The sequence below is a fragment of the Schistocerca cancellata genome, chromosome 1, assembly GCF_023864275.1.
Source record: "Schistocerca cancellata isolate TAMUIC-IGC-003103 chromosome 1, iqSchCanc2.1, whole genome shotgun sequence".
Taxonomy (NCBI): Eukaryota; Metazoa; Arthropoda; class Insecta; order Orthoptera; family Acrididae; genus Schistocerca; species Schistocerca cancellata.
In genome coordinates, this window is record NC_064626.1 from 828,052,724 (window position 1) to 828,124,812 (window position 72,089).

The 72,089-nt window shown below is 43.9% G+C and overlaps 1 protein-coding gene across 1 annotated transcript; it reads right to left on the reverse strand.

Annotated features, from left to right (window-relative positions):
* Positions 1-373: 373 nt before the first annotated feature.
* Positions 374-36,909, reverse strand: LOC126106590 (homeobox protein Hox-D11-like). The gene is made up of 3 exons (XM_049912970.1): positions 36,678-36,909; positions 5,661-5,931; positions 374-545 (listed from the first exon to the last, which is right to left on the reverse strand). The coding sequence occupies exons 1-3, from the start codon at positions 36,907-36,909 to the stop codon at positions 374-376; spliced, it is 675 nt and encodes a 224-aa protein (XP_049768927.1).
* Positions 36,910-72,089: the final 35,180 nt, after the last annotated feature.

Below are 72,089 nucleotides of genomic sequence, written 5' to 3' on the forward strand. Positions count from 1 at the left end.
TATGGAAATCGTATGAAGAGACCTGGGAATGTAGGAGGATGTCTAAGTACATCTCATGGAAACTTTTACAGTGTATTCGTAACAACCTTGGCAACATGTGGGGCCAACCACTGCTCGTGTCGTTTCTCGGTGCAAAAAGAAAGACGTCATAAAGTTATTCGTTTTATGCGTCAGTTAGATCTGAAATGGAAGAAAAGGCACAACAGAAACAGAGGAATGCGGGGAGCCTGACCTCCCCGTGCTTGTGTAGAAGAGAGCCTTTACATCGCTGCAGCTACGACGAGAACTGACGGTGGCGGGTGGAGCGTGCTGTCCTCATATTGCAGAGCTGCCGGCGGAGACGGAGCAGTGGCACAGAGCTGGGAATTTCTGCTCATTCCGGGCCGTGAGGCGAAGGCAGGCGGGGCGAGGCGCCTGTTGTCGGCGGCATATCGGGCCGCTGTTTACAGAGGTGACGCAATCTCTGGCTGCTGGTTCCGGCGCCGCGCCGCGAATATTGCCGCAGCGCCACTTCTCTCATAACGGCGGCGAGAGGCGAGAGCGCCCTCCCGAGGGCAAACAGCAGCTCACGCTGACTCAACGGTCACCGCGCCGCTGTCTCTGCCAACGGAGGACGCTGAGGGACCACTGCAGGAGGCGCTTCCTTCTCACTTCCCTTACAGCTTCCAGTCTTTCAGTCATAAGGGCTCTACATGTGCAAAACGCAGAATAAACTACTGGCCATTAAAATTGCTACACCAAGAACAAATGCAGATGATAAATGGGTATTCATTGGACAAATATACTAGAAATGACATGTCATTAAATTTTCACGCAATTTGGGTGCATTGATCCTGAGAAATCAGTGCCCAGAACAACCACCTCTGTCCGTAATAAAGGCCTTGATACGCCTGGGCATTGAGTCAAACAGAGCTTGGATGGTGTGTACAGGTACAGCTGCCCATGCAGCTTCAACACGATACCACAGTTCATCAAGAGTAGTGACTGGTGTATTGTGACGAGCCAGTTGCTCGGCCACCATTGACCACACGTTTTCAGTTGGTGAGAGATCTGGAGAATGTGCTGGCCAGGGCAGCAGTCGAACATTTCCTATATCCAGAAAGGCACGTACAGGACCTGCAACATGCGGTCGTGCATTATCCTGCTGAAATGTAGGGTTTCGCAGGGATCGGATGAAGGGTAGAGCCACGGGTCGTAACACATCTGAAATGTAACGTCCACTGTTAAAAGTGCCGTCAGTGCGAACAAGAGGTGACCGAGACGTGTAACCAATGGCACCCCATACCATCACGCCGGGTGATACGCCAGCATGGCGATGACGAATACACGCTTCCAATGTGCGTTCACCGCGTTGTCACCAAACACGGATGCGACCATCATGATGCTGTAAACAGAACCTGGATTCATCCGAAAAACTGACGTTTTCCTATTCGTGCACCCATGTTCGTCGTTGAGTACACCATCGCAGGCGCTCCTGTCTGTGTTGCAGCGTCAAGGGTAACCGCAGCCACGGCCTCCGAGCTGATAGTCCGTGCTGCTACAAACGTCGTCGAGCTGTTCGTGCAGATGGTTGTTGTCTTACAAACGTCCCCATCTGTTGACTCAGGGATCGAGACGTGGCTGCCCGATCCGTTACTCCCATTCGGGCCCGCATCTCGTGGTCGTGCGGAAGCTTTCTCGCTTCCCACACCCGGGTTCCCGGGTTCGATTCCCGGCGGGGTCAGGGATTTTCTCTGCCTCGTGATGGCTGGGTGTTGTGTGCTGTCCTTAGGTTAGTTAGGTTTAAGTAGTTCTAAGTTCTAGGGGACTGATGACCATAGATGTTAAGTCCCATAGTGCTCAGAGCCATTTGAACCAACTCCCATTCGGATAAGATGCCTGTCATCTCGACTGCTAGTGATATAAGGCCGTTGGGATCCAGCATGGCGTTCCGTATTAACCTCCTGAACCCACCGATTCCATATTCTGCTAACAGTCATTGGATCTCGACCAACGCGAGCGGCAATGTCGCGATACGATAAACCGCAATCTCGATAGGCTACAATCCGACCTTTATCAAAGTCGGAAAAGTGATGGTACGCATTTCTCCTCCTTACACGAGGCATCACAACAACGTTTCACCAGGCAACTTTTGTCAACTGCTGTTTGTGTTTGGGAAATAGGTTGGAAACATTCCTCATCTCAGCACGTTGTAGGTGTGAATGCTCTGAAAAGCTAATCTTTTGCATATCACAGCATGTTCTTCCTGACGGTTAAATTTCGCGTCTGTAGCACGTCATCTTTGTGATGTAGCAATTTTAATGTTTTATGTAGTAAAAAATGGAAATGAGCGTTTGGCGTTATTGGCCGAGAGGCTCCTTACGGGGCTTATTACATTCGACGCCACATTGGGCGATCTGCGCGCCGAATGGAGATGAAATGATGGTGAAGACAACACAACACCCAGTCCCTGAGCGGGGAAAAATCTCCGATCCTGCCGAGAATCGAACCCGGGCCCTTGGGACGGCAATCCGTCACGCTAACCACTCATCTATCGGGGCGGACGATGTAGTAAAAGATGATATAATGATCGTGGCGATTTTTACTATGCCTGATTCTTCGAAGTAATGGCATGAAAGGTAATTTTGAGTGAATCTGGTGGAAACATTTTTGGACGCATTACATTTTAGAAGCAACTTTACAGACATCATAACCTATGTTGGTCACGGCGTTAGTAACCGTCAGAAGATTGTCCTTCCTAACCCAACTTATACACTCAAACTGCTTCGTGTGACTTTTCTTGCTTACGTAATTAAAATCAGTGGTGAAGTGACGCCGTTGGTTTTAGTTATAAGTATTGGTGTCAGGCAATGCAAAAGAAATTTTCGTGAGCTGTGCGGTGAAGTGAAAGTACCGATGGAGAAAATCCTCAAATAATAAAAGGGAATACTTTGAAGACGACGAAGGTTGGACTTGTATAAGCCAATTAAAATATTTTTTTTAAATATTGTTGTTTCTCGAAAACATGTACTGCCTTCTGTTTGAAGAGAAACATCGAACAAATAAAGAGATTTAGTGCAAACAAGAAATGATTTCCATACATAGCCACTGTTAGTTTCACGACCCACCGACAGTGCGGTCATTAGGCACGCAGAGCAAGCTTGTATTACGGAAGAATAGGAAGGGGAAATCGGGCGTGATCTTTCCAAATGAACCATCCCAGCATTGGCCTGGAGTGATTCAGGAAAATCACAGAAAACCTACATCTAGACGCCCAGACGGGAATTTGACGTGTCGTTCTCACGAATTCGAGTCCAGGGTGGTAACCACTACGTCATCTCGGTCGGTCCTGCAAGTAGTAGCACATATGCGATGATGTATTGTGACATCGCCTTTTGCAGCAGTTCTCTTTTCCTCTTGTTTTTTTTTATTTTATTTTTGATTTCTGCCAGTACTTATCCGTGTATGAGGTGCCAAACGGATTTATTTCCTTCTTGTTCTGCTTCTTCTTATCAGGAAGGATGTTTTAAATCGACGGATCTGAGAGCTTTATATTAACTGTTAAATAACTTTAAGATATGGAATACTAATATCTGTATTTGTAAGAAAACTGGGATTCGGGCACAAGTATCCCATGATACACTATTAGTTTAATACTAACAATAAGAAAAAATGAATCTGCAGATACAGATATGGGCAATTAAATGCTGGTATTACAATTTACCGAAATTAATACTTCCCCTGCTATCGGTACAAATGATACACCGTTAGTAGTTTGCAAACAACGAATCTGTTTAGAAAGTGCTAAAGGATTCAGCTCAAACGCTATTTATCTAGATTATAAGGTCTATACGAGTCAACGATGGCTCAAGGTTAATAGAGACTGAGCTGTATCACCTTCGGAATAGGATGGCGATGGAAGCATACAGATCTTGTAGAAGGAATCATCCGAGCAATTGCTTAGGTCTGTTTCACGTGGATAGGGATTTGAAATCCAATACGGTAGAAGTCAGTTTTATTAACAGCTTTGTCACCCGTGAACTTTACCAAATGTAGATTCGCTCTTTGTAGTGTCTTGTCATATGAGATACCCCACTGAAGAACGATTCTCTCTGAAGGTCTGCATATGTTATTAGCTCGTTTAGAAGATGTGGCTGGGTCATACACGAAATAAGTTAGGCAGAAGAATAAGTATATTCCAGTACTTCGTCAATAAATTTTTAGGACATTGACGATGTTGTTTGTTTGTTTGTTTTGTTTTAGGGTGCAAAAACTGTAGAACTCGAAGACAGAGAGGAGTTAAAAAGCGACTACACGTCAATCCCAACCGGCGTAAGAGAAGACGGCTGAAAACAGGGACATGGAGAAAGGGCTATAAAATAAACCATAGAGGAACATGTACTGGACCGCGTCATTGTAAACTACTGTAACAGCTAAACTGCCGTTGTTTTGATCGACTTGCTGCGGTCCTCTTCAGGGTTGTTGTTGTTGTTGTTGTTGTGTGTGTGTGTGTGTGTGAAATCTTATGGGACTTAACTGCTAAGGTCATCAGTGTCTAAGCTTACACACTACTTAACCTAAAGTATCCCAAGGACAAACATGCCCGAGGGAGGACTCGAAGCCGGCCGGAGTGGCCGAGCGGTTCTAGGCGCTACAGTCTGGAACTGCGCGACCGCTGCGGCCGCAGGTTCGAATCCTGCCTTGGGCATGGATGTGTCTGATGTCCTTAGGTTTAAGTAGTTCTAAGTTCTAGGGGACTGATGACCCATAGTGCTCAGAGCCGTTTGAGCCATTTTTGAGGACTCGAACCTCCGCCGGGATCAGCCGCACAGTCCAAGACTGCAGCGCCCTAGACCGCTCGGCTAATCCCGCGCGGCTTCAGGGTTGTTCACAGAAGTTTTAGTAGTTTACAGTGACGTGACCCAATATGAAAAATTATGTTATTTAAAATGACACTGCCCGTGAAAGCCTGCGAACTTAAATCAATTTAATATGATGTTGAAACATCCATATAGAAAATACCTTAACAAAATGTAAATCCATAAAGCATTTATTGACTTAGCAGCTTTACAGTTATCCGTATATACAGAGGAGAACTACGTGGAAATTTTTCACTGATGTCTGATCTTAAGAAGAAAACAAAATGGAAGCCAACACAATCGAGAAGAAGATTTGAGACACTGTACCTATGCTCCATTCTTGTAAAATTTCGTCAAGTTTAGTTCCCCCCTTCCACACAATCGATTTTATCTTTCTTAATTCCAAGTACTTCTGGAGACAGAAAAATGGGTCGATCATGTCCTGAATAACCGAGTAAAAGCGTTTGTAAACTAGAAGAATATTTCCTACTTGAAAATAATCAAATCGATAAAAAAAATTATTTAAAAATTCGAAACAAGCGAAAATTTTTTTCTAACCAATATATTCCATACAAAATTAAGACGTTTACAGGTACTTCCTTTCTACGAGTTTCAACCATATACCATAAATGTGTGGTCCTTCAAGATTAGGTGAAATGCACTCCACCAGACAAAAATTCTAATGCACTTCTTTCGAGAAAAAGGTAAGCATAGACGAACGGGAGTAGTGGCGGAAATAGTTGTCTCCAATAATATATCAGACAACATGATTTCATAGAGTGAGTGCTCTGCACAAAAACTGTACTGTCTAGTTGCAAATACCTAGTCCTGAGCACATCTGGTGCAGAACACGGGCTAGGTGCTGGAGGTGACAGAGCGACAGCAGACGGCCTCGCGATGGGCCGGCCAGGGGGAGCGGGAGGCGGCGGCGGCTGCGGCCGCGGGCACACCGCGCCAGCTAGCGAGCCGAGCTGCGCCGCTCCCTCCGAATCGATGTGTTGGCGTTGCCATGGTGACACTTCCGGCGAGGCCTGCCCCCGCATCAGACACGCGAGGGCGGCCGCCGGCGCTGGCCGCGCGCACCGCACCTCGCCTGCAGCGTGCCGCGTACAGTGTTTACCTCCACGCAGGGCCAACAAGTGACAACACGTGCGGCCATTCAGCACTCGAGGCTACACAGCTTCTGGCCGGACGCCGCCGGCCGCAACGTCTTCACTAGTTACCGAGGGAGGCAGCTCTCGGCTTATATTTGGAACGACTGGCATTCAAACACCTTTTCACCGCGCTACTGTAGGTACTGGCTCTGAGCACTATGGGACTTAACATCTGAGGTCATCAGTCCTCTAGAACTTAGAATTACTTAAACCTGACTAACCGAAGGACATCACACACATCCATGCCTGAGGCAGCATCCGAACCTGCGACGGTAGCAGTCGCTCGGTTCCGGACTGAAGCGCCTAGAAGCGTTCGGCCACCGTGGCCGGCTGTAGGTATTCTCTTCTTGCAGTACTGAGGTGACGAAAGTTATAAGATACGTCCTACTGGGGCTGTTGATAAAATATCAATACATTGGAATTTTTAACAAAAAGTATCGATGTATATCTACTTTACTTTTAGGTGGTAGGAAATGGAAGTGCCGTGTGGCTAGGGCCTCCCGTTGGGTAGACCATTTGCCTGGTGCAAGTCTTTCGAGTTGACGCCACTTTGGCGACTTGCATGTTGATGGGAACGAAATGATGATGATAAGGACAACACAACACCCAGTCGCTGAGTGGAGAAAATCTCCGACCCAACCGGTAATCGAACCCGGGCCGTTAGCTATGACATTCCGTCGCCCTGAGCACTCAGCTACCAGGGGCGGACTTTTCGGTGATATATCGATATAACAGTATCAAAATGGCAATACTGACTGCTGATATTCTTATTTTGTATTATTTTTTCACAATTGTGGGTAATATTCAAAGAGGACAATATACTCTCTCACCTATTTTCTGTACGCAGTAAATTATTAAACATTTTATTACAACCTGACACCCCTTGAGCGAGACCCCACAATATTAACGACCTAAGCAGAGGTTGAGAGAGCCTGGTAGGGCGCTAAAAACATGACGTCTTTTTATAATTATTACCTCATAAAAACGGCATGTTGGGAGTTGGAAGCAATTTGTGACAAGCCCATCACTCAGTAAATCTTGCCAGACAGGCCCACAGCCGTACAGGGCAGACAGAGCAGTCCATAGTCAAGACAGGTGTCCAGCAGGACAATGCCATGGTACCTGCATTGGCGCCAGCTGAAACCTGGGCTGGGGGCGACAGACTGAAGGAACGCATCTACACAGTGAAGCCATAAACCGGAAATTGTGTGCAGAGCCACGTATAATAAAAATTCACAAGTTTTCATGTTCACTGATACTGAAAATAGGCCTGTGACCCACTTCCATTGGCAGCCTATGTTGTTGGTTGGTTGGTTTGTGGGACTGAACGGACCAGACTGTTACGGTCATCAGTCCCTTGCCTATGTTGTATAAGAAACTCCGGCGTCTCAGAAACTTAGAATCTTTATTACACCTCAAAGCTAGTACTAACAAGCTCGAAGGCACAGGCAATTTAGATAAAGATCTTTAAAATTGTATATGTTCACTTGCTGCCATGGGAAGCGATGCGACCTTGGAGATAAACATCAGCCCCCTTCGCGAAAACTTTAAAAAGCCCGTAATTGGCAGTTTCTTTTTTACCAGAGACGCAGGTTTCTTAAGTCTTGTCCTGGTTCGACAGCAGTTTGTGCTGTCATGTGGGAGGGGAGATTTAGCTCCTCAAGGGGCCTATGATAGGCTCGAACTGGCAGTGTCGTTTGTGCACTTTGTGGGAAAACGAATTTTTTTTCCTGGGGATGTGCAAGGCATTTGGTCTGGTAAGAGACTTCTGGTGAACGCTCTGGCATGTGTGGTTGGTGCTTGGGACCTGTCCTGAGACTGACTTCACTTGCGAGTAGCTAGACTGGAGAGCCTGCTCTTAGTATACCAACAGTGTGACTTCAAACATCTCGGACTACTCGTTTGCTGAGGGCCACTTATTCGTTTTTGGTTTACCGGTCTTTACGTTTGGTATCCTTGTGCATCCTGTAGTATAAGTGAGCCAAATTGGTCCTTGGTACCAGTGAACAGGTGTGTCACACACTGAAATCTACCATGATTTCAGGGCTCTGTCAGAGAGTAAATTGCGATCCATCTGCCTGATCGCAGGACTGTGAGATTTTTTCATAGCTGCGATCGTTTCACAGATGCTGCCTCACGTCTCACCTCCGCCGCACCCATCTCGCCAGCTGCAAGTTACTTCACTGCATGAAGCAAACAGGGAAATGTACTGTTGCACGGGCACTGTCAGGGAATACCGATCTCAATTGCCACTTGCTCTCAGCTGCACCTATGTAGTGAAACCACTGTAGATTTAATCAATCAAAGTCTGCACAGCATCAGATCATTTCGGATTGCATTATCCACATTTTCGGTCGGCACTTGGATGGGTGACCATCCGGGCCACCATGTGCTGTTGCCATTTTTCGGGGTGCACTCAGCCTTGTGGTGCCACTTGAGGAGCTACTCGACTGAATAGTAGCAGCTCCGGTCACAGAAAACCATCGTAACGACCGGGAGAGCGGTGTGCTGACCACACGCCCCTCCTCTCCGCACGACACAGCGGTCGGATGGTCCCGATGGGCCACTTTTGGCCTGAAGACGGAGTGCTAGGGCTCATCCACATTTTTAGGGTCAGAGTACTTGACTCATTTCTGCCACCTAGGATCCTTGTCCGTTGTACTCTTAAACCAACTGTTAGTTATTTACGGTATTCAATCAATAACTTGTTTAGTATAATCTATGACTTTTTTTTCTTTTGAAAATTAAATTTTGTTAGAACTCAAGTAAATTTTGCTTCATTCTCAATTATTTGTATAACAGCCCACAGGGTTATCTTTCAATATTTAAAATTGTTCTTTTGAAATTGTAGAAGAACATAATTTCACTTTCAATGTGTGGTGGAGTCTTACTAGTTTTTGAGCTTTCATCACGTCCAGTCTTTCTCTTTGACTGTGTGAAGCAAGTAGAGGTGGCACAAAGAAGAAGTCCGATTGCATTTGGGGGGGGGGGGGGCGATGTGAATAGAATAACAAGACTTCCGATGTGAAGAAATAGCATACCAGTTGCATTAAAAAAAGAAAAGAAACAATTTCTAAGCAACTAGTGTGCTATTTCTGCACATCGACACTCCTCAAAAACAGTTGCTGAAAATGATGAACAAAAATCTAAATGACAAGATTGGTCATTGCGACGGCTGGAGACGTGTGAGGGGAAATACTGACGTAATCGGCGCTACCAGCAGAAACTGCAACGTTTAACTTTACTACGTTGTTTTGACACTGTAACTAATAGGCTGCCGGCGTCTGAAGAAATGAAGAAACAGGGAAGTCAACATGAAGTGTTCCAGACAAATTAGATATGTGACGAAATCGAATGACGGACCCATCGGACAACTTTTCTTGTGCCACTTACATGCGGCTAACATTGTTAGCAAAGTGGTTACCGCCAAGCGTGAACGTGCACCGTTTTCCTGTCAATTCTTGTTCTAAGGGGGGAGAAGCAGGCTGCTAGCCTATAGATGTACAGAATATCTATCATAAATCAGTACTTAAACATACAACTCTAAAACTGGTAGTATATTTATAATGTGCAGCAGGTATTTTTATACGCTGGTACATCATTACAGGGTTATTACAAATGATTGAAGCGATTTCACAGCTCTACAATAACTTTATTATTTGAGATATTTTCACAATGCTTTGCACACACATACAAAAACTCAAAAAGTTTTTTTAGGCATTCACAAATGTTCGATATGTGCCCCTTTAGTGATTCGGTAGACATCAAGCCGATAATCAAGTTCCTCCCACACTCGGCGCAGCATGTCCCCATCGATGAGTTCGAAGGCATCGTTGATGCGAGCTCGCAGTTCTGGCACGTTTCTTGGTAGAGGAGGTTTAAACACTGAATCTTTCACATATCCCCACAGAAAGAAATCGCATGGGGTTAAGTCTGGTGAGCGTGGAGGCCATGACGTGAATTGCTGATTATGATCTCCACCACGACCGATCCATCGGTTTTCCAATATCCTGTTTAAGAAATGCCGAACATCATGATGGAAGTGCGGTGGAGCACCATCCTGTTGAAAGATGAAGTCGGCGCTGTCGGTCTCCAGTTGTGTCATGAGCCAATTTTCCAGCATGTCCAGATACACGTGTCCTGTAACGTTTTTTTCGCAGAAGAAAAAGGGGCCATAAACTTTAAACCGTGAGATTGCACAAAACACGTTAACTTTTGGTGAATTGCGAATTTGCTGCACGAATGCGTGAGGATTCTCTACCGCCCAGATTCGCACATTGTGTCTGTTCACTTCATCATTAAGAAAAAATGTTGCTTCATCACTGAAAACAAGTTTCGCACTGAACGCATCCTCTTTCATGAGCTGTTGCAACCGCACCGAAAATTCAAAGCGTTTGACTTTGTCATCGGGTGTCAGGGCTTGTAGCAATTGTAAACGGTAAGGTTTCTGCTTTAGCCTTTTCCGTAAGATTTTCCAAACCGTCGGCTGTGGTACGTTTAGCTCCCTGCTTGCTTTATTCGTCGACTTCCGCGGGCTACGCGTGAAACTTGCCCGCACGCGATCAACCGTTTCTTCGCTCACTGCAGGCCGACCCGTTGATTTCCCCTTACAGAGGCATCCAGAAGCTTTAAACTGCGCATACCATCGCCGAATGGAGTTAGCAGTTGACGGATCTTTCTTGAACTTCGTCCTGAAGTGTCGTTGCACTGTTATGACTGACTGACGTGAGTGCATTTCAAGCACGACATACGCTTTCTCGGCTCCTGTCGCCATTTTGTCGCACTGCACTCTCGAGCGCTCTGGCGGCAGAAACCTGAAGTGCGGCTTCAGCCGAACAAAACTTTATGAGTTTTTCTACGTATCTGTAGTGTGTCGTGACCATATGTCAATGAATGGAGCTACAGTGAATTTATGAAATCGCTTCAATCATTTGTAATAGCCCTGCATCTTTTCCTTCTTTGTATCAATGTGTCGATTCTATTTTTCGATGTATCGACGATCTATAACGACTTTTTAAAGATCGATATCAGTCACCCGATATTTTCCAAAATATCAATAGGCCTATATCCTAATATCGAATTTTTGTATGTGCATCTTTTTGACTGGAGGTCTTGGACACCATGGCTTTTCACTATTGTAAGTAAACTAAACGCCTACAGCCGTCCTTATTATCTTATTAATTGTGTAGCTACCAGTTTCGGTGCTTCACTGCGCCATCTTTAGGCCTTAGTTGGTGCTGAAGGGGTTATCATGATCCATATATATGCCAACATAACTGGTTAACGCTATCAATAACAAAGATGTCAGCACTCCAACCAACAATTGCCTAATATCGTGTCGGGCTTGCTTTTACTGGACATAGTGCAGCAACTCGACGTGACATAGACTGCACAAGTCGCTGGAACCCTAGCAGATACGTATATTGAGCCATTATGCCTCGTCCATAATTGCGTAAGTGTTGCCGGTGCGGAATTTTGTTTATGACCTGACTTCAAGATTACGTCCCGTAAATGTTTGATAAGATTCAGGTCGTGCCCCTGGCAGGCAAAGTCATTCGCTCGAATTGCCATTAAAATTCTCCAAAAAAATAGCGAACAACTGTGGGCCAATGACATGGCGCACTGTCATCCATAAAAATTCCATCGTTGTTTGGGAACATGAAGACCATTAATGGCTGAAAATCGTCCCCAAGTATCGGTTCAGTTGGACCATAGGACCCAGTACCTTCCATATAAACACAGCCCGCAGCACTATGGAGCCACCACCGGCTTGCAAAAAAAATGGTTCAAATGGCTCTGAGAACTATGGGACTTAACTTCTGAGGTCATCAGTCCCCTAGAACTTAGAACTACTTAAACCTAACTAACCTAAGGACATCACACACATCCATGCCCGAGGCAGGATTCGAACCTGCGACCGTAGCGGCCGCTCGGCTCCAGACTGTAGCGCCTAGAACCGCACGGCCACTACGGCCGGCCACCAGCTTGCAAAGAGCCTTGTTGATATCTTGGGTCTATGGCTTTGTGGGGTCTGCGCCACGCTCAAATCCTAACATCAGCTCTTACCAACTAAAATCGGGACTCAGCTGACCAGTCGACGGTCGTCTAGGGTCCAGCCGATATGGTCACGAGTCCAAGAGAGGCGCTCCAGGCGACGTCGTGCTGTTAGCGAAGGCACTCGTGTCGGTCGCCCGTTGCAGTTGCCCATTAACGCCAAACTTCACCACAGTATCCTAACGTATAAGTTCACCGGACGTCCCACATTGATTTCTGCGGTTATTTCACGCAGTGTTGCTTGGATGTTGGCACTGACAACCATACGACAAGATTGTTGCTCTTCGTCGTTAGGTGAAAACCGTTGGCCATTGCGTTGTCCGTGGTCAGAGGTGATGCCCGAAATTTGATATTCTCTGGACACTCTTGACACTGTGGATCTCTGAATGTTGATTTTACTAATGATGTACGAAATGAAACGTTCCATGCCTCTAGCTCCAACTACCAATACGCATTCAGAGTCTATTACTTCCCTTCGTACTTGTATAATCAAGTCGGAATCCTTTTCATATGAATCATCTGAGCACAAGAGACAGCTTCGCCAATGTGCTGACCTTTATACCTTCTGTACGGGGTACTGCTATCTGCATCTGCGTATATCGCTATCGCACGACTTTTGTCCCCTCAGTGTAGATCAGATGCGTGCGGCAGTGACTGCTTAAATTAAGCGTGGGCGCTTCATAGATCTGCTTTGCAATTAGTTACCTATGACCACGACATCATTGACAAGTTATAAAGTTTACTGAGTGATGAAAATCACCTTAGCTGTGTAATCATTCGTTTATTGTGCTATGACTGGTTTCGTTCTTCGAATAGCTTCAGATTTTATGTAGTTGGAGGTGGAGGGGGGAGAAAGGAAAGGAAAAGGAAGGAACTAATGATATCAAGTGCATCGGGCCTTTTTGCGGAATCAGCGGCGACGAGTAGAAATATGTGCCCGAGCGGAAGTCGAACCCGGGGTCTCCCGCTTACTAGATAGTTGCGTTAACCACTGCCCCATCCGGACACAGTGTTTGTCGCAAAATGCGCGGCCTATCTCGGCATGCTCCCGGGTCGACTTACATTCGTACTTAGCGCCACCTATACGCAGCCCCCGTGCACGTACTCCATGCTTGCTAATTTCGGATTCCCGCTGGTGCTCTAACGGAATATGCATTTGCACTGAAGGTTGTGAGTTCATTGCCTATCGACGAGAATCAGTTAATCGAATTCGTGTTGTTTGTTCTTTTGGACATGTTCGAAAGCACAGACACTACGCATTCATATATCTTCAGGTTTCCTGCAGTTAATCAAAACAGGAAATTAGGCTTAAGTAAGCAAGTCACAGTGACGACAGTCTTGTACTAAATCCTCATCGAGGATATACGTCGTCTGGTGCCATGTGTAATGTTAAAAATCAAATTCAGAAACGATTATTAACATTCCGCCGACCGCCCGGAGGAAGTGTCGCGAGCTGACACGGTATGCTGTGTACAGTAAACTATCCAGAGAGGACTGCTCCACGAGAGAAGTAAACATGCAAACACGGTACTTGGCCTCTGTCGAGTGCGATAGTCGACTGTGTAAAATGAGCACAACAAGAAGTACCGAGAAATCAGAGCTAATACGGAGGCCTACCGACAATCATTCTTCCCGTGCGCCATTCACGAACTGGTAGTGGTACAAGAAGTATGCACCCCCCCCCCCAACCCCCACCCCAACCCCACTCCCGCCACAAGCCCCTCAGGACCTTTTTCCACAGTAAATTATTTAAAGTACATGTTAATGTTCTCCTTAAAAGAATTTCTTCCTTCTCTAATATTTATAGGGTGAGTCATCTGAGACATAACATCCCTTTTATTTAATGAACGGCTTCAGGTATCAAAATTAGATTTTCGGTAAGTGGTAGTACGATAAAGCGCTTGTACTTTGGTACTTGATAAAGCGTCTTAACTCTTGGATTGATCGATATAATGAAGCAAGTACGATTTTTTTAAAAACAATGATATGATATACTTCTGTAACAGCATCCGAAAGCGCTTGAAAAGGCGAGTTCATGTTGAGGTTGAAGCTCTTCGCAAAAGAATCAGAGAAACATTCTAAAACTGGAAAGAAATGTGGTTTAAATAACGCCAAGCGGAGCTCTCACGCGAGGCTTCGTCGTTATATACAGCAAAACAAGCCTACGCTACCGAGATAAAACCTCATTTCCGGTGCGACATATATAGAGGGTGAGTCATGATTTTTGTGTATGGAACTACTATGTTAGCTTCTGGTTCTTAAGGTAAACAACCTGCTCTCGGACAAATGTGTTTATAAATAGTACTCGAAACTGTAATTAGACCGAATGCACTTTAAATAAACAGTTTATTCAGAATGATTCATGGTACGTCATCCACAAAATAAATAATTTTCTTAACGGAACGTAGTTTTAAGCTTTACTTAAGTATGAGTTCAAATTGTTTACCATCCACTACAGGGTACAACCGCAACACCTCTCAAAAGACAGATGAACATATATTGGATGATGTGCCGTTGTATGTTGTGGCGATTCTATGGCGTATATCATCTGCGTAGTTGGGGCCTCACGATGAACGGCATCTTTCAGGGCTCTCCATAGAAAGAAACCAGGAGACGTCAAATCAAGAGACATGCCCAGCCATTTTATTATAACATTCTGTCCTATCTAACAGTCAGAAAACTTTTCATTCAGAACTTGCGTTGCAACACGGGAAGAATGAGCTGAGCAGCTGTCTTGTTGGAGTCACATACACTGTCGATTGTCCAGTCGATTGTTGTGAGCCGAGCCGGCAAAGCGCGGTACGTGCAGGGGAGCACGCAGCGCTGCTGGGTGGGTCCGCGTGCCGATTGCCTGGCCTCTTTAGGCCTTCTTCTCGGTCTTCTTTGGCAGCAGGACGGCCTGGATGTTGGGCAGGACACCACCCTGTGCGATGGTGACGCCCGACAGGAGCTTGTTGAGCTCCTCGTCGTTGCGGATGGCGAGCTGCAGGTGGCGCGGGATGATGCGCGTCTTCTTGTTGTCGCGGGCCGCGTTTCCGGCCAGCTCGAGCACCTCAGCCGCGAGGTACTCCATGACGGCGGCGAGGTAGACGGGCGCCCCGGCGCCGACGCGCTCGGCGTAGTTTCCCTTGCGCAGGAGGCGGTGGATTCTGCCGACGGGGAACTGGAGGCCAGCCCTGCTTGAGCGGGACTTTGACTTGCCCTTGACTTTGCCTCCCTTTCCGCGTCCGGACATGGCGATGGGCTAGTGGCGAGCGAGCGATGGTGTAAACGGTGCGAGCCGCAGCGAGTCGAGCAGCGGAGTGACCAGAAGACCAGATAGAATGTTCGTAAGAAAGCGTGCGTACATATTTCCATTTAACATGCCTGGGGGTGAAGTAATGTCCCACAATGTAATTTCCTATAATGCCGCACCATATGTTTATGCTCGGCGGCCGTTGCTGTTGCACCTGACGAGGCCAGAGCGCATTTTCAGCTGCCAGTAGTGCATGTTACACACGTTTACATTACTGTGGTTCCTAAACGTTGCTTCGTCGCTAAAGAGCAAACGCTGGATAAATATAGTTTGTCTCCCATGTGAAGCAGATCAAACCACCATTATTCAATACGACTTTCGAAATCGCGTCCTCCGAGTGCCAGATGTAGTCACACATAATGAGCGCGTAATTTATGTCGATGCAAGATCCGAATGACACTCCCCTGGCTGATCCCATATTCCTTGGCAATACGTTTCATGCCACTATCCGTAGTATAAAAGTAGCACGTCTAACTTTTCGTCATTAGTGTCAAATCATACTTATTCAGTATCTCGATCGATACAAGAGTTAAGACTCTTTATCACATACAGAAGTATTTCATGTTCCTTAGTATACTATTATTTGCCGAAAATCTCGTTTCGATAACTGGAACCGTTCACGAAATAAAAACGGTGTTACATCTTACGTGACTCACCCTGCATACACAATGTGTTAGGGGAATAACTGCAAATATTGTGATCATTGTTACCTTAGTATGTACCCACTTCAGCACCTTAGTCGTTTTTTCTTTGCGTCTAGCAGTCTTCCCACAAACACGTCACATAATTTGCTGCCCGATGTTTTCTGCACAGTCGTAACTGTGCCACTAAGTGGATCACGCCTGCCAGTATAGACTAACCGTTTTGTGCCCACGAGTACACACTTCAATATCCGACCTACTACCGATGGTAAAATTAGCATTAATCGCATACCTTTGCCGCATGTACTTGGAGGTATTAATGAACCTACAAACATATTACTCCTAATAGCTACACTTATTAGTTTGCAATTGAAGTAAATACTAACGTAATGTTGTGCAGTACACTATACTCAGTTGCCAATAAAAATATCTCCACTTATATTACTAACACCCTGTATTTACTCAGACACAACTTTAACTGCTGAGTATCTCATTTTCAGAATATGGGGGTTGAGAATACTATATGTAACTTCTTTTTCAGAATACTGGAATATCTGTCATTCAAATGACTTGTTACGTTCCATATTTATCTACTTCAGTGTTTCCATCTTGTACAGTCTCCTTCTGAATTCCATTAACAAATCTCCAACGATTATTTAGGTTCTGTCTAATGAATGTTTTGATGTAAGAAATCTGTGGCCTCCAATTGCTCGTTATACAGAAATCTGATGTTGTTGTGTTAGGTTTGAATGGCACCATGGCGCGTTGGTTTTAAATTAAATGCGAAATAGCTACCTTCTCGTGTACTGTCAGTTAAAATAACGTGTTTAATTGAAAAGATAACAAAACAAAGAAAATCATTTATGTGAGTGATGTAGCAACGCTCTAGTCTAGAAATATTCCTTTTCTGAAGAGCCAAAGGAAATGGTACACCTGCCTAATATAGTGTAGGGCCCCCGCGAGCACGCAGAAGTGTCGCAACAAGAAGTGGCATGGGCTCGACTAATGTCTGAAGTAGTGCTGGAGGAAACTGACGCCATGAATCCTGCAGGGCTGTCCATAAATACGTAAGAGTACAAGAGGGTGGAGATCTGTTCTGAAGAGCACGTTTCAAGGCATCCCAGATATGCTCAATAACGTTCATGTCTCGGGACTTTGATGAGATGGCCATTGGAAGTGTATAAACTCAGGAGAGTGTTCCTGGAGCCACTCTATAGTAATTCTGGACGTGGGGGAACTCGCATTCTCCTGCTGGAATTGCCCAAGTCCGGCAGAATGCACAATGGATGCAGGTGATCAGACAGGATGCTTACGTGCGTGTCACTTGCCAGAGTCGTATCTAGACGTATCAGAATTCCCATATCACTACAACTGCATAAGCCCCACACCACTACAAAGCCTCCTCCAGCTCGAGCAGTCCCCTGGTGACATGCAGGATCTATGGATTCATGACGTTGTCTCTGTACCCGTACACGTCCAAGCGCTCGACACAATTTGAAACGAGACTCGTTCGACCAGACAACGTGTTTCCAGTCATCAACAGTCCAGTATCGGTGCTGACGGGCCCAGGCGTGGCGTAAAGCTTTGTGTCGCGCAATCATCAAGAGTACGCGAGTGAGCCTTCGGTTCCGAAAGCCCATATCGATGATGCTTCGTTGAATGGTTCGCACGCTGAAACTTGTTGATGGCACAGCACTGAAATATGCAGGAATTTGCGGAAGGGTTGGACTTATGTTACGATGAATGATTCTCTTCAGTCGTCGTTGGTCCTGTTCTTGCAGCTTTGATGTTTTACCAGTTTCCTGATATTCACGGTACACTCATGAAATGGTCGCACTGGAAAATCCCCACTTCATCGCTACCTCGGAGATGCTGTGTCTCGTACATCGTGTGCCGACTATAACACTACGTTCAGTCTCACTTAAATGTTGATAAACTGCCATTGTAGCAGTAGTAACCGATCTGACAACTGCACCAGACACTTGTTTTGTATAGGCTTCGCTGACTGCAGCGCTGTATTCTGCCTGTTTACATATCTCTGTATTTGAATACGTGTGAAGTTTTGTAAATTAGCGCTTGGTTACCAGTGTAAAAAAATGAACACATTCGCATAAATGCTTGCTGAACGAATAGAAGGGTCATTAAATAAATAATACACAACAATTCTTTCTTAGAACATATTTATTAAGAAGAGATAGGATTTAGTGACAATGTTAGTCAACGTTTCTTTTACATGTATTAATTTAGTACATAGTCTCCATGGCGTTCTGTGCTCTTACACCAGCGTTGTGTAAGAGCATGTATTCCCTGCCGGTAAAAACTCGTGTCTTCTGTTCGCAACGCTCTATCATACTCTAAGTGTGTCGTGCCCTACATAGAAAATCCTGAAAGTGGCACAATTAGATGGAAGTACTCTGTCGTCATGCTGTGCTACAAGTTGGATTAGGCAACAATGTTAAACCCACTTTGACCGTGTGTTCCCGGGAGAACACGCGTGTTGGCGTACACTGTCGTACTAAAGCAAGATTTGTTTTGGTCTCCGGCTACACCGAAATCGTCGGAAACGGTCTTTGTCCAGAGGCTTGGCATATGCCACTCAAGTAATTGTTAACCATTTTAACGACACTCCCTTGTGCATAGCTCCATCACTACCTCAAAAAAACTGTGACCATGACTTTGTCAGCAAAGGGAGGTACCTTGAATTTGTTCTCTTTTTGTTGTGGAAGTGGTGCCACTACAGTGACAGATTTTTTGTTTGAGACTGAAAGTGACCCACCGAGGTTTAGTCTACTGTAACAGCTCTCCGTTGACTTGAAAATACTCCAGTAGTTCAGATGAGAGGATTTTCATAGAAACTTGTATTTTGTAGTGAGCATTCGTGGAAACCATTTCGAGCTCAACTTTAAATATCCAAGAGTCTCAGTCATTGCAGACGCAGTTCCAAAACTCACCAATAACAGTAACACCAACTGTCGAAATGTATGCATCGGTCTACATGAATAATGGCATCCGCATGATTTGCCATGTTGGCAGTAGTGGCTGTGACATGACGTCCCGAACATAGTCAAATATGAAGCTCTGTTTTTGCAGTTCCGGCCCCGTTAACTCACTTTGCCATTGCCCAACAGCGCTCTCTCAACTGCTTCATTACCATACAGTGTACACAAACTTTTGCTGATGTTCACCACGGTTTCTTTTTCCGCAGCCAGTTATAGTACGCTGCTTGTAACGAGTGCCTTTCTCGACGCTATTTTGATGGTTCACTATGGCCGTGCGATCTATCTAAACTGTTGAAAACTTCGCACACGTACAGAAGAAACATCAAATTTGGAACACCTAAAAGAATTTTTTCCTATATGCTACAATAGTTGTAAAAAAAGTAAAATAAATAAGAAAAGCATTATGTATCAATCGATACTCGTACCATTAAGCAAATCGTGGAGCACGTTTTTTGTTTATAACATACTTTAAGTACGAGGGTCACTCCAAAAGAAATGCACACTATTTTTTGTAAAATCCATGTATTATTCTACATGTTTGAATCTTTTACAGTGTGTAGATACATCCTTTAGGAACAATATTTTCATTTCTCCACGTAATTTCCATCCCTCTCAACTGCCTTACGATATCTTGGAACCAACGCATGTATATGCGCGCGGTAAAACTCTGGACCAAGCTGTTGGAGCCACTGTTTGGCAGCGTGCACAAGGGAGTCATCATCTTCAAACCTTGATCTACGAAGAGAGTCTTTCAGTTTCCCAAAGAGATAATAGTCACATGGAGCCAGGTCAGGACTGTAATGCGGGTGTTTCAGTATTGTCCATTACTTTGTGAGCCACTGTCAACATCCTGGGAACCCAGCTGGCAGAAACGTTATTTAATGTTAACACTTTCAGTATTCTGCAAACACTTCCCTCCCCTATACCAACGTAGCGTGACAATTCGTTCATTGTGATGCGTCTGTCAGCAGTCACCAATTCGGTTAACTCTCTGCACATTGTCTGGAGCGTGTGCGGTACGAGGCCTGCCGCTGCGAGGACAATCCTCAATATTGCCGTGCCCGCTTTCATCACGTAACCTGCTTTCCCACCGACTAACTGTACTGCGATCGACAGCAGCATCTCCATACACCTTTTTCAACCTCTTGTGGATGTTTCCCACTGTCTCGTTTTCACAGCACAGGAATTCTATGACAGCACGTTGCTTCTGACGAACGTCAAGTGTAGCAGCCATCTTGAAGACATAAGACATGCTGTGACGGCGTCACTCACGGGAACAGGTTGAACTAAGTTTGAAAACAAGCGGGAAGGATGTATCTACACACTGCAAAACTTTCACACATGCAGAATGAAAACTGCATTTTTACAAAAATAGTGTGCATTTCTTTTGGAGTGACCCTCATATACAAATGGGTCATCATTTCTGGAAGAGTGGTGGAAATTAACGTCCGATTTTAACATTTTCTCAAGACTGACACAAGAAGAGAAGCATAACACCCTCTTATCAGTCAAAGACGGGTATGGACTTGGGCTGTAAGAAACCTCTTCGATATTCACCACACGTGATTTACGGAAATGGCACAGTGTAAATTGGTTCTCGTGACAGACTTTGGAGCGTCTGTCGAAGACGAGTCTAGTGTGTTAACACTGAACAACCAGGTTCAGTGAATATGTTCAAGGAACGTTTTCCTGGGTACAATATTTCCGTTCGGTTCCCCAGGAAATGCGATTGCTCGGTATCGTGGACTGGACGCCGATCTGCCTTTATCAAATGGCAGGAAAAACATCCCTGAGTAACCACTGAAGCACAATAATTGCTCTAAAAATTTATGAATATTTCCTATCCGTCGATTTGGTGCCTTCATGATCAGTGAAGTCTGGAATCTTTGGATGAGAACGTATTAACTGCTCACGCTTTCTATGTTTGTGTGACGATAGAGTTTATCACAAGGCTGGAAAAGGCGTCGGATACCCCACATCTGGTTTGTGGTGTGGGGTGTATTTACAGAACACTGCAGCGAGGCCACTTTACGGGCCTGTCGGCAGAGAGAGGGGAGGGACGTGTAGGGGCAATATGCGCGCTGTCGGCTGACGTCTGGTGGGACGGCCGGCTCGCGGGTGGCCTAGCGCCCCCTGACCGGGCCACGGTTCCGCTGGGTGGGCACGCGCCGTTCCCACGCCGAGGCGCGGCGCTGATAAACGGTGTCTGTTGCGCGCAACGGCGGCCGTAATCCGATCTGCGGCAGCGCCCTCCAGCGCCACAATCGCACGCCGTGAACGCGCGTGCCCACTCGTGGGGGCCCGGCCGCCAGCTGCTCGCTGACTCTTTGGGAGATCACCGCCTCGCCACGTCTCCGGTGTCCCAGTCACTAACTGTTGCAATAATTCTCCTAAGAGAGAGACATAGTTTTTAAGATGACTGTGTAGCTATCGAGAGGAATCAGTACCCGAAGGCTTCCATCTACAGAGTGGTCCATCTGAAGTTTCGGATGAGATTGTCTCGAAAACTATACATCGGGTAAAAAAAGTGGGTAAGACAAGTTCTTAAGCTCAAAGGGGGACATCAAATGATACTACACGTGATCTCCAGCCCCCGCCCCTTTGGATGGGGTGGGGGGCAACATTTAAATCTTAAATGGAAACACTCGTTTTTTTATTGCAGGGTGGAGTTTGAGAGAGAGGAATTAGAATTTTACAGATGTTCACCCAAATATTAATTTTTTTCCGCAGATTCGGATAAGTTTTGTTTGTTTCGTGGAAATGAGGCCAAACAACTTTTAACTATCAAGCAAATCACCTGACTAGTTTTAGCGAAAAAATTTACGAAGTAAATAAGTATTTTTTATTCATCCGTGACCATTTTCCATGAGAGTTAGGATTTTCTTGAATCACAGCGATAACTACCAAGAATCAAAACAAATGTTTAAGACAAAATGTACTTAGTTTTTCATGTAGAATCTGATTTTTCAATAAAAAATGGGGATTCCCATTTGAAGTTTTTAAGTTGCTTCCCGCCCCACCCCCAAGGGGATGGGATGGCGGCCTAATTTTAGCAGCAGCAGATGTCCCCCTCGAAAATAATCAACATTGGATTCTACACATTTTCCCGTGTGAAGCTTATTTTTCGTGTTGTTCTGGATTGTCAACTTAAAATTTGCACCCTCTCTATTAACGTCTCCAAAACCATTTGTAGTGGTAAGGTGCGTTCCTCTGTCCAATCGCAGGTCACAGGAAACAGATTTCGCTTTCCAGTGAAACTTCTAGTTTTTCTGCAGAAGCCACAGCCATACATGGACTTTACATTACTTGCAGTAGCTCATGGTCAATCTTTTGATTTTAATAGATCGTAGGTCTTTACCTCAAGATATTCTGGCACAAATCTTTCTCAAGAAAATTTCCCACTGGTTGCAGTTATTATGAAAGCCACCAAGCAAAACAAAAATCTCAGAAACAAGGTAAAATTTATGTTGGGCAAGAAACACGCTAACATTCAATATGATGATATAGTCGATTACTTAGCGAAGAACATCGCTCAGAATTGTACATTTAAAAACATATTACTACCACCATCAAACCAGAAGACTAAACCATACAAAAGAACAACACCCCAATAACGAATATCGATCGTCAATACACTATGGCCAAGCACAGCCAAACGTTTCCTCAAAGTCCTTGTTCCAGATAATCCTTAATGCGAACGTGATGGAGTAACAGTAAAAGATATCAGCCACATTTTCATCGAATGTAAACTGTATGAAAACTATCAATCTCAGAATCTTTTATGTGAAATCTCTTAAAGCATTTTAAATAAAACAAACGTTATTAACATTCTACATCGTTATTCTTCACGTCTAGGGAAACCCAGTGCAGGATGGTAGCGCTAACATTAGAAGAACCACAGTCCAATTTAAATAGTAAAGAAAAAGCTAAAAAAATCTATGACGTTTAACATACTTTAAACAGTGAAACAAAGAAATCACATGTTAAGCCCACAAAGGCGAACAATTTAAAAAATCGAAAAATTCTGACTATTAGTCCGAAGTGTCACATTCCTGAGGGAGAAGGGAACCGTATTCATCACATTAATATAGTATGAGAGCCATTACAAATTTCTGTTTCATTACAAGTTTAACTTTAAAATATAATCATATTTTTTAAAATCTACGAAAACAAAAAAAATGTTATTAGCAAGGCAAAAAGTATGTGGTATGCAAATAGAATCCTAATTCACAGGCTAAAATTAAAGCCATATGGTCAGTTGTGAAGGAAGTGTCTGGTCAGCAGCACAAGGTTGACGATATAAAGCCAGTTTGCAGTTATAATATTTCTGTTACTGATAAATCAGATATATGTACAGTATTTAACAACCATTTTCTGAGCATTGCTGGTGAATTAAATAAAAATTTAGTATCTACAGGAAATCATATAAATTTCTTAGCAAATGCCTTTCCGAGATCGCACGACCGCTACGATCGCAGGTTCGAATCCTGCCTCGGGCATGGTTGTGTGTGATGTCCTTTCCGAGATTGACGTCTGAAATACTCCTCTGTGACACAGACAAAAGGGAGATTGAGACAATAATCAAATCACTGAAGACTAAGGACTCTCATGGTTATAATTGAGTGTCTAGTAGAATATTAAAGTACTGTGCTGCACATGTTAGCACTGTATTTAGCCATATTTGTAATTTTTCCTTTAGGAATGGTCAGTTTCCTGAGCGATTAAAGTACTCAGTAGTAAAGCCGCTTTATAAAAAGGGAGAAAGGGATAATGTAGATAATTTTAGACCTATTTCTATGCCATCAGTGTTTGCAAAAGTTATCGAAAAGGCTGTGTATGTAAGGTTAATTGATCATTTTATATCACACGATTTGCTATCAAATGTACAGTTCGGCTTTAGAAGTCGTTTGACAACTGAAAATGCTATATTCTCTTTTCCCTGTGAGGTACTGGATGGGCTAAACAAAAAGTTTCGAACGCTTGGCGTATTTTTTGATTTAACAAAGGCATTTGACTGTGTTGATCACACAATATTGCTCCAGAAGTTGGACCATTACGGAATAAGGGGAGTAGCTCACAATTGATTCACCTCTTACTTTAGCAACAGGCAGCAAAAGGTCATTATTCACAATGTTGACAACGGCTGTGATGTGGGATCTGAGTGGGGTACTGTCAAGTGGGGGGTGCCCCAGGGATCAGTGTTGGGGCCGTTCCTGTTCCTTATTTATATAAATGATATGCCCTCTAGTATTATGGGTAACTCTAAAATATTTCTGTTTGCTGATGACATTAGCTTGGTAGTAAAGGATGTTGTGTGCAACATTGACTCGGTTTCAAGTAGAGCAGTACATGACCTCAGTTCATGGCTTGTAGAAAATAAACTAACGTTAAATCACAGTAAGACTCAGTTTTTACAGTTCCTAACACACAATTCAACAAAACCTGACGTTTTAATCTCACAGAACGGGCATATGATTAGTGAAACTGAACAGCTCAAATTCTTAGGTGTTCAGATAGATAGTAATCTGTCGTGGAAAGCCCACGTTCAGGATCTTTTTCAAAGACTTAATACTGCCATTTTCACTATTCGAACGGTATCGAAAGTGAGTGATATTTCGACACGTAAATTAGTCTACTTTGCTTATTTTCATTCACTTGTGTCGTACGGTATTATGTTTTGGGGTAACTCTTCCCATTCTAGAAGGATATTTTTGGCTCAGAAACGGCCGGTTCGGGCAATAAGTGGTGTGAGTTCACGAACCTCTTGTCGACCTCTTTTCACGAGTCTGGGTATTTTGACATTGGCCTCTCAATATGTATATTCCTTATTGTCGTTTCTTGTTACCAATATTAGTTTATTTCCAACAATAAGCAGCTTTCACTCGGTTAATACTCGGCAGAAATCAAACCTCCATTTGGATCGGACTTCCTTAACTCTTGTGCAAAAAGGTATGCAGTATACTGCTGCATCCATTTTCAATAAACTGCCACTCGAATTCAAAAATCTTAGCAGAAATCCACGCCCTTTCAAATCGAAACTGAAGAGTTTCCTCGTGGGTCACTCCTTCTATTCTGTCGAGGAGTTCCTTGAAAAATTAAGATGATTCTCATTGTATTACTGATAGCGTTTGCTTAAACTTATGGACTGATTTTCTTTCAAGTTCATGAACATTTATTTTTATCTGTTATTACTTTTTATGTTGTAAGTTCATGTACTGACACGTTCCATGACCTTGGAGATTTGCTCCTCAATTTGGTCCTAAGGAAATTGACATTTAAATAAAATAAATATATGACTCTACAAGTGGCGGCATGTTAGATTCCTCAAAAGAAACTCAGTAATTCCTTTCTCACCGTCATTTTCAGTTCTTTATTAAAAAGGTGCTTCAGTTTGTTTTCTTCTGCCAACTGAAAAGCTAAAGCTCCGAACACCTTCATTGTCAATCCAAACAATCTTCCATCGATGTCTTTCATATAAGCGACAACCTCGAACTCTTGCTCGTTCCAGAAAACACGGCAAAATTTTCCCTTTAACTTGTTTGATTGAAAGCTCTTATTTTGAAGTCTTTTCTGCATTTCTCTCTGGAGGCATGCTTTAGGAACATTGAAGTGCATACTGGCTTCACTAAATCGCATTTCCTTTTTCACAACAGCTGTCGCTGCCTCTTCCAGGTCTTCTATAGACTAACTTTGACGATTAGTATTTTTTTAACCATCTAAGAAAAATAAAGAATTGTCGCTAGCAACAACATGAAAAGCTTGAAAATATAGTAATATAGCCTATAAGTGTTAAAATAAATGTGAACACTCAAAAATAATCACTAGGCAAGAATGGTACGCTGCGTGGGATAGAACGGAACCTCAGTCCGTTACACCCCTGTACGTTCCGCCCGATCTATGAGGTTAAGTACAGTTGAAAATCCACAAAAGGCTTTAAAAAATAAACATCCTCTGAACTAACTAAAACAAAGGTCCCAGCATGAGTTTTGAGATTTTAGGAAAGAGAAAACTAGTAGATAAATTGAACTCTCTTAAATTTCAAATAAAAACTTGCTGATATCGCAATATGCACGTGAAAAACAAGCGCAGACACGTTACTGGCACAACAGTGAAAGACAAACTTCTTACCATCCTTGTCACGTTGATTATAGTTCCTGAAAGTGAGTATAGACTCCGCCAATTATCAGCCGAAATAAACACCTAGGTCCGTTCTCCGCCGTGGCTCCTTCCTGCCCCGGCTATTCTTACATACGAGGGCAAATCAGGAAGTCGTTGCCCCACATTTTTACTAGCCACAGTAAGGTACATCAGGATAATGACAGATGTACAACTTATTCTACGCAACTTAAACTATTTTTCCACATAGTCCTCACACCGGTTAACTCATTTCTTCCACCACAGCACTAAATTTGAGATGCCTCTGCGGTAGAATTCGTGCGGCTAACTATGGAACCACAGTCCGACTGCTGTCTTGGCTTCATCATTACTTGTGAATCGCCGTCCTGCCAGGAACTCCTTCAGCCGCTCGAAAACGTGGAAATCACTAGGACCGTGGCGGTCCACAATCCCCCAGTGAGATGCCCGGAGCTTTTCGGCAGTTCTGATTGCTACATGTGGTCTCGCGTTGTCGTGGAGCAGAATCACGTCATCCACATCAGGACTTCCTCGGCACCTTCGCCTAATGGCAGCCTTCAGACGTGGCAGTGTGGAACGGCAACTGTCGGCGTTGTAGGCTGCATCTTGTGATATGAAATCCAGCAGCAGCGGTCCACGGCTGTCCCTGAAGGCCGTTAACATCAATTTCCAAAAGATGGCACTGAACGGAGCTCTTTTTTGTCACAGGCGAACTTGGATGTTTCCACGCCATGCTCTGCTACTTGGATACCAGTGTGAAATGCAGTATCCACGTTTCATCACCAGTAACAATATGGTCCAGGAAACCTCCACCCTCCTTGCAGTACGGTTCCAGATGATTCCGTGAAGACATCATTCGCTTGACTTTCATCATGTAACCCAACTGCTTAGGCACCCACCGGCATGAGACGTTCCGGTGCCCTAAGGATCCTTGAACGATGTCGTAAGCACTCCCATACGATATGCCAAGCTCCTGGAAAATTGCCGTGATGTGCACACGCCGATGTGATTTCACATTACATCCACGCGGGAGCTGTTGTCTGTCGTCAGTCAGCGACGAATGCAGCCTCCCCGACTGCTCATTGTCATGTAAGACTTCAGGGCTTTTGTCAAACTCACAACACCACCACTTCACAGTTCTCAAAGAAAGACAGTTTTTCCCATATGTGGCCTGCATTTAAATGTAAATCTCGATGGGCGTTCGTCCCTTGCTTTGAAGAAAACGAATCACCCTTCGTTGCTCTAACGCCGGGGAAGTGTGAAGCCACGACCGCCATCTTCAACAACTCACAGTACCGCCGTGTGGCGCAGCTAACGGCAGGTAAGGCCGGAGCGAACCAAGAAAGGGCCAACTCTGGAAGTGTATGTATTGATTTTACATTTACAGCAGTAATTTGGCTAAAAAAAGGAGGCAAAGATTTTCTGATTTGCCCTCGTATTTATTTCTCAACATAGTCACCTTAGCGACGAACGCATCTCTCCCAATGAGAGATCAGTTTGTTGATACCGTCACTGTAGAATGTTTGACATCGTTGACAGAGCCACAACCTCACCTCTGCTTCAAATGGTTGAAATGGCTCTGAGCAATATGGGACTTAACATCTGAGGTCATCAATCCCCTAGAACTTAGAACTACTTAACCCTAACCAAAACAAGGACATCACACACATCCATGCCCGAGGCAGGATTCGAACCTGCGACCGTAGCAGTCGCGCGGTTCCAGATTGAAGTGCCGGCCGCGGTGGTCTAGCGGTTCTGGCGCTACGGTCGCAGGTTCGAATCCTGCCTCGGGCATGGGTGTGTGTGATGTCCTTAGGTTAGTTAGGTTTAAGTAGTTCTAAGTTCTAGGGGACTTATGACCTAAGATGTTGAGTCCCATAGTGCTCAGAGCCATTTGAACCATTTTTTTGAACCAAATTGAAGCACCTAGAACCGCTCGGCCACACCGGCCAGCTCACCTCTGCTTCCACTGCTTCATCACTATGAAAGTTAAATCCTCGGAAGTGTTATTTTGAATAGAGATGAAAATCGGATAGTGCCAAATGTGGAGGACGATCGAATACAGTGAACCCAAGGATTGTTGCAGATGTCGCAGCGCTCGTGTGTGGTCTGGCATTGTCGTGCTGGAGGTCAGGGTGTTCCAGGAGTGGTCGAACTCTTCGAACTCGAAACTCGATTGCAGCACACTGTTTCTCACGCACCGACACAGTTACGTTACACGTGATGACTGGGTGTTGTGTGCTGTCCTTAGGTTAGTTAGGTTTAAGTAGTTCTAAGTTCTAGGGGACTGATGACCATAGCTGTTAAGTTCCATAGTGCTCAGAGCCATTTGAACCCTTTGAAAGTTACGTTACACACCGCCATGTCACGCGCTACAGTTCGGATTCCTCTAGCGACAGAGGGCTGCAAATATGTAGACGTGAAGAATAAAGATGCAGAACGTTAATGATGTTAGTTTTATTTTAAAATCTTACAGATATTTCACATAAAAATTCGGCTGTATTACTTTTTTGTAATATGGCACCTCTCCTTCATGAAAATAAGTATTAACTTTATAATGTATTATGAGATTTTAAAATAAATCTAATTTTACCCTGTAAAATCCTAGAAAATTAATCAAACACTGAGCGATGGCTATTTCCTCTCCATGCAAAAATAGATAAATATGTAATTCTTCCCGCCCCACAGAGTCAACGACTCTCTTTCTACACTGCGACGGTTACCGGCTCAATCCCTGATTTCGCGAGCTCCAAAATGCTCCATGAAATCCTTTAATCTGTAAATATAGCAGCCAGTCAGTGTGGAGCATAATGTAGGCATATTAACTGGCCACTTACACCTCCCTCTAACGGAACTTACGTAAGATTCTGCTTCGTGGCAGTAATTTTATAACTTTTTCTGCAACGGGTGTTGCAAGTCACCAGTCATCGTGAATAACCATCAGCCTTAAGGCCAGCCGTATAAGCTCCGGCCAGAGCTCCTCTAGGAGGGTTAGGGAACGATTCGTGTATCAGCTGTTGACTGGAGAACACCTCGCATCCGCGGTCGCTGGTGCTGGCGGGCACAATAAACATCCGACGAGCACGCAGGATCGGCCCGAATGTTATGTTACAACGGCCCCTGTCTCCTGTTCCTGTCGCGAATTCTGCGCGGGAACGATTGTAGCTGAAAGTCCATGCGACGTCGAATGTCTCTAATTTTACCTTCATTGCCTTTTCCCTAGACAGGAAATTTAGTCTTCTATGGACGTACATTATGGAAATTTTAACGGTGATGCTCCATGACCCGATTGTACAGTAAGTTACTGAAGTTGAATGATCATCACAACGATTCGCGTTTTCTAAACGGGCCTGTGACGAATAGCACTGCTTTTCTTTGGATTTCCTCTACTTTCTCTTTCAGTTCTATCTATTAAGCGTTCGACACTGACAATAACACGCAAATATCGATCGAATGAGGTTTTTGTAAGCTACCTCTTTTGTGGATCGACTACACTGCTTGAAAATTCTTAGCATCTTCTTTGGTATCTACCTTTGCTCCGGTTAGTTGTCTGTGGTCGTTTCGCTTTAAATCGCTCGCTATGCATACTCCTACATGTTTAATGGTTGAGACTTATTTCAGTGATGGTTCAGCAATTATATAATAACAGACCTTTCCGCTTATTTAAGCACAATACTTTATGTCCAGATAGCAGCTGGCAGAATGAGCAGTTCGTTACCTGCATAATGCCCCTTGAATTTGGTTTCATCCAGTGTTCATATTATAGCAACGTGAAGAACAGCCTGCACTGACAAATCAAACCCGTGTGACTACTACCTATAGCCATTTGGAAAATACTGTGGGTAGGAGGCGTAGAGAAAATCTATATTCATTCACTTCTCATCTGAGTATGTTGGTTACTATTTTTAGTTCGGCTGTCATTATTTACGTCAGTTTTACTGGACAGTTTTAATAAAATACAGAGACACCACTATGGTATTTGTACTGGAGTGCTTTGATCCCTCCGTCGATTCCTACCAGGTAATACGCACTGTTCATCTAAAGATATCATCAATAAATCCAATACACGCACGGAGAGAAGGACTCGAAAACATTTGGAAATTTGTGGTAAATTCTATGGGACCAAACTGCTGAGGCCATCTGTCCCTAGGCTTACATATTACTTAATCTAAATTAAACTAACTTTCGCTAAGGACAACACACACACCCATTCCCGAGGGAGCACTCGAACGTCCGACGGGGGGAGCCGCGCCAACCGTGGCAAGGCGCCTAAGTCCTCACTTCTACCCAGCGCAGCGCAAAGTACAGGAGAAAGAAGAGCTGTGGTGGAGCAATGGAGGTCGTTAGTTGTGCGTGAGAAACTGTGTCGGTAAGAGAATTACTTGCGAAAGGCAGGGTTGCGGGTCTGAGTCCCGGGCTGGTACACAGTTTTCATCTGGCTAGGAAGTCCGTGGCTCGTGGTCTTGCGGTAGCGTTCTCGCTTCTCGCTTCTCGCGCACAGGGTCCCGAATTCCGGCGAGGTCGGGGATTTTCTCTGCCCCTAGATGACTGGGTGTTGTATGTCTTTCATCATCATCGTCATTCACTCTCAAGTCGCCGTAGTGGCGTTAAAGAACTTGTGGAGCGACGGCCGAACCGCCCCGCGAGTGGTCTCCCGGCCACCAATGCCATGCGGTCATTATTATTATAATCTGCCAGGAAGTTTCAAACAGCGCACACGTGGGTGCAGTGTGAAAATTCATTCTGAACGCTGTATCGGTACTTTCCGCCCCAGGTGAGTCGGAAACCCGCAAACCAAACACTTTTGTTGGTGACGCATTGTGCTAGAACTGGATCGTTGAGGAAGGGAATATGACTGTGGTGTCTCTCGAAAATGTGGATACTGCTGCGAAACAAAATAATGAACAACTGAAAAAAAAAATCTTGAAATCGTATATACTGATCAGCTAGAGCATTATGACCACAGACCTAACTATCGATATAAACCTGTCCAGGCCATAGCAGTGTCACCTGGCGAGGAATGATTGCTAGTCAGGCACACACACGAAGCATGTAGTGCCAGTGAGCTTGATGTCCTTGTGTAGAATGGGGAACGTGCACGATCTATCTGACTGAGAACGGACTGTGATGGCCCGGAGGTTCGGCACGAGCATTTCCGAAACTGCACGATTTGTAGGGTTCGAGGAGTGGTGTGGTGAGTGTCTTTAACATGTGGCGAAACCAAAGTCAAACAACGTCCAAACGTCTTGCGGTTGGACGGCCGCCCCTCATTACAGTTGTTCGATGTCGTAGGTTGGGCAGACTGGTAAAACAGCACAGCGGCGAACTGTGGTGGAACTAACATCAAACTTTAATTCTGGGCGGAGTACAAGTATGTCTGAACACAAAGTACACCGAACACTCCTAAAGATGTGCCTCCGCAGCCGACAATCCGTGCATGTGCCAATGTTGACACCACGACATCGACAACTACGACTGAAATGAGCATGTGGCCATCGGCAGTGGAGATCAGCGCAGTGGCAGAGCGCTGCATGGTCTGATGAATTCTGATACCTTCTTCATCACGCTGATTGGAGGGCACGAATCCGTCGTCTTTCAGGGGAACAGCTCCTTGACCTCTTTACTACGGGACGGAGACAAGCTGCCGGCAGCTCCATTATGCTGTGGGGAACGTTAACGAAGGCATCCACGGGTCCAGTGGAGCTCGTACAAAGTACTATGACGGCCGAAGAGTATCGTACACCGGTTGTAAACCACGTACACCGCATCATGATAGTCTTATTCCTCGACGTCAGTGGCATTTTTCAACAAGACAATGCACCTTGTCACAAGGGCAATTGTGTGTTGGAGGTTCGAGGAACTCAGCAGCGAGTTTTAATTGATGTGTTGACCCCTCAGCTCGCCAGATCTGATCCCGATCGCACATCTGGACTGTGATTGAAGGTGCGTCAGAGCTCGTCGCCCCCTTCCCGGAATTTACGGGCATTAGGTGACTTGTGTGTGCAGGTGTGGTGCCAACTCCCTCCAGCGACCTACCAAGGTTTCACTGCTCCCATGTCACGACATGTCGCCGCTGTTACACGTGCCGAAGGTCGACATACCAGCTGTTAGGGAGGTAGTCATAATGTTCTGGCTGATCAGTGTAACAGTTGTTATCTGATTAATTTTGTGTGTATACGAGCTCCTCGCCAGCCGTCAAGACCCAACGGATGTCTACCGGCCGCCGTGTCATGCGGATATGTTGTCGAGGGGGATGTTATCAGCACACCGCTCTCCTGGCCGTTTGGGAAACTCTCCAGGCGGTGGAGATTGTAACGGTTCTCTATTTACGTGACTATTACGGCACTCCAACCCCAGTCCTCGATACCAGTAATTTCGTACTACTTTTCTGCGAAGTAACGGATATATTTTTGTGATAATGTTCACATTTGGTTTTATTACTGTATAGGTACTCCGTGGTATCGATATATTACAGTGATATGGTTCTTGTGTGTATTCATTTCTGTGAGACTGTCATAATCTTTCACTTACTTCTAACCGTTTTGGCACGAATGCGCACAGAGCAGTCTTCGTTTCACTTTGCAGAAGTTAAGTTGTTATTTCGCTTTGTAAAAGAACAGTCAAGTCTTGTGTTTGGTTAAAGTGGAAATTAAATATATGAGGATTGATACAAAGCTGTTTTCTTGATGATGTGACAATTAAGAAGAAGTATATGTGAATTTACAAGAAGTTTAATAAAAATGTGGATCGTGAACACCAAGTCAAAAATTATTTCTACCATACCATTGTTCTGATCTGGGATTGTTTGATCATTAAGAATTTCCTGAAAAACGCATTTGTTAGGTCCTCAAATATTGCTAAAATGCAGATCTGGACCTTCTAGCAGTCAAAGTGGAATCACCCTAGAATCAACAAGATGAGCCATAACAACTTCGACGAAATTTACGTGGGAATCCATTCAAGAAAAGTGCCAAAATTAATGACTTTTTTACAGTGACTTCATTATTTCCATTCTGACGATACCATCCACAGTTAATAACTTTGTTGTTGCCCGATAAAGCGAACATATGCTGCGTGGAGCACCATTATTAATCTGATTTCTAACCTACTTTGCAAGTGGTGGTATTGTTAGAAGCTGCTACTACTAAGTCAAGTAGCTCCTCAGTTGACTTCACAACGTTGAGTACATGACGGACTGATGACCTTAGCAGTTAAGTCCCATAAGATTTCACACACACAGTACGTACCAGCCCTCCGCACGACAGACACCTAGGCTGTCCTGTCAGCTACGAAGGCAGATACTTTGTGTGTGTGTGTGTGTGTGTGTGTGTGTGTGTGTGTGTACTACGGAAAAGATATGCGTTACAGTAACTCACAGCATACTTCGAGTAATCTAGGTGAAAGGACAAGGAGAACTAACTTTCAATTTATGAGCGACGGTAAGAGCGTTTGGACAGCGATCGTATTGACTGCAGATATGTGTCAGCCTCAACGTGTATCGGGACAAAATGTCAACGACGTCGGACTGTAATTTATGTGGGCAGTCACTGTTAAAGCAGAGGGTGAAATTTACCCTGCTGTACCCATTTTCCATTTACAATTTAGCAAAAGCTGTGTAGTCGAAAGGAGGATGTACAAGAGTGCAAGTGTGTGTGTGTGTGTGTGTGTGTGTGTGTGTGTGTGTGTGTGCGTGTGTGTGTGTGTGCACGCTCGGATTTGATGAGAACTGCATCCTGGGGAGCTCCCGAACGACAGCGACCGTATTGTGACGCCGTGAGGCGTGGCGCGGCTTGTGTGTGTGTGTGTGTGTGTGTGTGTGTACACGCAATGAATCGCGGCGGCCACTCGAGCGGGACACGCGTGCGCGCACGCACGCTGGCTTCTCTCACCTTTTTAATTGGGCCTTTGTGCGTGCGCGGCGACAAGCGTTATCGATAGCGCTGTGTGTGCGGGGGGGGGGGGAGGAGTGAGGGGGAGGGTCACGGGAGGCGGGGGGGGGGGGGAGGGGCGGCAGTCGCACGCGACCGGGAGGTGCGCAGCCGGCCGGAACGGCGGGCAGTCCCCGACCCACGGCGTACACTTACCAGCGGACACGCCTCACCAAATCCGCCCAAGTCTGTGCGGACCCCGTCAGCCGATCCGCGGGAAATCTTTCTGCTCCTCCAGCGGCAATCGTAACTGATACAAACGTAACGCACGAAATTTGTGCCATGACTATTCCAGTGTGTGAAGCATGATATACTACAAAACAAGCATACATCACTTATCTGTTATTTTTTGGCACTCTTAAGCGTACTGTAATATAACACTGTCACACCAGACGCTTCCTCTCCATCGTCAGTGGATGTTCTGTGAGTATTCCCCACATAAAACATTTCTACATTTTGGTTACGAATAATTTTTGATTAAGAACGTGGTGTACAATTTACTTACAGTGTTTAATCTTCAAATTTACGTACTTTGAAATCGGTAACTCTTTTCCTAGTTCTAGCAGAGACTGTAGTCCACTAAAAATGGTTCAAATGGCTCTGAACACTATGCGACTTAACATCTCACACATCCATGCCCGAGGCAGGATTCGAACCTGCGACCGTAGCGGTCGCTCGGCTCCAGACTGTAGCGCCTAGAACCGCACGGCCAATCCGGCGGGCCCACTAAAATGCTTTCACTCTTACCGTTCACACTTTTTCAGCGTTTTCTTCATTCGATTTTTCTTACACGTCACTGCTATCTTGCGAAACTTAGTACACGTATTCTTCATAGGAACTATGCTGTAGTTTCCCTTGTTTCGCAACCAGTTCTGTGTTTATATGTGTATATTTGCGTGTGTTTGTGTGTGTGTGTGTGTGTGTGTGTGTATGTGTGTAATGAGCATTGCTTCACTCTTACACACACACACACACACACACACACACACACACACACACACACACACGTACGAATACAGAACTGTACTTAATAACACTACATTTTGAATTTGGCACTACCAACGACACATGTCGGTCGGATGTTTACTTATAACTTTGCTCTACATATCGTTCCGAACGTTTTTGATATTTAATCCACTGATTAATGTGATGGTTAGTCTTATTCAAGTGATAACTTTGGTTTGGATTACAAGTACATCCATAGAACCGGATATTTCTAAAATCAGCTCTCAACGGGAATTCTGAAGCCCCTCGCTGGCTTCTCCAGGTGCTTCCTGAAAATTCAAGTGATCTGCCTTCAGAATTACCTTCTATGTTTGGAATGAGGACCGTACATTTTGAGGGTCAATAAAATTCCAACGAAAAAAATATATCGCTTACAAAAGATAAATATGGTGTATTTCAAATTGTAGCAGTCGTTTCGGCACTTACCATGAATATCCGATAACTTTACAAGATATAATCACTTAGATAAATATCAGATGAGGCACTTAAAACTATTGTGTAGCAAAGTAATTAAATTTTTCTCTTTTGCTCTTCTCAGTAGTCATAGCACATATACACAAGAAAGCATTTCTTTCACCTCTGAAATATGTCCATTTCATTCAGTAGTATCCCATGCTTATGATTTACATACTTTGATCGTCGATGGCACAACCTTTCAGTCGTCTGTATATTTGTTTTAGTCATAACAGGAAGGTCAATTTAGATGTGACTGGGTATTATTGTCAAAATAGAGCCCATTCTCCCTAGTTTTATTCCTGCGCAAGTTTGTTCTGTGCAAGCGATAACAGCATTAATATCCAGTACTCTAAGGTTAACTTCAGAGATTTCACATACCGGTTTTTTTTTTATGGGCTGCCTGTTAACGTTGAATACCTTCCTTTTATTTATCCGTTGGTATATTTGTTTTGATCATAATAAGAAACTGAATTTGGATATGATGTGTCGTTGCTGTCAAAAAAGTCTTTATCCTCCCTAGCTTCAGTACTGTGTAAGTGTGTTTTGCGCGAGCTTCAGCAATATTAATATCCAGCACTCTAAGAGTAACTTGAGCACCTTTTTTAAGACGTATTTGTTTATACTGAACAGCATCCTACTTGAAATCGTTAAACAATTAATAGATACAAACATGTCTTAGGAGGAAAATAAATTAACCAAAATTTAGCGATATTATTACTCAGAGGAAATATTCATACAAAATTAGCGACTTTTAGAAAGTGATTTACGTGTTTTTCATTTTTAGTATCCTTGTTAGGCAGCGTAATTTATTTAACAGTTACATCTGAGGTTATTAACTATAAATAGGCCACAGACACACAGCACGAAAGTTGGGAAAAGTACTATGCAGTTACATTTAGAAAAGGTGTGTAATGCACCCGTCGACCGCGTGTCGAGTCCGCATTAGCCACGGTGTGAATGTGGAAGACAAAGGGAGCTGTTGTGTTTGAAACGGCGTAATGACACGCCGCCACTGGAGACGTAAACAACAGTGAATTAATTGCTTCGTTCTTTGAGACGTATTTCACGCTGTCATTTAGAAAGAGAAAAGAATCCCCGAAAGAAAAGAGCATTGTGTTCCGCAATACTTCATGGCCAATTCCGGACTTAATGGGTTAAAATAACCGCTGTAACGGCAAACAATGAGAAGTAATCGTATCTGCGGATTATCTTTCTTGGCATTCAAGTCGGAGGCGAGACTCGCCAGTGAAAAAGAGCGGCGCTCAGCCATGCCGTCCCGTGCCGGCTGCTCGGCCGCTTTCAGGACGAGCTGGCAGCCGCCGCCTCCTAAAAGCCCTCCCCCTCCCCCTCCCCCGCCACCACCATACAGCCCGTCCCATAGTCGTGCCTCTGTAATTCGCCACATTGTTTCGCGCAGCAGACTACATCTCGCTACCAGACTGCCTCCGCATCGGTAGCCCATTATGTGCTGTTAACGGAAGAACTATAATGTGCAGAATGTAGCCAGTAAATACATGTACCGAGCCTATTCGACAATACACAAAAAGATCAAGTACGCTTTTTAGACGTACACATAGAGAATAAACTGGAGGGAAGGTAGTACCGAAGCTAACCCAACGTCTTGTTCCAAGAAATTCGTACACTTTGAGTGTAAAGCCCGTTCTTGAAATGACAATGTTATGTAGAGTATTATGTGCCCGTGTGCTACAGTCGACTGCGCAGTGTGTATATGTTGTTCACATTTGAATATTCTGCACTACGTCCCCGAGCAATTCATCAGGACAAAATACGAACGAATCATCGTTCCCAAACTGAAACAGAGGAGCGGACGATAACTGCTGATGATACTTAATGTTTATTGAAACAAGTGTAGCATTGTGAAAATTGGCATAATGGCTCGAAACTAGTAGTGGAAATGAAATAATGCTTACCTTTAAAAATATTTGTGCCTAGTTAGGAAATCCTTCAAGAATCTTTGATTGGTATGTACTTAAATTTGAATTCCCTCGTATTTCAAGCTGATTGAGTTACTTAAGGATTCTCTGCGCGGGACACACTCCGAAGATAATGAGATCCTAATTCTCGCAGTGCAAACATGGTTACGAGACATGGTAGTGGTTGTTACCGACACAGAATACAAGCCCTTATACAACGCTGGCGAAAAGTCGTAGAATGTGACAGAGAACCTTCGCATGCTGTTTTTTTTTTTTTTTTTTTTTAAGTTGGCGCCAGCGACGTTGATCCACATAAGCAGTTTACAGACATGAACATTTTACACGGTACTCACTCCTGACCTCGAACTACCTCAGATAACAATTTCTGACACTGGTACCAAATCTCAAAGTACTCAGCTTAGAATCCTCGGTGGTTCCCGTAATTTTTACACTAAAGTTTTGGAGCGCTGATTACATTGTTTCCCGTTGAAGTTCAGATGTGAAGGTAAATAGCAGTTGTCGACTTCTAAGTTTCTTGTTTCTACATACGTATACATATACAACGATCACAGGCCTGCAAACCACGCGCTGCTTCCAGAAATTGCTTCTATTCCTTTTTGTTTTCTGTTTGGTTCCTCCAGGTGTCTTCCATCTCCCAAGTCTGCCAAATTCTTCGCCAGGGGGTGTATCCAGCGCTGTCTTGGTCACCCTATGGCGAGTCTGGTCTCTGGTCTCCCCTCAAGAGCTTTCTTCGGCCGTCTTTCTTCTGGTATGCGGGCCACATGGCCCGACCAATGCATTGTTCTGCCCTTCATCTTCTTTCGGCTTGTTACCTGTTGCATCAAGAGGTAGATTTCCTCATTCTACCTCCTTCTCCGTTCTCCTTTATCTAAGATCTGTCCCCGTGACTTCCTCACTACTATTCTTTCAGGTATTAACGGTTTTTCATTTCCTCGTTTAGTCATTGTCCAAGTTTCTGAACCGTATATGACGGTTGGATATGTCACAGTGTTATATCTTAGTAATAACTGAGAATGATTTTGAGCTGAGCGTCTCCCCGAAGGAAAACATGCATTTCCTCCCACTGCTGTTCTTTCCCTGGTGGCTATTTCTATGCTTTGTTGCTGGTAATTCAAGCTGCTAAGTATTTGAAGAACTCTCTTGAACCTCATGCCAACTACCTCACGGAATTCTTGCTGCTCTTGTCCTGCATTTTGTCTTGATTCACCTTAAGCCCAATATTCTGTGCCTCGTTGTCCATTTTCTGGCAGATTTCTTCCAAGTCACGGCTTTATTCACTTTGCAGTACTATATCACCTGAAAATTTGAGACAGTTCAAATTGCCCTCCATCTGTACTCCAGGCAACTCCTGTTGCGTACATTCCCCTATTCCTTTCTCTAAGATGACACTGAATAGAACACATGAAACAGCATCCCGTTGTCTGAGATCTGTCTCAATCTAGAACGTTTCTGACGTGAAACCTCGGAAACGCACTGCTGCATTCTTTGACCCATCCATGCTAGTTTTCCCCATTCTCATTAGCTTCTCAGGGATTCTGAAGTCACACAGGGCACTGTACAGGCAGTTCCTGTAGATGCTGTAGTATGCACGTTGAAAATCGACGAACAGACTGCCGATATCTTTAGCATATTACCATTCTTTTTCAAGTTATTGTTTTAGGATTTAAATGTGATCTAATGTCGATGAACCATGGACCTTGCCCTTGGTGGGAAGGCTTGCGTGCCTCAGCGATACAGATGGCCGTACCGTAGGTGCAACCACAACGGAGGGGTATTTGTTGAGAGGCCAGACAAACGTGTGGTTCCTCAAGAGGGGCAGCAGCCTTTTCAGTCGTTGCAAAGGCAACAGTCTGGCCTTGCAACACTAACCAAAACGGCCTTGCTGTGCTGGTACTGCGAACGGCTGAAAGCATGGGGAAACTACAGCCGTAATTTTTCCCGAGGGCATGCAGCTTTGCTGTATTGTTAAATGATGATGGCGTCCTCTTGGGTAAAATATTCCGGAGGTAAAATAGTCCCCCATTCGGATCTCCGGGCGGGGACTACTCAGGAGGACGTCGTTATCAGGAGAAAGAAAACTGGCGTTCTACGGATCGGAGCGTGGAATGTCAGATCCCTTAATCGGGCAGGTAGGTTAGAAAATTTAAAAAGGGAAATGGATAGGTTAAAGTTAGATATAGTGGGAATTAGTGACGTTCGGTGGCAGGAGGAACAAGACTTTTGGTCAGGTGAATACAGGGTTATAAATACAAAATCAAATAGGGGTGATGCAGGAGTAGGTTTAATAATGAAAAAAAAAATAGGAATGCGGGTAAGCTACTACCAACAGCATAGTGAACGCATTATTGTGGCCAAGATAGACATGAAGCCCATGCCTACTACAGAAGTACAAGTTTATATGCCAACTAGCTCTGCAGATGATGAACAAATTGATGAAATGTATGATGAGATAAAAGAAATTATTCAGGTAGTGAAGGGAGACGAAAATTCAATAGTCATGGGTGACTGGAATTCGAGAGTAGGAAAAGGGAGAGAAGGAAACATAGTGGGTGAATATGGATTGGGGGAGAGAAATGAAAGAGGAAGCCGTCTGGTAGAATTTTGCACAGAGCATAACTTAATCATAGCTGACACTTGGTTCAAGAATCATAAAAGAAGGTTGTATACATGGAAGAATCCTGGAGATACTAGAAGGTATCAGATAGATTATATAATGGTAAGACAGGGATTTAGGAACCAGATTTTAAATTGTAAGACATTTCCAGGGGCAGATGTGGACTCTGACCACAATCTATTGGTTATGAACTGTAGATTAAAAATGAAGAAACTGCAAAAAGGTGGGAATTTAAGTAGATGGGACCTGGATAAACTGACTAAACCAGAGGTTGTACAGAGTTTCAGGGAGAGCATAAGGGAACAATTGACAGGAATGGGGGAAAGAAGTACAGCAGAAGAAGAATGGGTAGCTTTGAGGGATGAAGTAGTGAAGGCGGCAGAGGATCAAGTAGGTAAAAAGACGAGGGCTAGTAGAAATCCTTGGGTAACATAAACCCTGAATTTAATTGATGAACGGAGAAAATATAAAAACGCAGTAAATGAAGCAGGCAAAAAGGAATACAAACGTCTCAAAAATCAGATTGACAGGAAGTGCAAAACGGCTAAGCAGGGATGGCTAGAGAACAAATGTAAGGATGTAGAGGCTTATCTCACTAGGGGTAAGGTAGATACTGCCTACAGGGAAATTAAAGAGACCTTTGGAGAAAAGAGAGCCACTTGTATGAATATCAAGAGCTCAGATGGAAACCCAGTTCTAAGCAAAGAAGGGAAAGCAGAAAGGTGGAAGGAGTATATAGAGGGTGTATACAAGGGCGATGTACTTGAGGACAATATTATAGAAATGGAAGAGGATGTAGTAGAAGATGAAATGGCAGATATGATACTGCGTGAAGAGTTTGGCAGAGCACTGAAAGACCTGAGTCGAAACAAGGCCCCGGGAGTAGACAACATTCCATTGGAACTACTGGCGGCCTTGGGAGAGCCAGTTCTGACAAAACTTTACCATCTGGTGAGCAAGATGTATGAAACAGGCGAAATACCCTCAGACTTCAAGAAGAATATAATAATTCCAATCCCAAAGAAAGTAGGTGTTGACAGGTGTGAAAATTACCGAACTATCAGTTTAATAAGTCGCGGCTGCAAAATACTAACGCGAATTCTTTACAGACGAATGGAAAAACTGGTAGAAGCCGACCTCGGCGAAGATCAGTTTGGATTCAGTAGAAATGTTGGAACACGTGAGGCAATACTGACCCTACGACTTATCTTAGAAAATAGATTAAGGAAAGGCAAACCTACATTCCTAGCATTTGTAGACTTATTAAAGCTTGTGACAATGATGACTGGAATACTCCCTTTCAAATTCTGAAGATGGCAGCGGTAAAATACCGGGAGCGAAAGGCTATTTACAATTTGTACAGAAACCAGATGGCAGTTATAAGAGTAGAGGGGCATGAAAGGGAAGCAGTCGTTTTGAAGGGAGTAAGACAGGGTTGTAGCCTGTCCCCGATGGTATTCAATCTGTATATTGAACAAGCAGTGAAGGAAACAAAAGAAAAATTCGGAGTAGGTATTAAAGTATATGGAGAAGAAATAAAAACGTTGAGGTTTGCCGATGACATTGTAATTCTGTCAGAGACAGCAAAGGACTTGGAAGAGCAGTTGAACGGAATGGACAGTGTCTTGAAAGGAGGATATAAGATGAACATCAACAAAAGCAAAACGAGGATAATGGAATGTAGTCGAATTAAGTCGGGTGATGCTGAGGGAATTAGATTAGGAGATGAGACACTTAAAGTAGTAAAGGAGTTTTGCTATTTGGGGGGCAAAATAACTGATGATGGTCGAAGTAGAGAGGATATAAAATGTAGACTGGCAATGGGAAAGAAAGCGTTTCTGAAGAAGAGAAATTTGTTAACATCGAGTATAGATTTAAGTGTCAGGAAGTCCTTTCTGAAAGTATTTGTATGGAGTGTAGCCATGTATGGAAGTGAAACGTGGACGATAAATACACTCCTGGAAATTGAAATAAGAACACCGTGAAATCATTGTCCCAGGAAGGGGAAACTTTATTGACACATTCCTGGGGTCAGGTACATCACATGATCACACTGACAGAACCACAGGCACATAGACACAGGCAACAGAGCATGCACAATGTCGGCACTAGTACAGTGTATATCCACCTTTCGCAGCAATGCAAGCTGCTATTCTCCCATGGAGACGATCGTAGAGATGCTGGATGTAGTCCTGTGGAACGGCTTGCCATGCCATTTCCACCTGGCGCCTCAGTTGGACCAGCGTTCGTGCTGGACGTGCAGACCGCGTGAGACGACGCTTCATCCAGTCCCAAACATGCTCAATGGGGGACAGATCCGGAGATCTTGCTGGCCAGGGTAGCTGACTTACACCTTCTAGAGCACGTTGGGTGGCACGGGATACATGCGGACGTGCATTGTCCTGTTGGAACAGCAAGTTCCCTTGCGGTCTAGGAATGGTAGAACGATGGGTTCGATGACGGTTTGGATGTACCGTACACTATTCAGTGTCCCCTCGACGATCACCAGTGGTGTACGGCCAATGTAGGAGATCGCTCCCCACACCATGATGCCGGGTGTTGGCCCCGTGTGCCTCGGTCGTTTGCAGTCCTGATTGTGGCGCTCACCTGCACGGCGCCAAACACGCATACGACCATCATTGGCACCAAGGCAGAAGCGACTCTCATCGCTGAAGACGACACGTCTCCATTCGTCCCTCCATTCACGCCTGTCGCGACACCACTGGAGGCGGGCTGCACGATATTGGGGCGTGAGCGGAAGACGTGCGGGACCGTAGTCCAGCTTCATGGAGACGGTTGCGAATGGTCCTCGCCGATACCCCAGGAGCAACAGTGTCCCTAATTTGCTGGGAAGTGGCGGTGCGGTCCTCTACGGCACTGCGTAGGATCCTACGGTCTTGGCGTGCATCCGTGCGTCGCTGCGGTCCGGTCCCAGGTCGACGGGCACGTGCACCTTCCGCCGACCACTGGCGACAACATCGATGTACTGTGGAGATCTCACGCCCCACGTGTTGAGCAATTCGGCGGTACGTCCACCCGGCCTCCCGCATGCCCACTATACGCCCTCGCTCAAAGTCCGTCAACTGCACATACGGTTCACGTCCACGCTGTCACGGCATGCTACCAGTGTTAAAGACTGCGATGGAGCTCCGTATGCCAAGGCAAACTGGCTGACACTGACGGCGGCGGTGCACAAATGCTGCGCAGCTAGCGCCATTCGACGGCCAACACCGCGGTTCCTGGTGTGTCCGCTGTGCCGTGCGTGTGATCATTGCTTGTACAGCCCTCTCGCAGTGTCCGGAGCAAGTATGGTGGGTCTGACACACCGTTGTCAATGTGTTCTTTTTTCCATTTCCAGGAGTGTAGTTTGGACAAGAAGAGAATAGAAGCTTTCGAAATGTGGTGCTGCCAAAGAATGATGAAGATTAGATGGGTAGATCACAAAACTAATGAGGAGGTATTGAATAGAATTGGGGAGAAGAGGAGTTTGTGGCACAACTTGACAAGAAGAAGGGACCGGTTGGTAGGACATGTTCTGAGGCATCAAGGGATCACAAATTTAGCATTGGAGTGCAGCGTGGAGGGTAAAATCGTAGAGGGAGACCAAGAGATGAATACACTAAGCAGATTCAGAAGGATGTAGGTTGCAGTAAGTACTGAGAGATGAAGAGGCTTGTACAGGATAGAGTAGCATGGAGAGCTGCATCAAACCAGTTTCAGGACTGAAGACAACAACAACAACAACATTTCCAGAATGAGATTTTCACTCTGCAGCGGAGTGTGCGCTGATATGAAACTTCCTGGCAGATTAAAACTGTGTGCCCGACCGAGACTCGAACTCGGGACCTTTGCCTTTCGCGGGCAAGCGCTCTACCATCTGAGCTACCGAAGCACGACTCACGCCCGGTACTCACAGCTTTACTTCTGCCAGTACCTCGTCTCCTACCTTCCAAACTTTACAGAAGCTCTCCTGCGCAGGAGAGCTTCTGTAAAGTTTGGAAGGTAGGAGACGAGGTACTGGCAGAAGTAAAGCTGTGAGTACCGGGCGTGAGTCGTGCTTCGGTAGCTCAGATGGTAGAGCGCTTGCCCGCGAAAGGCAAAGGTCCCGAGTTCGAGTCTCGGTCGGGCACACAGTTTTAATCTGCCAGGAAGTTTCAACAACAACATTGTTTATCTGTTTTCTGTTCTCTACGAATGGTTGTAGTTTTCAGAGGATATTGACAAACAGTATCTTGTACGTTACACTCAACATGCTAATGCCTCCGTAGTTACCACATTTCATTTTGGCTTCCTTCTCCTATATCGGGCACACACTGAGGTGGAAAAGGACATGGAATACCCCCTAATATCGGGTCGGACCTGCTTTTGCCCGGAGTAGTGCAGAAACTCGACGGTGTCATCGACTCAACAAGTCGTTGGAAGTCTCCTGCAGAAATATTGAGCCATACTGCCTCTATAGCCGTCTTGAGGAAGGATTTCCAGTGCAAGATTTTGTGCACGAACTGGCCTCTCGATTAGGTCACATTAATATTCGATGTGGTTCATGTCGGGCGATATGGGTGGGAGAAGTATTTACTCAAATTGTCCAGAATGTTCTTCAAACCAGTCGCGAATAATTGTGGCCCAGTGACACGGCGCATTGTCATCCATAAAAATTCTATCGGTGTTTGGGTACATAAAGTCCATGAATTGCTGCCAATGGACTCCAAGTAGCCGATCACAACCATTTCCAGTCAATGACAGGTTCATATTGGCCAGAGGATACAGTCCATTCCATGTAAACACAGCCCACACCATTATGGAGCCACCAATAGCTTGCGAAGAGCCTAGTTGACAACTTGGGTCCATGGCTTCGTGGGTTGTGCGCCGCAGTCTAACCCTAAAATCAGTTATCACCAAGGAAAATCGGGACTCATCTGATGAGGTGACGGTTTTCCAGTCGTCTAGGGTCCAACCGATATGGTCACGAACCCAGGAGAGGCGCTACAGGCACTGTAACGCTGTTAGCAAAGTCACTCTAGTCGATCGTCTGCTGCCATAGCCCATTAATGCCAAATTTCGCCGCACTGTCCTATCGTATACGTTCGCCGTATGCCTCACATTGATTTCTCCTGATATTCACGCAGTGTTGCTTGTCTGTTAGCACTGACAACTTGACGCAAAACCCACTGCTCTCGGTCGTTAAGTGAAGGCAGTCGGCCACTCCGTTACCCGCCGTGAGAAGTAATGTCTGAAATTGGGTATTCTCGGCACACTCTTGACACTATGGATCTCGGAATGTCGAATTTCTTAACGATTTACTAAGTGAAATGTTCCATACGTCTAGCTCCAACTACCCTTCCGCGTACAGAGTCTCTTAATTCTCGTCGTGCGTGTATAATCACATCGGAAAGTTTTTCATATGAATCACCTGAGTACAAATGACAGCTCCGCCAATGGACCGCTCTTTTATACCTCATGATACTACCGCCATCTGTATATATGCATGTCTCTATCCCATGACTTTGTCACCTCAGTGCATGATGGCCAATTTCCATTCTCCTGGCAATGTCTCATTCTTCCACATCAACTAATCTGTCCACACCCAGTAGCTGAGTGGTGCCGGCACAGTAGTTCAGCGTGTTCCTAAGAAGGTTGGCTGCCCTCTGTAATAAAAAAACAAACTGAGTCAATGGATCCACGATGAACTTAAACAAATACAACGACCCATAACGAACAAAATGAGATTTAAAAAAAAAGTGGTCAACGTGACAGACTGTCAATCCTGAGGTCCCAGGTTCGATTCCCGGATGGGTCGGACATTTTCTCCGCTCAGGGACTGGGTGTTGTGTTGTCCTAATCACCATCATTTCATCCCCATCGAGCCGCAAGTCGCCGAAGTGGCGCCTAATCGAAAGACTAGCACCTGGCGAACGGCGTACCCGACAGGAGGCCCTAGTCACACGACGATCAACTAATCTAGTGTCTAAGATAGTAAATTTTAAAAAAAATATATTAAATTATTAAAAAACTGAATATGTTGTAATATTCAGTCAGTCAGACGCAGCGCGTTACCTGTACGTTGAGCTCTCTGGCCAGAGATTACACTTTTGCACGCATGGTAATGGTCCGTCGTCGCAGGCGGCTGAGACACAACGGCTGCTGATTCTCAGAGTGGTGATTTAGTGGGAGGCACTCCCCCTTTTAAATATGAAAGAACGCCTGCTGGTCGTAGGGCCGGACCGGAGAGGGGCCGTAATTTTAATAACGTGTTGCAGTGTCTGGCAGCGGGCGCGCCTGAATGCACCTTGAGGACCCGGGTATTGATTGCAGGCGTCAGTCTTCTCGAGGGGAGTGGCTGCGGGGGCGGGCGCGGGGGCGGCGGGCAAGGCGGAGGCGGCGGCGGTGGCCGCGTAATCCGGGCCAATTGTCACTTGGCCCGGCGCCGGGCCGCACTTAAGGCAAGGGGTAATGAATAGCGAGCTGATTGACGCAATTCTCGGCCGGGAGGAGCCGCGGCGCGAGGTAATGGCCGCGGGCAATTAGGCCCCCAAGGCGAGCGGCCGGCTCCGGCCCCGGCCAAACCGAGCCGCGGGTCCCTAATTGGCCCACATCGGCAATCGATTGGGGGCCGCCGCCGCCGCCGCCTCGCTCTTCCGGTGCGACAAGAATGCAGCCGCAGGAGCGCCGGCAGTCCTGGAGAACGCGAGGCCCGCACTTCTGCTGCTCAGTTTCCCCGGTCGCCTGCAGCGATCTTTATCGTATCGGCGGACAGTTTGTCACACTGCTTCTGGTGAGTCATTTTACGTGGTGTGCGTCCACTTCTGGTGTGAAGCGTCCACAGTAGTGGATAGTGTCGTCCGTTTTGCGGTGACAGTAAAAGTGGCATGATCAACGTGTATCGCAGTAAAGGTTTTCGTATCGTCGCCTGTACAGATGAAAAATGCAATGTATCTTTACGGTAGATATCTTTTGATTTTAATTTCCAAAAGCATTCATTATCTTGAGATTACATTAGCCTCACAAACAGTTCTCTATGGTTATGTAACGTATTAAATATGTTTATCAGAATTTTATGTTGCATATTGTCAGTTTAGTTCAAAATAAAGTATAATTTTAAGCTGCTCGAGATATTTGGAAAAAATCGATGTCATCTGATGCAGGTCGATTCAACTGCCCCCTCCTATGGGTTTTAATGCAACCTGCAACAGCACCAAAAATCGCACGATATATTTTCATATTCTCTCGCTCACGACATGCAAGCTAATAGTCCTACACAAAAAACGAACAGTACCTTTCGTAGGAAATTTAATGTTGTTACACTTTGTACTGAGATTGTTTAGCGCCGGAGGCTACGATTTACGAGTTGTTCAAGCAAAAAGCTTTTGAAGGCAACTTCTGTATATTTGTCTTGGCCTCCAGCGATAACATACAGCCGGCCGTTGCGGCCGAGCGGTTCTAGGCGCTTCAGTACGGAACCGCGCGACGGCTACGGTCGCAGGTTCGAATCCTGCCTCGGACATGGATATGTGTGATGTCCTTAGGTTAGTTAGGTTTGAGTAGTTCTAAGTTCTAGGGGACTGATGACCTCAGATGTTAAGTCCCATAGTGCTCAGAGCCATTTGAACCATTTGATAACAAACATCAGTACAAAATTTTACTACATTAAATTTCCTACAAAAAGGTCCTGTTCAATTTTTTTTCTGTAGGGCTAATAGTTTGCCCTTAACGAATGAGTTAATATGAAAACCTCACACGCCTTTTTCGAAAGTGTTGCAGGTTGCATAAAATCCGTAGGTAGTGCCGGCTGGATCATCCTGTGTATACACACATCGTATTCTCTTCAGCTCCAGAATAAAGCCTATCATTATTAACATAGAACTAAGAGCCAAACAAGTGAAAAACACACGTAGAACATGTAGTAAGTATAATTCCGTCGTGTTCATTACTGTATATGGTGACAATGTGGGATAGACGTTGATAAAGACACAAAGGTGATGTTTGGGAAGATTGTGATAACTCCCTGAGCTCAATACGGTTTCAGTCTTAAGTGTTTCGATGAACGTTCTGCCAAACGTTTAAGCGTGAATTTCTGTACAACGAAGGAAGCACAGTAAGTGTAATTAGGCAGACAAAAAATACTAGTTACAAACATTAGTACAATAAAAAATCACAGGATTTATATTTTCGGATTGCAGTAAAACCACAACATGACGAGTCCACGCAGCATAGCCGGAACACCAAACACCTAAATATCACATAAAATATCACTGAAAATATTTCCTCATGAAAAAGAGAATTAATTCTCGAAACGCATCAAGGTATGCATTAGGAAAAAGGTTACTGATGTAGTGTTTTATTATTAAATAATGGAAAAGGAATGCTTTCTCTATAAAACTTCGTATGTGGTAAAATATTTTTTCCTTTTTTCAGTTTTCCACAACACCTCTCCGCCACTGCTTTCACGAGCGGTTTGATATCAAGTGATGAAACGTAACAAGCAATCGTTTATTCCACAGTTGTATGTGGTTTCAATCATTAAACTACAAGGGATTTAATCCAGAAACTGAGTTTCGTTATCGAAAGAAGCTTGCGTGGTATGCTGAAAATATAGTTTAGGTGACATTTCCTTGTGAAAAAGCTGAAACAAAAAACTGGAAACTAAAATAAAACAGAGACAAGTAATGATGAGAAGTGATACAAACGGAAGAAGCTTAAGGAAAACATTTTTTTCTAATGCTAAGAAAGAAGTGTGCGGGAGAAACACAACACAGTAATAAAAAAAGAAAGGAAACTTAATGTAAGTGCATTGCCCAAAGGAAGTTTATCACATGACGGTCAACGTTTCAAATGCCAGCCTTTACTAGTGTCCTCAGTCACATGAGAATAATATTTTGATTTTCTTAGATTGAAGTCTCATTTTTTTAACGTTTCTCAGAGTTGTAGTCCATCATGAAGGACACCAGAAAGGTTTTATTGGGACTCTCATGCATGAAGTGTCTGTGACGTAACGTTAGTTCCGAATGTCACGCCATCTGTTACCGCTGGAGAAGCAACGAGCGGTGAGTGACACAGTGGACAAGGCACGGCAGCTGAGTCGCGCTGCGACAAGTGGAGCGTCCTCGGCTGCGGCGGCGACCAAGCGTCGAGTGCCATTAGCGTGTGGGGAGCGCCGGGCTGCGGCCCATACGGGGCTCCGGTTTTAATTCCTGCCGCCCTCCTGAGAGCCCTTTGGCAAGGGTGCCGGCCAGCGGCGAAAACGAGTCGCAAAGGCCGCCCTCACTGTTTGTTCCTTCTGAGCGAACTCTTCCGCGCGAGCTTCCGTAGAGCGAAACCGGGATCGCCTTTGTTTTGTAGAACTTAATAAACGTTTCCTTCAGTGTTTTCCCCTTTAGAAACATTTGTATTCATCCCAATAAAAACTAAACTCCGGCCGAAACACGCCATGAAGGCCCAACGGTACCGACTGGCCGCCGTGTCATCCTCGGCCCACAGCCGTCACTGAATGTGGAGATAGAGGGGTATGTGGTCAGCACACCGCTCTTCCGGCCGTATGTTAGTTTACGAGACCGGAGCCGCTACTTCTCAATCAAGCGGCTCCTCAATTTGCCTCACAAGGGCTAAGTGCACCCCGCTTGCCAACAGCGCTCGGCAGCCCGGAAGGTCACCCATCAAAGAGCTAGCCCAGCCCGACAGGGCTTAACTTCGGTGATCTGCCAGGAATCGGCGTTACCACTGCGGCAAGGCCGTTATTCATCCCAATAACTGACTGACTTTTAAGTTTAACGACACGATACCGGTCATTATATCGATACTTTAATCATCCACCGACAAATTAACTGTAGTTTACATCATCAGTACCAGAGTTAATAGTGAAACCTGACAGAAGAGAAATGATACAATAATAGAAGCAAAAACGTTCCTGTGAGCAAATATTGGCAGATTAGCCGTTTGTAAAATAATTTCGGATGTATCGCTACTATCTGCCACTGACTTGAGTATGGAATACATTGATGATCCGAAAAATTATGACCACTGGCCAATGCGAAATTGAATACTGACTGATGGCGCTGCGAACACGTGACGCGATAAGGGAAGTATATACTCGGAGACAAATAGGGAATCATTCTAGCGACGATACGAGCCTAAAATACGGAAATTCATTGACATAAGCGACTTTATGTAAACTGAAGGTGATGTGGAGACAAAGAAAATGAAAAGAACTGATGATATCATCTTCATCAGGACTTAATGCGGAACCAGCAGGGACGAGTGAAAATGCGTGCCGGATCGGGACTCGAATCCGGGATGTCTCACTTACCAGACGGTACCGGATACATTGTTAAACGCAAATGCGCGGACTACGTCGGCACATACCTCGGCCGACTGTCACTCCCACCGACAGCCATTACTCACCCGTAGTCCTCTACGCTCGCTAATTTTAGATTCCCGTTGGTGGTCGAAGATAAATGAGCATCTGCGCTCAATGCTGTGGATTCGTGGCCCATCGAGGAGTTATCTGTTATATGAATGCTCGGTGTCTGTTCTTTCAGACGTGACAAATGACAGACTGTTAGAGACCGGCGACTGGGAGTGAGCATTTCGGAAACGGCGAAGCTGAAAGGCTGTTTGCGTGCTACTGTCGTGAGCATCTATGGAAATTGGCTTAAGGACGGTGAAACCGCGAGTTAGCCAAAAGCTGTTTGATGTCCACGCCATGCTTCGCTTCTCTGTAAGGCAGGAGAGGCGGCAGTCTGTAACAGATCTGACGACACTGTACATTGTCAGTGCCGGCACAAGTTTTACGGAGCACACCATTCAGCACACATTGTTAGACACGGAGTTGAGCAGCAGACGACGCCCGGGTGTTCTGCCGAGCGAGATGGCGTAGTGGTTAGCAGAATGGACTACCATTTGGAAGGTTCAAATCCGGGTCCAGCCGTCCTAATTTTGATTTCCTGTGATTTCCCTAAATCGCTTCAGCCAAATTCTGGGATGGTTCCTTTGAAAGGGCACTGCCGGTTTCCTCACCCACCCTTCCTTAATCCGAGCTTGTGCTCCGTCTCTGACGACTTCATTGTGAACCAGACGTTAAACACTAAACTCCTCCTCCTCCTTATGTGTTCCCCGACGTTTGTTACGTTAGCAGTAGGAATGGGTTGTACAGATCGGTCTGGGCGAATGACTGCTACACTCTAGTGCACCAACACAATCACAGACCAGTTTTCGTGGTGGTCTTTAATCTGAAGACTTGTCTGATGTAGCTCTCCATGCCACTCTATCCTGTGCAAGGTTCATCATCTACAAATAACTACTGCAATCTAAATCTTTTAGAATTTGCTTACTGTATTCATGTGGTGCCACATACCTGCGGAAATCTGCCAAGGACTTGTGAACCCATGCCACGCAGATTCGTCGGTATCAAGCAGGTTGTCATAATGTTTAGGTCCGTTTATTTCCCTAGTTAGTACTAATTAATTTGAAATGTAAACTTTTCGAGGAAGTCCCCATCAAATCGGACTGGAATTTCATCCGTATTCCCCTTAACAAGAAGTACAATACTACTTCTGCTCATTTGACAATTTACACTCCCACATGCTATGGAAATGTTACACGTGTCGTCCTCGCATTTGGATACAATACTACATTCGTCTCTGTAGACAGTTAGGAATTTTTTCAAACACCCCGTATATGTTGATAAGATTGTACAATTCGCTGGACTAGTTCTTCAAATGTATCAAGCGGAATACTGTATATTTCACTTTGGTGATGCCCCGAGATCTAAAAATCATGGCGATTGAGGTGATAATGGACGCTAAGGTACAAGCTTTAGTAGAGCTATTCATATTGAATGACACTGGTGCGTTAGGTGTCGTCTTACATGAGCAGGAATATGTACCGGTGCGACAACAAGGGGGTCCCTTATAACCCAACCATATGCCTTGGATAAAATTTGAACTCTTTAGATGATACCTCAATCGAAACGTTTACATTTCATGTACATATGGACTGCGTAAGTCAGTATTTCGTACTGAAGTCATTGATGGTTGGTTACCAAAATTTCACAGTTATCTCGCAAATGACGCGTTTGTGATAATATGTTTCTGCTTCTATTACCATACACTTCGAGTTGTATAAGTTTTCGCTAAGGACTATCATACCTTTAATACTCTCTTCACGAATTACTTAAATCTTTTTGCGTATTTTCCATTTTAGCTGTGTTGAAAACTCTGTTTAGGAATGTTTTAGGAATCAGTTATAATCTGGCCGATACAAGTTCTGCTACTCCGTAAAGTGATCGTCTGTCTAATTATGAGCATAATACGAGATATGCAACATTCTTGGTGGTTGTAAATTTTCTTGTTATGTAACCGTTCAGAATCTTGAACATTTCCATATGGAGGAGCAATCTACACAGCAGTCCCACTGAAATTAGATTTATGAAAATATTTAGGGACGTATTAGCGAAGAAACGATAAAGAAGAAGGAGAGCGAAAAAAAAATTATATACAGTGCAATGAACAAAGCAAGTCAGTACAAAGAGCTCTGAAGAGATCCTGTAACCAGTATGAAACCCTGCAGGCTTCCTGAGTAAACTTCAAGGATACGACCTGACAGCTGGGGAGACACGGGGACAGGTAGGACATGAAGCATATCAGAGCTGGTTATTTGATGTAACTCTTGAATCATGATATGATATTTTTTTGCTTACAGACCGACTATGAACGATTGGATGCAGTTGTCTTGTTAGAAACAACTCGCTCATAAACGTAAGGCACGCAGATGGGTTTCGGTATGTCAAATCTGCTTACGCTTCGACTTACCCCTATCTACACAAACGAGTGCATTGAGCATCCAAAATCAGTCTGTGTATCACATAACAATATTGCTTCTGTTCTTTTATGTTAACTGTTTGCGTATTCAACATGGTGATTCAAAATTATGTCGAAACGAAGTATTGCACGAGCAGATGGTGCCACTCGAACAGCGCTTATTTTATCATCTTCACCACAGATGCACGATTAACAAAGAACGTCTTCTATTTCGTAAACAGGATCTGGAAAACCTATATACGGTGGACAGCCAATACCCAAAGGATCACACGGAATTCACATACGAATCACGGATCATGGACATCATTCAGATAGAAGGACGACTCTCGGAAGCTCACGTCGAAACAACTCCCAGGTACAAGTATAAACACAGAAACATGCCAACAGAAGAAAGATGACAGATCTATAACGAGTGGAACACAAGCTAACTAATGGCTTTACTTGCTCGTTAAAGAACAAATGAATTAACAGAAAAAATTAAAGTAATTTCATTTTATCCATATTTTGAAGCTGCAAACGTAACAGTATTCACTGCACTAGAAGTATGAGTTGAAAAACGCCCTCAGTCCCAAATTTTCGTGTTTTATTAAATAGACGATGCATTTCGGGTCCTGTGGGTCCATCAAGCGTAACTTGTCTCAATACAGGATTTATTTTTTCTCTTGACAGGAATATGCATTTCACCTATTTCAAGAGAAAAAATAAATCGTGTGTTAAGACAAGTAACACCTGATGAAGCACCCGCAGGATCCGAAATGCACCGTGTATTTAATAAAACACGAAAATTTGGGACTGAGGGCGTTTCTTAATTCATACTTCGAGTGCGGTTCTAGGCGCTCCAGTCCGGAGCCGCGCTGCTGCTACGGTCGCAGGTTCGAATCCTGCCTCGGGCATGGATGTGTGTGATGTCCTTAGGTTAGTTAGGTTTAATTAGTTCTAAGTTCTAGGGGACTGATGACCACAGCAGTTGAGTCCCATAGTGCTCAGAGCCATTTGAACCATTTATAAATGAGATGCTGTACCTCGAAAACTACACAAAATACGTTTGGAGAAATAAGCAACAAAAAAAAGAAATAATAATAAAAAGAGCACTACAGCATGCCCTACAAAAGTGTACTATCGACTGATGTTATCGCTCAAAAAAGTCTGGCGGAGTGTGAACATCACACGTTGCAAGTGTCTAGACACGTCTTTGTCTGACTGGGTTGGTGTTTAGGCAACTGCTCTCCTCAAATGGCGACTGACGAAGGACTCCGGTGAGTTTAGGAAGCCTGCAAGTAGGCGTTGTCCCCTACAATTTCAATAATTTGTCGTTCCGAGAATGCCATCCTATTTTCATTTTCATCCTGTGCAGTAATTCGAAGTTTTCATATACGACTTTGAAACTATGTGCAGTACAAGCCGATCTTCTTAGGCGTCAAATCAGTTGTTCCCATGCAGATTTTGATCTGTGCTTTTCTTCTGTGTGACGGACGGTTTTATCTTTTTACAGTTTCTATGCATAATTTGCAATCACAACAAAAAACTCGTCTTTATGTATGAGTCTAGTGTTCTCTAGAAAGACATTCGAGTAAACGAGCGTGTGAAACACCATATAAACAGACAGAAATATTTAAGAAGCTTCCCAGTGAAACTCCAGTCTCAGAGCAGTACACTGTTCTGTTTAAGTCTCTTCCGGAGGTTCACATTACGGTTGACTGACGCATCAAAGCTCCACGTGACAGGCGTCTGTATTCCATCAACGGTTGTTGATTCCATGTATTAGAACATTCTACTGAAGCCGTTACGCTGCCCCATCACCTTGGAATTCTTTTCAGAAATAGCAAATACAGTATAGAACATCAGCGTCTTCTGAACATTATTATGCTGACAGCAGCAAGGCCCTGCGAAGTGCTGTCCCTTCTAATAAAACCGTGTAATCGCCTCCTTTGCTAGATACGGACTCTTCATGCTCTGGCTAATGAGATGTTTAGGCTGCCACTAGTGAAAACCTTTGTGTCGCCAGTAGAAACCAGCTATCGTTATTTCTCCTGTTCGTTTCTACGTCCACAATAACTATCACATAACAATACTTCACGAACATTCATCTCAATGGAACGATACACACCATACACATCGTTTCTTCAATTAAAAATAAAAAAGTTTCGCAATACGAGAAACTTTACTTCAGCCTTTATTCAACTAAGGTAAAACCGGATGTTCTTTCAGCTGTTCACACGTGTAAACGCAAACACAAAAGTTCTTATTAACCAAAATCGTCTTCACTTCTGATCACTCAGTCACCCAAAGATTTATGTAATTTACAACATGTATATCAGTTTACAAAGCTCACTGGAAAATCTTGCAGTTTTGTTTAGAATTCTTGTCCGACTAACGTTATTAAAGTTTCCTTAGCTTTCCCTGTATCGTAGGTATCTTGCGTACGGTTGACTGCCTTTCGAGTCAAATGAGAAGAAAGGCTACTTACTTAATCACTGCAACATCGATCTATAGTAGTAAAAATAGTGTCAAACCGCAAAGTAAGAACTAATGCCGAATAAACAAATGACATGTTCTCAGAGGTCTAGCTCCCCTTACGAATCTCTTTGTGCGCGTAATATTCCGAGTACTGGCTAAGTTGTTTTTCACGTGTGCTCAGATTAGGGCTCTTAAGTGTGATCACTGTTGCATGGTTTCCAACCAGACTGTTTGAACTAAGAAATAGAATGAATCAAGCTGAGGAAACCGAAAAAATCACAACATTGTATTAATTTATCAGTGCTAAAAATGTAGTAGAGCGGAACGAGAAAAGGCAGGAAGAAAGAAAACGAGATGGTGTTTATTTGAGCAAAGATGACATCAGTTATCGGAAATGATTTAAGCCAAAGGCTAGGAGTTTTCAGTGCCGATATGTGATATGGATTACGAAAGTGCTGTTTTAGATTTGGTAATAATACGTTTTTGCCGATATACTCGTTTGCATTGAAGTGAATCGAGAAATATTCTCATAAAGTCTGAGGTTCATAGAATGTGGTCGGATTCTGTGTGGGTAAGATTCTGCAGTTACAGGTGTATTTGACTATCGCTATTTGACAACACATGGTGAGCTCGTTTTTGAAATATATATAGGAAATGCTAACACTAAGTGAATCGTACACTTCATCTTCGTTTGTCTTTGTTTCTTTCTTCCGTCCTTTTATATTAGTGTCTGGCGGTGATTTAAAAACAAACAGTTGCATTATAACCCAGGAATATGACAACATACCCGTCTCTATTTGCTTTCTCCACTATGACCCTTGACGCATGGATGTCCTTATGCAAATGCATAGACAGATATCTTACTTCCAAAACTGAAATGTACATTTGTTGAAATCTGCCACTGCACGCCAGATGAAAATTGTCATATTTTATAATGTTGAACACCCATATGTAAATCGTTTCCAAAATTATTAATAGCAAGTGATTACATGCAATAACTGTTACACCCCACATTTTGTGTAAGAGAATATAGTCCCTTCCATCGTGATGGTTGTCGGAGTTGACAAAGACAAGGTGCCTCTAAACATTTGAAACTGAACTGAACAGAAGGCAACTTGTGTAGGAACTGGGTTCATGCCTGTGTCCGTCCAGAGAGAGAGAGAGAAAAAAAAGGTCACGTAACGTCGAACACTCTAAGCTATAAGCTATGTAATTTGCTCCAGCCAGTTGAACCCTAACAAACTCAATCTTTCCTTCGTCGATTCTACAACTGAATTCAAGCTTTTATCCTTTGTTATCGTAGGACGGACAATAGCGAGTAAGTGCGAGGACTGGAACAATATTAGCTGCTGTCTCTGGTGTTGATTGTGATGTATTTGAGAAATAGTACGACAATATTGTCGACATCATTCTCAGTAGTGGGTAAGAAGATGTGCTGCCTGATTTTAGTCGCAAAAATTAACGGAGGATCAGAATGAAACACAGGTGGAAACTACTTAACATTTATTTCACGTGTGTGAACGAAATCCATTTTTTGTGCAAACAACATCGGCCCTTATGATTCGCGGTGTTACTTGATGAATTGGAGTAATGTCGGCAACGATTAAGGTCGTATTCAATATTTTCGCGTACATTCTAAGACGTGTGACAAAGCGAGGTGGTACAGTGGGAAGACTCTGGACATTCTGGAGAGCAGTGATGTAAAGTCTCGTCTGGTCCTCGACATATAGGCTTCCTGTGATTCCCTTACATCGCTTGTTGCAAGTTCCAAGTAGGTTTCTTCTCCTGTATAATCTTCGTTGCTCCCAACCACGAATTTAGTAAACACGTTTATGCTGACAGCTTCCAGTGCATCGTCCAGCGTATAGTCAGGATAATAAAAGTTACGTAGGAGGAGAAACAAAGTCTATTTTTAGCGTTCAGTGCTTCAATCGGTAAAAATGGAACCCTTACAGGCTCTCTTTCTTGCCCCTCTGTATGGTCTGTCTGTCCTTCTGGGCGTCCGACTGTTAAAAACCCTTTTTCCTCAGGAACGAGGAGACATATCAAGTTGTTGCGGGTGTGTTAAATGTAAACTTCTAGGTTAATGCAACCAAAAGGTGAGGCCATATGTGTCACATATTTTGATCCTCGCAAACTCACTCGTCAGAACTTACCGGGTACTTCCCTCGATGTGCAATGATTAAATTTGGGAAGAAGTATGGTTTCACAGTACAAGAAAACGAAAACTCCAAAATTATTAATTTGCAATTACACCACACGAAAAAATATTCCTTTGGTGATGGATAAATTTCGAAACGCGTCATATGAGCAGAAAGAAGTCATTTTTTCCTGATGTTTGACTTTTACCATCGCGAGCCAGCCAGCCTGAGTGGAGAACTACAGACTATTCTAATTATGGTCGCCTGCCTGCTACATGGCTACGTCACAATTCTATTGTTGAAATTAGAACATTATCGAAAATCGTGGAATCCTTGGGACCGATACCTTACCAGTATCAATGTCGATAACGGGCAACAATGGTCGAAATTCTTGTTTCCCGGAATGGATGAACTGTCTACATACGTAACTAAGTTTGTGCGGTACTTCTTTTAAGCCCTCTGAACGGTTTGATACGATCCGTCACGACTTTCTTTCATCTACCGAGCTCTTCATCTCCAAGTAGCCGTCACCAGCTTGCTCAGCCATTTGTTGGATGTATTCCAGTATCCATCTACCTCCACAGTTTTTACCTCTCTAGCTTCCTCATAGACCATGAAAGTTATTCCCTGACTTCTTAACACACGTTCTATCATCCTGTCCCGTCTTCTAATCAGGATTTTGGCATACTTCTTCCATTGCCGATTCTGCACAGAAGCTGCTCATTTTTTATATCAGTTGATTTAGTTTTCAAGATCTTTCTATAACACCACTTGTCAGACACGTTGATTCTTCTCTTTTCCGGTTGTCTGACAGTGCATGATTCACTTCATTACAATGCTGTACACCAGACATTGAATTAGAAAATTCTTCCTCAAATTGAAGCCGATGTTTGATTCTAGTAAATTCCTCTTAGGAAGGTAAGCCCTCTTTGTCTCTGTCGGTATACTTATTATGTTCTTCTTGCTCTGTCCGTCAGTGTTATTTTGACTCCAAGGTAACAGAATTCATGAACTTCGACACACAAGTGGTTTCCCGTTTTGATGTAAGTTTGTATCTAATCTCATTTTTGTTTTTTCCTCATTCCTATCAGGGAGTTGTGAAGAATGTAACATGGGTGAGAAACAGTTCTCAGCCATCGAAAGCATTCTAATCGCTTTTTCTCCACGCCAGTTTAACCTGATAAGGCCGCTTAAAATAACCGGTTTCTGAAATAACCGATTTATTTCTTGTAATAAAAGTAGAAATCTAACAAAGAATGAAAAATTTGACTCTCTTAGTTTCAAGATACATCAAATAAAAATATTACATTAAACTGGCAAAAAAAAAGAAAGTTTAGTCCGACCACTGTTCGCTGGTTTTTTCGAAAAGTAGTAAGTGGTTGAATACTACACAAAATCAACAGCATCCCTCTACTGATTCCAAATTTTTGCAACTCTGCTCAAAAATCATCTTGTAATCTGGGATCATACCGCTATTTGGGCATTACGAATAGTGAGGTTTTTCGTGTTTATTTGTCCGTTTTCAAGGTCTACAAGCAGATAAAGGCGTATTATGCAGTCAAAGGCAAGAGATGAACTACTACGCTTTGTACTGTATACTATGAATGAATTGTTTTTAAGTTGTTAATTTATCAATGTTATCAAAATTTCCTTCCCCTGTTATTATTTCACATAAATGGGAACAAACCTTTAACCTTTTAAAGCAAATGAAGCATTGTACTTCATAGGTACGTCACTCCGTAAAAAAATATTTCCAGACTAGGGTTGGTGCCATTTTGGAATACAACAGATACCTATTGGCAACAGCGAGAAACTACCGTGTAGACCAGCTGTGGATAATTGTTTCACTATTGCACATTACTGTCGCAGCAATACTGTACCAATTCTTTTGCTGTAATATCTCTTCATATTCTACTAATTATACCTGCACAATTCTATGAGTGAATTACGTTTCCTACCTGACCATCTATATACTCGCAGAATCGATGCGCGAAGTAGTACAGTACTATTACTATTCCATGAGCGCATAATTACTCTTTGTAATATTCTCTCCGGTGTGTTGAGAGGACTTCTAGGTTCTTCTCTGTGCCGAATAGCCGCATTGAATAATTGTAATTTTGCTATCGAGATTACTGGAAGAAAGAGATTGAAAATATATTGTATGCTACTCAAGAAAATATATACTGAGCATTTACAGCAAAGGTGTGTAAGGAATTTCATTATATATGTATTCTCTAATTGGAAATTCGCACGGAGGTGTCGTTTCGTTGGTAAGAAGAAGGGAACTTCTGATGAATTGGAAACGAACCTGCAATTATTAGATCCAAGAGCTCCATTATTTCATCGGATAATTAAACTCTATCAAAGCAAACTTTCCGCTTGATGTGAGGTTTCCCGACTGACTACGCAACGCAAGAAAACCAAGACATTTTATTTACACAGGATTTCAGATCGCTCCGAATCATCGAGACTGCGGACAAGGAGAGTCATCGTCCGATTCTGATTAAACAAGTAAAGCTTAATTATAACATTCTTGAGCGACTGTGACGGCTGTGATATGGCTGCTTATGAATGAGATCATTAATAAAATACTAATAACTAACTTTCCTCCTCACCAGCAACCAGTATAAACACAATATTAATTAAAATTATATTGCCATGTATTTGTTGCTCGTTTCTGTCGGCATCGTTATTAAAATAACAATTATCTCTTATCCCGTCTTCTATAATAAACCAATATTTAAAGCCAATGCAAATTTTACTATCAAAATTTACTAGCGTGCTGCAATGGCTACTTGATTCTTCGATTTTTTACTCGGTTTTTAGTAAAAATGTTAAAAAAGCACCTTTTATAACCATGACAAAACAAATATCGAAAACTAGAGGTGGTTGTTGTTGTTGTGGTCTTCAGTCCTGAGACTGGTTTGATGCAGCTCTCCATGCTACTCTATCCTGTGCAAGCTTCTTCATCTCCCAGTACCTACTGCATCCTACATCCTTCTGAATCTGCTTAGTGTATTCATCTCTTGGTCTCCCTCTACGATATTTACCCTCCACGCTGCCCTCCAGTACTAAATTGGTGATTCGTTGATGTCTCAGAACATGTCCTACCAACCGATCCCTTCTTCTTGTCAAGTTGTGCCACAAACTCCTCTTCTCCCCAATTCTATTCAATACCTCCTCATTAGTTATGTGATCTACCCATCTGATCTTCAGCATTCTTCTGTAGCACCACATTTCGAAAGCTTCTATTCTCTTCTTGTCTAAGCTATTTATCGTCCACGTTTCACTTCCATACATGGCTACACTCCACACAAATACTTTCGGAAATGACTTCCTGACATTTAAATCTAGACTCGATGTTAACAAACTTTTCTTCTTTAGAAACGCTTTCTTGCCATTGCCAGTCTACATTTTATATCCTCTCTACTTCGACCATCATCAGTTATTTTGCTCCCCAAATAGCAAAACTCCTTTACTACTTTAAGTGTCTCATTTCCTAATCTAAGTCCCTCAACATCACTCGACTTAATTCGACTACATTCCATTATCCTCGTTTTGGTTTTGTTGATGTTCATCTTATACCTTCCTTTCAAGAAACTGTCCATTCCGTTCAACTGCTCTTCCAAGTCCTTTGCTGTCTCTGACAGAATTACAATATCATCGGCGAACCTCAAAGTTTTTATTTCTTCTCCATGGATTTTAATACCTACGCCGAACTTTTGTTACCTTTATTGCTTGCTCAATATACAGACTGAATAACATCGGGGATAGGCTACAACTCTGTCTCACTCCCTTCCCAACCACTGCTTCCCTTTCATACCCCTCGACTCGTATGACTGCCATCAGGTTTCTGTACAAATTGTAAATAGCCTTTCGCCCCCTATACTTTACCCCTGCCATCTTCAGAATTTGAAAGAGAGTATTCCAGTCAACGTTGTCAAAAGCTTTCTCTAAGTCTACAAATGCTAGAAACGTAGGTTTGCCTTTCCTTAATCTTTCTTCTAAGGTAAGTCGTAAGGTCAGTATTGCCTCTCGTGTTCAAACATTTCTACGGAATCCAAATTGATCTTCCGCGTGGTCGGCTTCTACCAGTTTTTCCATTCCTCTGTAAAGAATTCGCGTTAGTATTTTGCAGCTGTGACTTATTAAACTGATAGTTCGGTAATTTTCGCATCTGTCAACACCTGCTTTCTTTGGGATTGGGAGAGGTTATTCAGCACTTAAATACCGGTATCGGTCTTAACCAGTCGGTTTTTCCCCCCCCTAGCGTGCAGTATCATTAGCTAAGTGAGACCGGTGTGAGAGGCGGAGGGCGTTCTGCGTGTCGCGAGCGCCGTGTTTAATCCGCAGCAGAGCAGAGCAGGGTGGGGCCGAGGAGGGACGTGGGGAGGGGGCGGGAGAGGGCAGGAGAGGGTAGGAGAGGCGGCCGCGTCTGCGGTAAGGCAGGTATCGATTGTGCTTCCGCCGGCAGGCGGCTTCCTGCAATCCGCAGCACAGACGCCGCGCCGCGCCGCTGCGCGCCAACCTGCAGCATCCATTTCAATTACTCGCCACTCTCCACCTGCTCCGTCCTCACAGCACTCGCCTCGTGTCCACACGTTGCTCACTCCTCGCGCGACACTCAGCTCGCACTCTGAGAATAAAAAGAAGTGGAAGCATCTTGCTTACGGGGCACATTTAGTAGGCAGTGTATACAATATTCTGTGTACACGCATTTTCCTTAATTTATAGCGTTTCTTTAGTCTTTTATAACACACTGCCTGGGCAAAAATAGGGAAACACCGAAAGGGGAGGAGGAAAGGAAATGGAACTTCACGGGTCGAAAGATTATCTGATGTTACCGCAGTGAATACAAAAACAAGTCAAATTTACCAAGAATTTGGTTGCATGGACCCACTTCTCGGGAGGTATAAGTAGGGGGAAGCAATATATTTGATACCTCATCCAGAAACGCACCCTCTCGAAAGCTGGACAGCAAGCTACACCGCGATGCAGAACGCCTCTCTTGCAGAGTCTGCCACTTGAGTTTGCTAAACATCTCCCTAACGCTATCACGCTTACCAATTAACCGTATGACGAAACGCGCCGCTCTTCTTTGGATCTTCTCTATCTCCTCTGTGAACCCGACCTGGTACGGATCCCACACTGATGAGCAATACTCAAGTATAGGTCGAACGAGTGTTTTGTAAGCCACCTCCTTTGTTAATGGACTACATTTTCTAAGGACTCTCCCAATGAATCTCAACCTGGCACCCGCCTTACCAACAATTAATTTTATATGATCATTTCACTTCAAATCGTTCCGCACGCATACTCCCAGATATTTTACAGAAGTAACTGCTACCAGTGTTTGTTCCGCTATCATATAATCATACATTAAAGGATCCTTCTTTCTATGTATTCGCAATACATTACATTTGTCTATGTTAAGGGTCAGTTGCCACTCCCTGCACCAAGTGCCTATCCGCTATCCTTCCTCCATTTCGCTTCAATTTTCTAATGCTGCAACTTCTCTGTATACTACAGCATCATCCGCGAAAAGCCGCATGGAACTTCCGACACTATCTACTAGGTCATTTATATATATTGTGAAAAGCAATGGTCCCATAACACTCCCCTGTGGCACGCCAGAGGTTACTTTAACGTCTGTAGACGTCTCTCCATTGCGAACAACATGCTGTGTTCTGTTTGCTAAAAACTCTTCAATCCAGCCACACAGCTGGTCTGATATTCCGTAGGCTCTTACTTTGTTTATCAGGCGACAGTACGGAACTGTATCGAACGCCTTCCGGAAGCCAAGGAAAATGGCATCTATCTGGGAGCCTGTATCTAATATTTTCTGGGTCTCATGAACAAATAAAGCAAGTTGGGTCTCACACGATCGCTGTTTCCGGAATCCATGTTGATTCCTACAGAGTAGATTCTGGGTTTCCAGAAATGACATGATAAGCGAGCACTTGCCTGCGAAAGGCAAAGGCCCGCAACTTCGAGTCTCGGTCCGGCACACAGTTTTAATCTGCCAGGAAGTTTCATATCAGCGTACACTCCGCTGCAGAGTGAAAATCTCATTCTAGATAGGCCGGCCGCGGTAGCCGATCGGTTAAGGCACTTCAGTCTGGAACCGCGCGGCTGCTGCGGTCGCAGGTTCGAATCCTGTCTCGGGCATGGATGTGTGTGATGTCCTTAGGTTAGTTAGGTTTAAGTAGTTCTAAGTTTAGGGGACTGATGACCTCAGCTGTTAAGTCCCATAGTGCTTAGAGCCATTTGAATCATTTTCATTCTAGATATTGGTAAATTTCTGGCCACAAGAGTACCTCAACATCACATAGACAGTTCATAGAGACACGTGCTGTTGTGTGAACAAGCATTGTCCTGTTGTAAACTAGCACTACGACACCGTCGCATGAAACGCACCACGAGAGGATGCAGGACGCTAGTGGCGTACCGCTGTGCCGTCAGAGTTCTCTCAATGACTATTAGCCCTGTCCTAAAGTCAAACCCGGTTGACCCCCACACCATGAAACCAGGAGTAGCACATCTGGGCCTCTAAGAAATATTAGAATGCCTCTCCATAGGTGACGACAGTGATCCGGGGTAAAGCAAAACTGCGATTCATCACTGAACACCATTTGACGCCAGTCCATGACTCCAAGTCAGGGCACCCCTCCAGAGACAGCCGTCTGTATTGCGGTGCCAACGGCAGCCTACACATGGGACGTTAATTCCCTAGTCCGGTTGCCGGTAATCTCCCATCAGTGGTGTGAGGTGACACAGAATTTTACAAGTCCGTTGCTTATTCTCGGATGGCACTCACAGATGTGAACGGTTACGACATCCTTAGTGAAAACTACGGCGATGCTCCCTTGTGGTGATCAGACGTAGTCGAGTAGAACCTTGGCGACTAATATACAGGGTGATTATAATTAAAGTTAAACTTGCAAAACGCTTTAGAAATAACACCACTGGTCTAAACGACCCAACATTGCAACGGAATATTATCGGCGGACGGGGAAAACGTATAGCAGAAGAAAAAAAAATAGTGTGAAAATTGATCAATGGATCGCGCTGTATGTGTCAGAATACGTAAATGAAAACACCTGTCATGTGCACGACCCATTGAAGTTGGTATAAACACGCCGAGTACGTGGCTTTTCCTCCTTTCGCGTCTGCGACATTCGCCATGACTGTCTCAATGCAGCATCACGCTCTGCTGTATTACAAGAATGACGACTGTGCACACGTCGTAATGCGGAAGTTCCGGACACTGAAGGGGTGAAGAAAGGCGTTGGTCCGATGACTGCTGTGAGTCTGGAGAAAATGATTATGAAATTCGAAAAGTCGGGTTGTTTTGGTGTGCAACCTTCTAGAGGGAGGAAACGAATTGATTCGACGTCGGTGGAAGCAGTGGCCACAGCAATGCAGAAGGAGACGAGTGGTGGTGTGCCCGAACATTGGACGTACACGTGAGCATGGTGGGTAAAATTCTACGAAACATCCTTCTTTGCTATCCATTCAAAATTACCCATGTGTACGAGATGCTTCCTGTTGACCTGCCAGCAAGAGAGATCTTTGCTTTAGAATTTCTTGCTCGCATGGAAGAGGACAATGATTGGCCGTGGGAGATTTTGTGGACAGACGAAGCCCACTTCAATCTGACAGGATACGCCAATAAACAGAATTGTCGAATATGGGCAACGGAAAATCCACACGCAAATCAACCAGTACCACTTCATCCTGAAAAAGTCACGTGTGGCGCGGGTTTACGGCATCGTTTTTCATAGGGCCATATTTTTTCGAAGAGACAGGTGCTTCCGGTCCTGTTACCTGTACCGTCACTGGTAAGCGTTATGAGTGTCTTTTGCGCAATCACTTTATTCCAGCTCTTCAACGGCGTGGATGGGATCATTTTTATGGAAGGTGGCGCACCTCCGCACATTGCAAATCCAGTTAAGTAGCTTCTGCAGCGCCATTTCGGTAATGCTAGAATTATCAGCCGCCATTACCCTACAGCCTGGCCGTCCCGATCACCTGATCTCAATCAGTGTGACTTCTGGCTGTGGGGCTGTCTGAAAGATGTTGTGTTCAGTGTTCCGATTGCAGACTTCGCTGCATTGAAGGCACCCATTGCGCAACACATTCTGAACGTGACCCCGGAAACACTTCTATCAGTTGTGGAACAAGCTGTTCCTCGATTTCAACCTGTTGCAGGAAAAGGTGGACAGCATATTGAACATGTTTTGCGCAGGTCACACAGAAATTAATTATCCGATCTGATTTTGGCTTATGCTTTTTATGCTATTTTTTGCCTCAGAACAATTAAAAACCGATGCGATTGACGCCTTTTATGCAGTTTTTGGCCTCAGTACAATTAAAAACCCATTTTTCCATCAGATGTGATATGACCTTGCCGTTGTGGATGGGATTACGTAACTAACAGTATCATACCAGTACACCCTTGCACAATAAGTAGTACAGTTTGTTTAACGTCAAACGTACACCTTAGACATTGTTCTATGATTCCTTTGTCATTTGTAGTCGACCACTATTAAATTATGATGCTTACAGCGTCATCTATAGCTACATTTTGTAACTCTTTATTTTTCTTCCCCCCATACGTTTTCCCCGTTCTCCGATAATATTCCTTTGCAATTTGACGTCATTCTGACCAGTAGTGTTATTTCTACAGCTGTTTGAAAGTTTGACTTTAATTATAATCACCCTGTATTTCTGAAGTTCACACGCAGTCCATCATCGGGCCAGTCTCACCTCATAATGTCCCACAATTCTGGATATTGCACTATTCTACCAGCAGACCAAACAGAGATCCACAATGAGGTCCCTTTCAAAGTTTGTCAAATGTTGATAACGCTGGGTCCCACATACTGATCACTCAGCATCGAACACTACTCACGCCCCTTATACACCTTACCAGGTCGTATAAAAATTGAAAAAAAAAGAAAACTAACGACACTAATGGAGTCTAGTGGTCGTTCTACCTTTCACAGAGCACTACAACTTTAATTATTTACACATCTGTCTATAGTGTGTACGTGCATGAAATCACATTGACATTCGGGCACGTCTTTCGTGGGTTTCACTTTTTTTGACAGGCACTGTATTTTCTGTAGATCTAAGTGACTGTACTCCAACGACTCGATAAGTCTACTGCTTCGTTCAAGACATCGCCTTTGTTCGTCTATCGGATGGCTCAGGTAACGGGAGCGCAGAATTGGAGCAGGAAAGGAAAGTTAAAGCCACGCATGTGTTGTTAGAACTATGATTGAAGCATGGTACAAGCGGCCTTGTGGCAAAAGGGACTGCGTTGAAAATAACCACATAGCTTGTTTTCAAATGTTATGGAGAGACTCAAAATGGCGTACTTGGAACCATCCACTGGTCTTGTCAACTGTCAGACAGTGGATGGCACTAACTCAGAATAAAAAGAAGGGAGCCACCTGGTTGTGGCTGTGAGACAATAGGAGTTGGTGACCATACTCCGTTGGAATTTTCAGTTTCTGAATCCTTGTGGGTGAATGGGATAGTAGTTGCAAAACACGTATTCCTAGAGAAACTTTATGTTGAACTGAAACATACATTTTGAGTGGAACAGAAAGCCTCCCACATCGTGAGTGTGCTGTATTACAGACTGCTCGTAAAGCAGTCCAAACTTCTTTACTTAAATAAAAAGTGATTTGAGCTGTTCTGTGAGTAGAGTTGATAATGTGTCAGCGCTATTCCTTAGCTGAAATGTATAAAATTAATCATAGTCTTAACCTCTGCTTCACCTTACTCGGTGTGCCCAAAATGGGGCATACTAACTAGGTAGTGTGTGTCCAAGGCAAGGGGATATAAAAGCTTGAAACTAAAGTACACACAAAGAGTAAAAATATTGCAGGGTAACAGCTCCATTGAGCGAAACACATTTCTTCGAATACGAAGCGGAGTTTAGTGGCTCTAGAGGACTTAATCCCCCACAGGAAGCAAGAACGGGTAATGTTCCAATATACCTCATGCCTTATGCAAACTAATAAGATGTTTACGCTGTTGTTAGATATAGCCATACAAACAAATATATCATATATACGTAGCCTATAATATGACTAATTCTACATCATTTCATATAAATCGCGCAAATAACCGATGGAATATGGAATCGACAAAATTGGGATGCCTTAAGTAGTTGAAGTTGGTATGCCGTGTGGCTAGGGCCTCCCGTCGTGTAGACCGTTCGCCTGGTGCAAGTCTTTCGAGTTGACGCCACTTCAGCGACTTGCGTGTCGATGGGGATGAAATGATGATGATCAGGACAACACAACACCCAGTCCATGAGCGGAGAAAATCTCCGACGCAGCCGGGAATCGAACCCGGGCCGGTAAGTATGACATTCCGTCGCGCTAACCACTCAGCTACTAAGGGCGGACATTGAAGCTGCTAAGAATGGGGAGCTGGCTGTATAGTAGTGACGCCCACTATTTTAAGTTGACAGACTATAGGTTGTCGCCTCCACATCTGGATAACTGTGGCGATGCCCAATTACCTTCTTGTTATTTATCAGTTTTGATTTTTCTTCACAGTTTTATTCTTATCGCAGCATACCCCGTCTTTGTCAAGCCTGTATTGTTGCCAGAGGTGGTCAAACCCCATACTGACCACGTTAACCAGTTGTAAGAATGTGTTTGCAAATCCATTAAGTTGGAAAGAACGAAGAACATTTTTGTCTATCTTTATGCAAGTTACAGTTGTTTACGTTCTGCATTCTTTACATCGTTTCTACCTTACTATCACCTGTTTATGCTGTTTTGTGGCAAAATAAAATTAATCTTGCAAATTTCCGTTTATTGCTTTAATTTTGGACACCAGTGTACTTTTTACAGATTTATATTTTTATATTAAACTAGTATTAGCAGAATATTTGTTTTGATAGAGGAGCATTTGATAATGAGGGTATGACCTCGAAACTAATTATGACAAAATAAATAAAGTAATCAACTATAGCTATGGAATACTATTTTCCTAAAATATTATCAGCTGTGGGGACCACAATGGTTTTCCTTCGAAAATGGCTATCATCATGTAAAGTAGTTACAGCCGTTAAAACTATAAACTGTTAGGCAACATGACTCAGCACCTAAACACATTTGCTTAAAAATACTACGAGATAATGACGAGTCGTCAGAAGAATTTAATATCAAAGATACAAAAGTTAAAGGCAGGACTTACCGTATGGTTGCATACTTTAAATGTGATTGAAAATAGTATATATGAATTTCCTCTAGAACAATTTTCCTAGAAATCCTACATTTAAACTCTGACCAATACCGATATCTATGGGATAATTGTCAGTCAACAAGTAATGCGATAATATTGCAAGTATCTCGTCTTTCTCTTCTCACTTACAGACTACTATTAGTTTTTCTTTTGCATCTTTTGCCAACTTCATGTTGTGAAAGTTTTGGTTTATGAATTCTCCATATATTGAAGTTTGCAACCAGTATTAAGTGTATCACTCCTGTGGTCTATTCAGTTGTGCTTGATAGAACACAATGAGAAAGTGATTATGTTTACGTTACTGTAAAGCCATGATTTGAACTGTAGAGGCATAATTAAGTATCAGTTACTGACGTCCAGACCTGGATATCTTGTCAGCATCATATGCAAGTACACTGCGTGCTGTGAAAATACGTTAGATTACGTTCAGTTTTAGCATGAGCGCAAATTGCTGCCCCTGTGTGAGAAGGCCGAAGAGTTAGATAGAGCAGTAAATTTTGTGCCCGTCAGGACCACCGTGGAACAATGAAAAAGTTGCTGCAGAGATACGCGAGGCCATATAGAGCGTTAAAAAGTGGCCATGAGGGTTCTCAGATATTGGAGCCCATTAAATTCCTCCATATATCTCCACTGGGAAAGAAAAACTGTTTCCCCGTTCTGCCTTTTGACAAATGGTTTTCATTTTCTTATCTTCGATCTGCAACGGCGAATGGTAGCTTGTAACGTCCGTACATCACACCGGTTTGATGGACACCGCATGTTATGACGTCGTGCGCCGCCCACGTGCAAGTCTGCACGGGACGACAGCCGTTCCTCTCTGTCATTCGCTATCAGGTCTTTCGCCGTTCATCACACACTACAGGCGCAACGCCTAATTTTCTAAGGCCCTCCGTATTCTTTTATGTTGTCGATTCATATTTATAATGTACGTAGTCAAGAGGGGGGTGCGAGTTAAGTCTGCTAGCTGAGTAAGACTGCGCAACGCCTTTGTGTCTGGTCTAGTAATACAGCAGTTGGCTCTTGTGCTGGGCACAAAAAATTTTCTATGTTTGTTTGTTTGTTTGTTACCGTAGTTTGGTTCCTGTCCTGGCGCTAACCGTTCTGCGGTGCGGTGGGAACAGTATTACGTTATTTTCAAATAAAAATTTGTGTTGCACTAGTAAGCCATAGCTCAGCCAGCAATGAGCTTAGCGACTTCAGTTCTATACTGCCATGAATTCCGATGAACTGGCGTTCTTGCAATACACTGACACATCGATATTCCTAGAAGCTGATTCCATGTGCAGATAAAATCAAAAGCCGTGTATTAGGGGTATTGACCCGTTGCTAGTAGGGCGTAATCTAACCACATGCGTTACCATTCTCAACTTTATCGTTAGTATGAAACTAGTAACGTTTATTAGCGCTACAAATACACCGACTGTAGGACTCCAGTTTCAATTATTTTAGCGTCTACTAAAGAAATACTCAACGGAAATCACAAATTAACAGAAATTCTGGAAGCTGCAGAAGACAACTTGAGAAATGGAAAGACTAGACGACGAGTAGTGAGGGAACTTGGAATAAGTGGAGCTGCTCTCAGAGATTCGGGGACATTTTATGTTTAGTTTTCTCTACATGTTTGTTTTACAATTATTATGGTGACTCTTACTTACGTGAAAGTAAACTGAAAATTAGTACCCCTATACCCTTATAATTTCAGCATTTTCGAATAAACACACTCGGAAGATTGGGAAGAACATTTCATGAGCCAGAATGGAAGTCATGGAACATTCAGATGTTTGAGTAGATATAACTAGGTTAACATTCAAAGATTTCAGAAGATTAGTTTGGGTTTATTCTGACAACAATATTAAAGATAAATTTGACAAAAGCTCTGAGATAGCTGGAAAGGACTGAGCTTATGATTTCATGCGGAGACTAAACCTTATCTTCCGTAGTTCATAGAAAACTAGTCTAGGACATTAGATGAAGCACAACAAAAAACAAATATTTCGACATTAATAGAGGTACATAATTTGAACATGAACATGGAGAGTCAGAGATTACTTACAAAACTGTCAATGTGATTGGAACTTGCATGAAGAAGCAAATAAACCAAAGTACATCCAGAGGTAAGTGTAATTAGACAACGACTATATGTAGTATAGGGTCTGGGAGGGGGGGCGGGACAGGGCGAAAATCAATACCGCCCTTAACAGTATAGATCACAGGATACATGTCGTTACCATTCCTGCACATATCAACTACAAAATTGAGCCACTGTAGCTCCCTTTTTTTTTTTTTTTTTTTTCAATCCGCTGACCGACTTTTGTTAACAAGAATATGACCAGTGTTTCATTAACCGCAACTGACATGTAGTTCACTGCTGGATTGTTTGGAACACCTCTCGAAATGCTAGCCACAATGACAAAGGCAAAAAGGGCGTTAGGTATATGCGACATTTATCCAACAGATTGTCGCATATTTGCGTTGGGCTCACCTATTTGAATGGGATATTGTCCACTTATGGACTTTATAATCTGATTTAGAGATGCTTGTTGGGTACGAATGGTGAGCAAATTTTCACTTTAAATGTAAATTAGTCTGTGTAGCTGACAACAAAGTGAGTGTGATGTGTGTTTTAAAACGTTTTGTGTTTCCTTGCGTTCCCGTTAAGCGTTCTCGACGGAAGTGTGAATCTATTACATTCTGGCTCACTAACTTAATTTGTTTCAGTTTAGTGATGGATCGGGCCAGACTCGTCTGTTGCAGTGTTACTTGTTTATTTCTTTAATTATTATTTAAACCAGCACGATTGAGTATGTATGTAAGTGTGTGAGTGAGTGAGTGAGTTTGTGTGTGTGTGTGTGTGTGTGTGTGTGTGTGTGTGTGTGTGTTTGTGCGTGTGTGTGTGTGTGTGTGTGTGTGTGTGTGTGTGTGAGAGAGAGAGAGAGAGAGAGAGAGAGAGAGAGAGAGAGAGAGAGAGAGAGAGCCTGATTTTAGGGAAAATTCGTGCAATTTTATGGGAAATTTATGTATTAATTACCACAAAACAATAAGCGATATTACTTTCGTTTCTGCCCAAAATCCGTCGTTCAGTATAATGAAGTGGGCTCTGTCGGTCAAATATTCATGGAGACAGTCAGAGATTTGTGAATATCGTTCGACGACATGGTACACTGTCGACCACCTTTTGGGACTTCAGGAAGATGGAATCTACCGGCAGTCAATTATTTCGTACATCAGATATACGTATTACAACTGGGATAAATGAATGCACAGTAACACTACAAATAGCAGAGAAGTAACAGAACAGTAGAGCAAAACATAACCAAGTTACTTACTTACGTGTC

Bases quoted from the DNA above. Each gene is read 5' to 3' on its own strand.
- LOC126106590 (XM_049912970.1), bottom strand. From the start codon at position 36,909: ATGTGGCGAATTACAGAGGCACGACTATGGGACGGGCTGTATGGTGGT. The intron at 5,932-36,677 runs GTTACAGCGGTT...GGCACGCTGCAG, and splicing joins ATTACTTCTCATTGTTTGCC to GCGAGGTGCGGTGCGCGCGG. The intron at 546-5,660 runs GTATTTGCAACT...TGCCCTCGGGAG, and splicing joins CCAGATGTGCTCAGGACTAG to GGCGCTCTCGCCTCTCGCCG.